General features: G+C 38.5%; 5 protein-coding genes, 3 long non-coding RNA genes and 1 pseudogene across 10 annotated transcripts in view; 6 read left to right on the top strand and 3 right to left on the bottom strand.

The window, feature by feature from the left end:
* LOC111325942 (plexin domain-containing protein 2) overlaps nucleotides 1-12408 on the top strand; it is a 16881-nt gene extending 4473 nt beyond the window's left edge. Inside the window, exons 4-14 of one of the 2 annotated variants that reach the window (XM_088740555.1) lie at nucleotides 39-161; nucleotides 900-969; nucleotides 1581-1703; nucleotides 2581-2634; nucleotides 3498-3562; nucleotides 5598-5787; nucleotides 5944-6031; nucleotides 6723-6795; nucleotides 7776-7859; nucleotides 10417-10614; nucleotides 11127-12408. In XM_088740555.1, coding sequence (XP_088596681.1) covers nucleotides 39-161; nucleotides 900-969; nucleotides 1581-1703; nucleotides 2581-2634; nucleotides 3498-3562; nucleotides 5598-5787; nucleotides 5944-6031; nucleotides 6723-6795; nucleotides 7776-7859; nucleotides 10417-10614; nucleotides 11127-11222 — 1164 coding nt within the window. In that variant the 3' untranslated portion in view covers nucleotides 11223-12408. The remainder of the gene's footprint in view (nucleotides 1-38; nucleotides 162-899; nucleotides 970-1580; nucleotides 1704-2580; nucleotides 2635-3497; nucleotides 3563-5597; nucleotides 5788-5943; nucleotides 6032-6722; nucleotides 6796-7775; nucleotides 7860-10416; nucleotides 10615-11126) is intronic. The other variant, XM_088740556.1, reaches the window with a different exon arrangement.
* Nucleotides 12409-15307: 2899 nt separating this feature from the next.
* On the top strand, nucleotides 15308-17451 carry LOC148718467 (adenosine receptor A3-like). The gene has a single exon (XM_088741597.1). It carries the CDS (start codon nucleotides 15837-15839, stop codon nucleotides 16716-16718), a length of 882 nt encoding a protein of 293 aa, XP_088597723.1. The 5' UTR covers nucleotides 15308-15836; the 3' UTR covers nucleotides 16719-17451.
* Nucleotides 17452-21273: 3822 nt separating this feature from the next.
* On the bottom strand, nucleotides 21274-26268 carry LOC111325932 (transmembrane protein 98). Its single transcript, XM_022929850.2, has 7 exons — nucleotides 26051-26268; nucleotides 25290-25377; nucleotides 24875-24915; nucleotides 24148-24297; nucleotides 23525-23584; nucleotides 22677-22716; nucleotides 21274-22017 (listed from the first exon to the last, which is right to left on the bottom strand). The coding sequence occupies exons 1-7, from the start codon at nucleotides 26179-26181 to the stop codon at nucleotides 21790-21792; spliced, it is 738 nt and encodes a 245-aa protein (XP_022785585.1). The 5' UTR covers nucleotides 26182-26268; the 3' UTR covers nucleotides 21274-21789.
* Nucleotides 26269-26646: 378 nt separating this feature from the next.
* On the top strand, nucleotides 26647-43332 carry LOC111325983 (ferric reductase SjCytb561). Of its 2 annotated transcripts, XM_088740312.1 has the most exons (5): nucleotides 26647-27020; nucleotides 32967-33169; nucleotides 34065-34222; nucleotides 42031-42220; nucleotides 42971-43332. In XM_088740312.1, the coding sequence occupies exons 1-4, from the start codon at nucleotides 26810-26812 to the stop codon at nucleotides 42182-42184; spliced, it is 726 nt and encodes a 241-aa protein (XP_088596438.1). In that variant the 5' UTR covers nucleotides 26647-26809; the 3' UTR covers nucleotides 42185-42220; nucleotides 42971-43332. The 2 variants fall into 2 exon arrangements, with proteins under 2 accessions (XP_088596438.1, XP_022785638.1); XM_022929903.2 differs by having other exon boundaries at nucleotides 42031-43332.
* Nucleotides 27618-29657, top strand: LOC148718466 (uncharacterized; annotated as a pseudogene).
* Nucleotides 35568-37091, bottom strand: LOC148718465 (uncharacterized). The gene is made up of 2 exons (XR_015993748.1): nucleotides 36750-37091; nucleotides 35568-36612 (listed from the first exon to the last, which is right to left on the bottom strand). It is a non-coding gene; the product is annotated as an uncharacterized LOC148718465 (long non-coding RNA).
* Nucleotides 42796-47748, bottom strand: LOC148718464 (uncharacterized). Its single transcript, XR_015993749.1, has 3 exons — nucleotides 47322-47748; nucleotides 46579-46655; nucleotides 42796-45203 (listed from the first exon to the last, which is right to left on the bottom strand). It is a non-coding gene; the product is annotated as an uncharacterized LOC148718464 (long non-coding RNA).
* Nucleotides 47749-47864: 116 nt separating this feature from the next.
* LOC111325980 (ferric reductase SjCytb561) lies at nucleotides 47865-63917 on the top strand. The gene is made up of 4 exons (XM_022929900.2): nucleotides 47865-48206; nucleotides 49913-50115; nucleotides 50583-50740; nucleotides 60830-63917. The coding sequence occupies exons 1-4, from the start codon at nucleotides 47987-47989 to the stop codon at nucleotides 60984-60986; spliced, it is 738 nt and encodes a 245-aa protein (XP_022785635.2). The 5' UTR covers nucleotides 47865-47986; the 3' UTR covers nucleotides 60987-63917.
* Nucleotides 63918-70509: 6592 nt separating this feature from the next.
* The window catches only part of LOC148718463 (uncharacterized), a 20758-nt gene continuing 20364 nt past the window's right edge, over nucleotides 70510-70903 (top strand). Inside the window, exon 1 of the long non-coding RNA XR_015993602.1 lies at nucleotides 70510-70599. This is a non-coding gene — a long non-coding RNA (uncharacterized LOC148718463). The remainder of the gene's footprint in view (nucleotides 70600-70903) is intronic.

The following is a 70903-nucleotide window of genomic DNA, read 5'->3' as shown; positions in this document are numbered from 1 at the left end:
AGAAAAGTATTAATTTTCTTTTTTTCTTCTTCTGTTAGGTGAACCATAGATACTATGTTTCACAAATTATTAGTGGTGGAAAAGAGTACTGGGTTGACGTTAGAGGTAATCCTCACCACAGCGATGAAAGTGACCTATCAAACAGCTATCTGTTAAGAAAGGTATTAAGTACTATCTTTACATATATGTACATTGAATTTTGTAACATGTACCAGTGGCATATCCAGACCTTGAGCTAAGGAGAGGGCCTTTTTATTTTTTTGTTTGATTTTTTTTTTTTGTGTGTGTGTGTGTGCGTGCACCTACTGGCTTTTCTTCCTTCTGCATTTACTTTTTTAACCCAAAATAATGGGGGGGGGGGGGATCTTGGTCCCCTAGAGCCCCTCCTCCAGATCTGCCACTGTGTATTACACCTGTTTACAGTAGATGACAATAATTAAATGACTGCTGTTGGGGTCAGTTGTAATTATAAGTCAAGTGGAGGCTCCTGCACATGTACAGCTGTGCATGTGGTAGGTTGTTGACCCTTTACACTCTAAAATCAGTTTGCATATTCCCCATACTGTTCTCTGCACATTTCCTAGGGTGCACGTAATTTCTCCTTATAATATTAGCCCTGAATCACACAGTGGGGTCACAAGAATAAAGGAAGTGTTTACCTATACATTGAGCTCATGATTGTTAAGCAAATTCTCCTTGTCGACACCCTAAGAAATGTATAGGGAACAGTAGGGAGAATAATTTATGCATACTGATGTTAGGCTGTAAACTGAAGGGTTATAGTTATCAGCTGGGCCAAACTGCACACTAATTACTACTCATACTATTTTAATTTACAATATTATTAATCAGTGCTTTAAATTTGTTTAAAAATGTGAAATATTTTTCATTTTTTGTAGCCTTACCCACTAAAATTCAAGTTCCCGTACTATGGTCACCTGCTAGACTCTGTGGTGCTAACAACTGGAGGTAACTTAAAGATAGTTTGTCAAATGAAATAATTTGTTCTAGCTATCAAAAGTATGAAACTTTGGTTTCCTTTCTTACTTCTACACCCCCTGTGTAGCTCTTAGACTAGCTCTTTCTAATCTTCGTTCTTTTCTAGTATTTTTACTTTGTTTTTTTGTTTGTTTGTTCATTTCTTGCTTTTTTATCAGTTTGTTTCTTAGTTTCTTTGTTTCTTTCTTCTTTTATCTCCCTGTTTTCTTTTTTTCCTTCTTTCTTCCTTTCTTTCTTCCTTTCTTTCTTCCTTTCTTTTTTCTTTCTTTCTTTCTTTCTTTCTCTCTCTCTTTCTACCCTCTTTTCTTTCTTTCTTTTTTCTTTCTGTTGTCTTTCTTTCTTTTTTTCCTTCCTTCTTCCTTTTTTTTCCACTGGTAGGTGTGCTTTTTGGTCTATCTTGATTTTTCTTTCATGCAATCTGTTTATTTTTTTACTTTCCTTTCTCCTTCCTCCTTCTGTCCTTTCACCTGAACCCTCCCTTTTATTCACTTCCTCCCTTTCCATCTTTAGTACATCACTGCTTACAATTGTTACTACACTGCATGATATTACATCAGATTGACAATTTTGTCATCTAACAGGATTCCTGTACATGGATGTCCATGACACAAAGCTAATGACTCAAGTACAGTACCTTGCTCCTCTGATGGCATACTTTAATCCTCATTTAAGCAAAGGATCAAAAGTCCTTACTTTACATGATGGCAAGTAAAAAAAAAATCATGTAGCTCTTGATTGTAGAAGCATTGAACTTTTCACTTTCAAGATCTCTGTTTAGCTATTGCTGGTTAAATTGGTATGAAGATATTATCCTTAAGTTAATAATTTAAATTACTTTTCCTTTCCCTCTCAATAAATGTCTGCTTGATGTAGCATGTAACTAATAGTATAGGTTAGATGCTGATTGCCCTGGAGAGAAGGAAAAATATTTCTCAAACCATTGCAACGCAGAGTAGAGCTACTGATTACAAATTTTATCATCTTGAGTTCTTGTGACCCATGTTTGATCAAGACAGAATTTCTCCTTACAATATCAATACAGTAGCAAAAAGACAAGCGATGAAAATAAAGAAACAAAAATAAAGGATATAAGGAGATTAATAGCTGATCTGATGCCAAATTCTCCAAACTGACATCATAAGAATTGTATTTCAGACATTAAGGAGAATTAGTCGGGAGTGAAAGAGTTAAGCTATGGATTCTCATTGTTTCCTTTGATTTATATTTTTAAGTGATTTGCACTCTCTCAAACTAGTAAAGTTTTTAAAAAGTATTTCCTTTGCATCCTTTTCAGCTGGTGCAAAATCTGCATCAATTTTAAAATAATTTACAGGTGCAGAATCACTGAAGGCCTATTGATCCAACATTTGAAGCCTAGTTTGAGTGGATAAATCAACCCCTATGTTGGGAAACTTTTCTCATCAGAAATTACCTTAAGATATAACATATCCAGTTTAGTGGACAGTGCTTATGTACCCTGATAATGACCTAGCATTTTTTTTTTTTTAAATACATCTTTACCTAGTAAATAGAATCATTTTCTAAATAACTTGACGTTTTTATTTCCTTTTTGTTGTTCAGAATCCAAACTGACAGTGGAGTGGTACCAAGTTTACTTACATAGCAACAAATCTGGTAGGTATATGGACATATGAAAGGAGTGACCAGCATGTAATCTCTCCTTACAATACCCCCCCTGAATCTCACATTAAGGTCATGAGAATAAAGGAAATGATCACCCACTAAACAGGCTCTGGATTCTTTCAACAAAGTGTCCTTGCATGGGCAGATCCAGGATTTTTTTGAGGAGGGGGTGCACCACTAATGAATGGCGTAACTGACTGGTGACTGGACATAAACAAATTGTAATAGCGGATACGAAGAAGGCTGTTGCCTAGGCAATAACATAATATGGACTGCTCAGAGGGGGTGTGCACCCCCTACAACCTCCCCCTAGATCCACCCCTGCCTTGCCAGCACCTTACAAAGCATATTGAGATCAATATGGAGAAAAAGCATATGGATGTTAGGGTGCAAAAGGTAAAGGTAATGATGTGTATCTCTTATTCCTTTAATCTACCCCTCTGGGTTTGTTTATTGTGTCATGTTGGATTTTCCCGGGAGACATGAAGGTGATAACCTTAAATTTTCATGAAATGTTTGCATGTTCTGATACACATTGTGAGGCCTACACATTTTGTCACCATCTTGTGCATGTACCGGTATGAATAAATTTGGAATGAGACTGATAAGAAAGGTTCTGATAAATGAAGTTAGAAAAGTTAAGAAATAAACAACAATAATTGGAAGGCCTGAAAAAACAAACAAACAAACAACAACTGCATTTGTTGCGGGTGGGTGCATTTTTTATATGGAAATTAAGATTGGTAAATAACTTTGTTAGTTTAGATTTTGTAAAGTTAACAAGCCCTTTATGATGTGCCATGCGGACATTTTTTATCACTGATGCACTTATACATCTTGTTATGTTTTTTCAGCTGGACCATTTACATTCCAGTGCACTCTGCACAAGAATGGCACAATCTGGTTTGCTTACCAAAAGGTACTTGCATTTCATCATACATGCTTCTGACATTTTGATGAAAATATTGAGATGTGTCAGAGTTCCCACTAGCTTTGATTGTTAAGGGTCCCTTTGACCCCCAGTTCCAAAAAGTTAGGGGTCCTTTTAGCTTTTTAGGGATCCCCTGCCTTTTTTCTAAAATATGATTAAATTTATAGTTTCTACTAGAGAGGCAAAAGCCAAGACCAGGTGTTATGCAAAAAAGCTACAGTTTTGGAGTAAAGTACAAGTGTGATCATGTTTCTTAATATGAACAGTTCTTGCATTAGTTTACTGGTGAGAGTCTCACCTTGTCTTATTTATTAATATATTAATAAATTATTTATTAATATATGTGGTAATATTTGACCAGAAATTATATAATTATGTGATGTACATATGAAGTCACAGTCAAGTGTCATTCTACAGTTTTACTTTCTTCTTTTCTTCATTTCATAGAATTTCTTTACTGCTCTATCACAAACATTTTCCTCATCTACATGGTTTTTGGATGTACATCTTACATTCAACTGCACTTGGGAACTTTTTATTTCCTAAAGCCCCATGAATTCGATTTTGTGCAGAAAACCCTCTTTTTCAAGGCACAGAAATGAGAGAAATTGTGTGAAAAACCTGTTCTAGGGTTACAAATGAAGGGACTATGTCTTCGTAAGCACCTGGCTTTGCAAGAATTTCATACAGTTCATGAAGAGGTTTGCCCTTGTTACTATTAAGAAAGTGCTTAAACTGGATCAATGAATTTCTTGCTTCATCAGCATCAATTAGACTTTCTTCTTCAGATACATCGGCATATCTCTCAATTTAAGTTTTTCTAGATTCTTGGTACCATGATTTCAAATTCCAGCAGCTGTGCTGGGTAATTTGGCAGGGTTTAGAATGGTATTGAAATCTTTAAGTACTTGCATATCTTTTTCAGGAAATCTCTCTTTTACCTGTGCTATGATGTTGTGAATGAAATTGTCCTTGATTCCATCGAAACGATTTCTTTGTAACAGATTAAAGTCTTCCACTTCCGTTCCTTTGTGTTCACAATCATTTGTTTCCATGTGGGAAAGTAGTTCTTCCAAATGCCCACCAGGATTTTCTTTCATGTCTTTGACCGTCGACACAGTTGCTTCTAGCATTGATTGCATTTGATCAATGTCAATCATGTCCTTCTGAAAGACTTTGCTACATTCACTGATAACACCAAGTACATCCCGAAGGAAGCAAGTAGTTGCAACAAAAACAAAATATTTCCTTTTTTTTGTTTAACCATACTGCTTGCTTTGGTTGCCCCATCATTGTTGCTAGATGCAGACCCAGTCTCCTAACAAGTTGGAACTTTTTTCCTGCGTCCCGAGGGCGTACATTGGCAAAAACTTTGCGTCTTTTTCATTTTTTGTGCATATAAGACCCACACATGTGCATTAACGGGAACTCTGCTGTGTCCCCCTTTGAAGGCACCCCACGGGAACTCTGCTGTGTCCCCCTTTGAAGGCACCCCACGGGAACTCTGCAGTGACCCCCTTTGAAGGCACCACACGGGAACTCTGCAGTGTCCCCCTTTGAAGGCACCCCTACGCCTTCCTCAATTCTTCCGCCCTTGCTCGGCTTTCACTCCATTATTTTCATCTCCGTCACAATTCTCTTCCGTTTAAAAGAAGCTTTCAGTATCCAGTTCCATTCACAACTGTTCAGAATGCCCCCTCCTGTCCAAGTATTAACGATTTTGCCTAGTTTGTTCCATTCCACCCCCGCCGCCCCTCTCATGGCTATTGTTATGAAGTCGTTACCTTCCTAATAGTCCTATTCTATTCTCTAATACCTCATTACTTATTCTACAGTATATACCACCACCTCACCTCTCTCCAATCTTCCACCTCGCCTCGCCACACTTCTCCTTCACTATGCTACTCTTGTAGGCGTACACTAAGTAGATGTACAAGAAAACTCTCCACCGGTTGGGAGTAAACGAGTTTTGATTTCAGGAGTGTCTAGAATTACAAACCTCTTGTGTCTCTCCACGTTATAGATCCCAGTTAATGTGGCAAATATTCCAGCTTTACCTTACCACCCTGTCAAAGTTGGCATCGCAGACGCATTTGTAATCGAAGTCAAGAGAAGGCAGGTTCGCTACCGATATTTCTACATCTACAGTACGATTAACATCACCATGGAGAGTGTGAAGGACAACGTGGCAGTCATCTTTAAACCCCAACTTAGTAAGTTCTAACTTCTGATGATACTTGGTTTGAGAAAGATTGAAAACGGTGGTACATGTAAATTTTCAGCACTGCTGTCGGGTAAAGGGTAGTTTTAACAGGTGATACAAAAAATATTTCACCGATTCATAATGTGAATAATATCTGTTGTTACAGATTGCGTGAGCGCCCAGTCATGTTCTCTCTGCATGAACCGGACTGAGCAATCTAACTTCACTTGTGAATGGTGTCCTGAATTGAACAGGTTGGTCACTTATCACTTCAAAATATAACATTGTAGATGATGTTTCATCTTAAGAGTAAGAGCTTATCCCAGTTTCGGTGATAAAACGACTTGCATTCCCAGTATGGCCTGCTAGACCATTAAAGGCTATTCCCATGCTATTCCTACCTGCCATCCCCCCCCTGCCATCGCCCTCTCCCTACCTCCTCACTCACTCCTCCCTCTTCCCATACCTCTTTTTCCATTACCCGTAACGTTCCCCCCTCCCACTCATCCATCCAACAAGCTTCACTGAAGTACGCTTGAATTTTTACTCGAGAACAAGTGGTATTCCCAAGACTAATAAGATTCGTTGAGGAGTATGACCAAATAAAAGTAAATTTGGAGTGTAGGTCCACAGTGCAAAACCTAGAATTTCGGACCGTAATATATGAAATCATTGTTACATCGATCGATTAATATAAGACTTAGAAGTCAGTAAGATTTCCTTATGAAAGTCTGGTGACGAGAGTTTTTAAAGCAAAAGAAAGCGTATTACTGAAATTGTCCGCGGCTGCCTAAAAAAAATGAGAAAACGTGTGAGTAAAGGGTCTGTTTAGGAGTTAATACGCTATTAAAATGAAAGCGATCGTAAATAGAGCTGTCGGAGCAGTGCGTTTATGTTACTGAGTTCTGTGGCAGAGAGGTGACCGCTTGTTCTTAATGATTGTAGATGCTCTGATGGAGTTGATCGTCATCGCGCAGATTGGGAAACTAGAAAATGCAAGCAAAATGCTATCAAAGAGGTAACTAGATACATGCATGAGTAGGTCATGTCACGGTTTGCCAAGGTGTGTTTCGTGACAGTAAGTTAAGTTAAACCATGCGGATTGTGTTACATCGTAAACTTTAGGGACTGAGGACAGGATTAAGGGCTTAGAATGATGATAGTCCACATTGAGTGAAAGAGAAAACGGTGAAGAGACCAAGAGAGGAAAGAGAGAGCTTTCATTGCATCCTGGCTTAAAGGTTGAAGGTGGCAAATGTAAGATGGTTCTGGACCCACCCTATAAATTTTGGGTAAAACATACAAGGATATAAACTGTGACACGTTTATCGCCATTAGACACCGACTTCATTATTTAGTTGGTGTTATTGGGTTCGTTTTTCAAGACATTGTGATTCATCAAACAACGGAATGCTAAAAGTAAGAAAATCGCTTTGAGTCCCCTTTAAATACCGATTTGGTCGTCTCGTGAATCGTAGAATTGTTTAGGCGAGAGTGTGCACTATACTCCATGTCAGACATTCACTTAAGTGCTCTTATAAGCTTCTCTGAAAGGCTCTCTTTTAAAACCCTTTAGTTCGTGACATTGACTAACATCCTATTTCTCCCTATATTTTCACTACTGAATCAAACACCAAGGTCACGAGAATAAAGAAAATGATCACGGACTAAAACGGCTCTTGACTGTCTTACAAATTCTCCTTGTCCGTACCCCTGGACGTGTGTAGAGAACAGTATGGAGAAGATGGAGATGTATACTGATGTTGAGGTGAAGAGGGTTAAGGGAGTGAGGCTAATCAGTTCACAACTGTGAAAATAGTTTCTCTGACTCTCTCGATACCGTTGAATAGTTCTCAATACGCATGTGCAGAGCTCAATACAGGTAGCGATCAAACAAGACGACACATGGTTTCTTTTATTCGGAGTTTCGTGCTTACGCACTCATCAGACAGATTTTACTGATGCTAAAACTTGTGGTATTCACTTCATGATCTGCAGCTGACCAAAGAATGTAAAGCCAGTACCATACGTCATGACGCAGATTTGAAAGCTAGCAAAAGCAAGCAAAATGGTACCAAAGAGGTAACTAAGATACATGCACGAATAGGTCATGTCACGGTGTGCTAAGGTGCGTTTCGTGACAGTAAGTCAAGTTATGCCATGTGGATTGTGTTACATCGTAAACTTAAGGGACTGAGAAGAAGACTAAGGGCTTAGATTGATGATAGTCTACACTGAGTGAAAGAGAAAACGGTGAAGAGACCAAGAGAGGAAAGAGAGAGCTTTCATTGCATCCTGGGTTAAAGGTTGAAGGTGGCAAATGTAAGGTGGTTCTGGACCCACCCCATAAATTTTGTGTAAAACATACAAGGATATAAACCGTGACACGTTTATCGCTGTCAAACTGGGTCACCGAATTCATTATTTAGCTTGGGTTATTGAGTTCGATTTTCAAGGCTGTTACAAAATTGTACACAGTGATTCATCAAACAACGGAATACTAAAAATAAGAAAATCGCTTTGAGAGCCCTTTACCAGTTTGGTCGTCTCGGGAATCGGAGCATTTTTTAGGCGAGAGCGTGCATTGTTCTGTGCACACGTCCAGGGGCATCGACAATGAGAATTTGCAAGGCAGTCAAGAGCCGTTTTATTTCGTGATCATTTTCTTTATTCTCGTGACTTTGGTGTTTAGATCCAGTAGTGAAATTGTAGGGAAAAATAGGATGTTAGTCAATGTCAGGAGCTAAAGGGTTTTAAAGGAGAGCTTGTCAGCGAAGCTTATAAGAGCACTTAGGTGAATGTCTGACATGCAGTGCAGTATGGAGAAGATAAAGATGTATACTGATGTTAAGGTGTAAAGAGTTAAGGGAGTGCCAGGTTAATCAGTTCACAACTGTGAAAATATTTTCTCTGACTTTCTCTCGTTCATTAATTTATAAATATACATATATATATACATGTATGTATATATATATATATATATATATGATGCTAGAACCGAGACGGTCACCCCAAACGACCCAACCTTTGTGGTATCGTCTAAGCCATGCCATGTTTTTATTATATATATATATATAAACACAGAAAGTCCATCGAACTCAGGAAGCACATCTGGACCCTCAAAGACAACAACATCGAACACTTTATTTCCTGGCGCATTCTCTCATCACACTCGCCGTACAACAGCTCAAGTAAAAGATGTAACCTCTGCTCTATATATAAATATCTATATATTTATATATAGATATATAAATATATATATATATATATATATATATATATATGGATATATATAATATATATATATAGATATAATATATATAATATATATTTAATATATATAATATATATAATATATATATAATATATATATGAGATATATATAGGGAGTCGTTATTAAAACTCTCAGGCCAACAAAGGTGCACCGCGCCAGGAGGATCAAGAAAGATTCGCAGTCCAAACCTCACAGCCAAGACGAACGTAGAAAGTTTAAAAAATTGCGAGGATGGACAACTTCTGACGTAAAAAATATAAAAAATTTTAATAAAAAATGTTTCGGTCAGAGACCTTCTTCAGTTATTTACAACTTTTGAAATAAAAAAGAGCATTAAATAGGATCGAAGTGCTATTGATTACGTAATTACAGATAACGACTAATGAACTGGTGCCACTAAACAAAAAACCTAATTACAAAGAAAGCAATGGACAAAATACAAGAAACAAACCTAAAAACTAAGATATAAGAATACTAAATATGTTAATATGAGTGGCGTAACCAATTGCAAAGAAGCAATGCGGCAAGCATTAAAAAAGGGAAGGCCCACTTTTTACTACAACTGTAAACCGTAACAAAATCCCAAAACAAGGCCTTTGGAGCACGAAAGGGCAAATTAGCAACAAAATCCCATGGGGTGCCAAAGAGAACACCCCATGTTCTCTTTGGCACCCCATGGTTTGAATAAAAGAAAGGAATTTCATTCGAAAAATAGAATTTGCTACGATTAATTTTCCATCTTATATTAGGCGCTACTAATTGATCGTTCAAAGGCCCTTTTCTTGGCTTTTGTCGGCCCTTTAGGTGTGGATTGGACTCAGAGGCCCTGTTAAGGGATCTTATTATGATTAGTATCATTTAAGGGCCCCTCCAGGGATTTTGTTGCTAATTTTGCCCTTTCGGGCTCCAAAGGCCTTGTTTTGGGATATTGTTACGGTTTACAGTTGTAGTAAAAAGTGGGCCTTCCCTTTTTTAATACTCGCCGCATTGCTTCTTTGTAATTGGTTACGCCACTCATATTAACATATTTAGTATTCTTATCTCTAAGTTTTTAGGGTTTGTTTTTTGTATTTTGTCCATTGCTTTCTTTGTAATTAGGTTTTTTGTTTATTAGCACCAGTTCATTAGTCGTTATCTGTAATTACGTAATCATTAGCACTTCGATCCTATTTAATGCTCTTTTTTTATTTCAAAAGTTGTAAATAACTGAAGAAGGTCTCTGACGGAAACGTTTTTTATTAAAATTTTTTATATTTTTTACGTCAGAAGCTGTCCATCCTCGCAATTTTTTAAACTTTCTATAATATATATATATATCTGTTTTACCGATGCTAAAACTTGTGGTATTCACTTCTTGGTCCGCAGTTGACCAAAGAATGTAAAGCCGGCACCATGGTAATGGGAAAGCGCGCCCCTAGGGGTCCAGAAATGGAAAAAGAAGGAATCGGTGCCGGAGCCGTCGTGGGCATTTGTTTCCTACTGGTGTTGATGATCGGTATCGCTGGTTGGTGTGTGTATGCTTACCGGTACCCTACTTCTAAGTCTGGGCTCTTCCTCATAGAGGTAAAGATCGTCTTTCGATCTTGTGTTTTTTTTTAACACCATTGGAAGTAAAATTTTCTGCAGGGAGATCACATGGTTTTTTAGGGGGAACGGGGATGATATCAGTAATAACCAACTGAGTATGAAGCAAGGGGAGGGCATAGAAAATTGACTACCAACTAACTTCTAATGAGAGGGGTGTGGGGATCGCAAGAATGTTACAGAGCCTTATGAAGAATCAGGAAAATTTAATCGTGGCACAACCAAAATCCTCCCCACCTCCCCCCCCGAAAAAAATGAATGGTCCCTTAGTGTAAGGTGAATGAAGAACTCGCAAGGTTCTGTATTCTCATCACTTTTCAAAGGGATGTTACATCACCACAGGAAGTTGTAGTGAACTTGGTTGCAGCCATTCCTTCATCCTGAGGGACCCCTTTTGCCCTGACTAGAAATCGACTGACGGTCCCCCGTGGGCCTCTGAGGATGCTATTGGTTGTAAGGTGTAACATCTCATTTCCCATGATTCTTTGTAGGCCACACGCCGTCCTCGGGAGCTATTCAAGAAAAGGTCTGATGAAGGAAACACGGGTCATGCAGCGCCTTCTGATGTAAAGCCCCAAGTGTTGTAGGATATTCGAGTATATTTCACCCGCTCAGATTACGGCAGGAGGAATAATATTTATTCCATCAATAATGAAAAAGCATAATTTTCCAAATGAGCGTGCGCACGTTTGTTGAGTATCTTTTATAATAATACTGCACATTTTTTAAAGAAATTTTGTAGACCTGGTTTTTTTTCGTGCAATGTTTTCCCTTACTTGCTGATTGGAAAAGAAATTCCAAAACTAGAAATTTGTTTTACATCAAGGGCCTGTTTACATGTAGGTAGGGCCCCCAGTTAGCCGATGTAACCCATCTGTCCGTAAAATCTCTTATTTTCCATGAACTGAACGTCTCAAGGCAGGGTAGCCCTCCCTAGCTGGGGTCGCGATCATGTCGCATTTGCAAGTACGCCAACAACCTCGGGAATTCTGACCCCGGGGTCCCCGGGGTTGTATGTAAACGCGGGCTCCTTTCCGACCACGACTAGACGGGTTGCCTCACCCACCAAAGATCCCCCACCGTCCTGTAAACAGTTGATTGAGATGACGTCGCGAGTCCTTAAAGCCAGTACATCGTCAGTTTAGTTTGGCACTCAGTTGTAAAGCTCTCTACTCTTTGCGCTTTGGTAATAACTGAACTTTTTTTCATTAATGCAATCGAAATGTTTCACTGCGATTGTTGATGTCGTTTGGAAATAATGTTACAATTTTTTTCTTCTTTTTTCCTTTCCTAAATACAAGCTAATTTTCACAGCTGGTAATATTCTAGTTATTGCTTAAATGTTTTAACCTTTTTCTCTTTTTACAGTCCTTAATTTTTCGTTTTGATAACGAAGACAACAAACTTTGCAAGAATTACTAAATGGAGGGAAAGCACATTGTGACGGACGTGGTCAAAGGAACTTTCAATGTGTCCTTGGCCAAAACAAAATTTTCGAAACGCTTATTTAAAGCTATCCTATTTTCTAATATTCCTACTTAGTTATATATACTGTCAAGTTGTATTTTTTTTTCTTATTTAAGAACCGATGTTGGGAAGATTTGTGTGAGTGGCATTTTGAATGCACAGTTACTAATCCATTAATTAAGGTTGTATTGTGCACTACAGGAAGTTTGATTCTGTCAATGATTTTGTGTTGTGTTAAGTTTTAGAGCTTTTCCTTCCTATCTTAAGATAGCCACTGCAAAATGGAATTAAAAATTTCGTATAACAGAGAGTCCTTCATTATCTCTGATGTCACACGTGGAACAACGATCCCCAATACATGTAAATCTCACTGGAATGCTGCTAAAATTAAGGGGGAGGGGAGGGTAGAACAAGCCAAGTAAGTGGCTTTGAGAGGGAAACGGCTCTTTTTTAGGTAAAATTTACCATACTCAATTCGTGGAAAATTTGCTCTTCTTAAAAATGTAAATGATAGAATCAAAATACTCAAGTTCAAGATATTTACGGATTTACCATATTATTGCCAAAAAAAATGTAATATGGGTCTCACCAATGCAATCAGTGTCGATATATTTTAGTGAATTAGAAACAAGAATTGATTATATTAAATAATCATCTCGTACACTTAATCATTTGGTATACAGCAAAGAGAGAACAAACAATTTTGAAATAGATTTATCGAACTAAGCAATGAATTTTGGTACCGTCTGTTTACAAGTACACGAAGAAAACATTGTTTCAATTTTACCGCTGACTGTGATGCTGTAGATGCGAGAGGCAACTGCCGATGCGTTGAGGTCGGTGATTGTCGGCGATGAGAAGACCCTACCACGGGTAAGAGGATATTTGTAAAAATCCATTGAAAACAGTGAAGATGGACAGTATCGACGATCTAGTCAAGTCGATGAGTTTACCCGGGGTACCTTAGTATATGTGAAGAGTTGGTGTTAGAAGACTATGGGGAGGATCCGTTGAGAGAGATATTCGACTAGGGTCCAGGTTGACCGCGCATTAACGGTCTCTCAGCTGCACAAGAAGTTCCTTCCACGCATAAGAAGAATTCCGAACGGCCGTTAATTTGAAATTCTCGCTGGATTGGTTGCTCGAGAAACCGACTTTTGTGGGATTTTTTTCGGTGAACTTAAAGAAAAACTATCTGGCTTTCGTGCTGCCGAGTTTTGATTCGAGGGAAAATATTTAAGAGTTGTTTTCGAGCGATTTTGGTGAGCATGTGTCAACAGAAGTTTCCTACCTTCCCGTATTTTATGCACGGTAATTTAGGGCCTCAAGCTAAAACACATCAAAACGGCCTCAAATCAGACTTTATTTCTTTGATCATTCACACAACTTTACATTTACGGAGCTCAAAAGCTAGTCCAACTAAACCACTATACAAACTCTTTAATTATTCACTGTGAAAGAGCCTGTGACAGAGCTTGAGCCACCTGTGGACCCTACGCGAGAACTTTAACCACAAAGCACACGGTAAGTTTGGTGAGAGGAGTTCACGTGGAAGCACGAAAGGATTATCGCATGTGAGAGAGGCTAATGAGTCCTGAACAATCGCAATTCAAATTGGACGCCATGTTTCGACTCGGTGTATAACAGAGCCTACCTCGGGACGGAAATATTCAGAATCAGATTTACATGGGGTAGGCGACTGAATTGATGTCATCAAGATTGGAGCTATGTTTCTGTTAGTCACTAGTCGGGAAAAAAATTCGGTTTAGCTCCATAACGGGTATTGTGTCGTAATCTTTATGCAAAGTTCGTTTTGGTCGATAGCAACCAGTCTCGAATTGTCCTTAACGTCAACATGTATTTCTGATTCCTCGCTACCTTATCCTGGTTTATTTGATTCAAGGTAGGAAATGTTTCACCGTCGATAGGTAAACGATAGCCTCCATTTGGCGCGAAAATATGTATGGATATTTGTCCGCGGACATTTGTTCCGAAAGGCGAACAGTTTTCTGAGAGCGAAGTTCGAAGAAAATGTGAGCTTGGAGGAAAAAAAAAAGGCCCTTCTACTGTAATAACCATAATATGCCCACTCACATAAAACTGAATCTTAAAGGAAGACTTATCGTAACCAGTGGAATTGAGGATTGAAAATTGAGGAACATCATACTGGGTATATCCATGGATATTCCCCTTTTTAGGTGGGGCGTTTTCAGTCAATGCGTTTGAACCAATCGCGCACGAGCAAAACTATTTGATGGATTTTGAGAGAAATTAAAATCGTGGTTGACGAGCCTAAACTAGTGTGCTTTAAACGCATAAATGATTTTCCTGTCAATGGAAAAGCCGCTATCAATTATATTAATGTTAAGCTCATGGCCCCAAAGCAAAATAGATCTCAAATAAATTAGTAGACAATTTCCTCCATCGATAAAGTTTGTTGATTAACGACAAATAATAAGCTTTATAACCACAAAATATTTATTTTCATGAAGTTACGTCACGATTTTTGAAGAGACGAGCGAACTATTAAAAGGTATAGCTACCACTAAAAATGTACGGAAACCATTTTGGACCTGCTGAAACACCTTTGGTGATGGTAAAAAATTGATTTCAGTCACTTTTGCGCCGAGCTTAAGGCAAATCCAGTTAATCAGGCGGCGAAATGAAAAGCGTTTTCATGGAAGCTTTTCTTTGATCGTGTAGTTATGAAAATTTGCACCATTAACTGCTTACTTTCCTCTACCTTTTCCTTCTGTTTTCGTGAAAGACTATTGTCGGAAACATTTGCTCGTTTCTTTTAGCGGTAAATCAGAGTCAAAATATCATGGAATTGAAATCAAGAAATCGAGAGTTAATCCCAAAGATATGTTTGACTTACATTTCTCTTCAAACTCGACACAATGAAATTCTCCTGGGCCGATTTTACAAAAGTTTAGAGACTCATGAACCTATTTCTAATGTTCATTTTATAGTTTTATGGGTATCCTTTCGTTTTCAAATATTGGTTTCGCTATAAATTTCATGATTAAAAGCAGTCAATTTGATTATGAGTTATTGAACATACAAAAAAAATGTGATATTGGAGGCGAGTACTTAAGCTATTATTAGTATTGACTCAATGACATAATGAAAATATTGTTGAAAGCATTTTCAAAAATGTCTAATTGCTTCTCGTTATGAATGAAATGCAATAACACGGCATCATCAGCATACGTCATTTAACTACTTTATTATTGTTTAATTGACATCATTTCAAATGAATTTCGAAATTTCGAACGAAATGAATAGAATATCATAAAATGTTTGCAAAGCCAGATGCGACTATAAACAATTTGAAATTAGCAGTCTTGAATTTAAAAATCGCTCGTGTGTTTAAACTATGGCAAAACTAAAAATTGTACGTTCACTCAAATAACTTGGTAAATGTTTAAACCACAAATAACAAACGACTGAGGCTACACATAGATGTGAAACTAGAAACTTCAAACCGAATTTCTTTAACAATTAGCTAAGGATTACACAATTATGAATGGAAATACGCGAGAAAATGTCTAGTGGAAACACATGTGTACTAAAGTGAAGCAAGTCAATCAAAGCCTCCGAAAAAAACAGTTTTAATCCAACACACCGATGCGAAAGGTGAGGTTGATCTTTATTAAACGTATATGTTCCAACCCAAATTATAAAACTCCTCCGGGCTTAATGTACAAACCATAAAAGCCTGCCCTACAACGATGTCCAGTAGAGAAGGCGACGCAGTAAATGTCCCACTGGAGGCTGGCTACATCGTCAGTATTGTCATTAACAGCATCGCCTGTCCCTTCACTGTTCTGCTCAACGTGCGGGTGATAATGGCCGTGAAAAGGAAACCCCAACTTCGAACCAAAAGCAACATTTTGCTGGCCTGTTTAGCTGTGACTGACGCATTCACCGGTCTTCTTGGCCAGCCATCGTTTATCATGTGGAGGGCATTCAAACTATTAGGCCTGAAGGGCAGTCAAATAATCGTGAGGTTCCATTTAGATACTCTGTCCGTTCTTTTAATGGCTTCATACCTTCATCTGATGCTGGTTACTTTGGAGAGGCTTCTAGCGATCAAATTTACGATGCTATACTCAAACATTGTGACAGATTACAACATAAAGAGAGCCTTGATAATGGTTTGGATCATTGCCTTCATGTGCGGGATTTTCAGCGTGTTAAAAATGTATCGTGTATTATTTCCTATGGGGGGCCTTATTACCATTTCATGTATCGTTTTTGTGGCATTTGCTTATGTGATTTTGTATCGTGAAACCCGTCGCCACCAGAGGAGGATAAAAGCACAGCTAATGTCTCAAGAAGAAGCGGAAATATTTACCAAAGAGAACAAGGCGCTTAAGACAACTCTGTTAGTAATTGTTGCTGTTCTTGTCTGCCTTCTTCCACTTTGTTTCTGTCAGATCTCGATGAGTACAGGCCTTTTTGATGGTTGCCCCATCAAAGTGGACGTGGTTCAAACATTTGTTATGGTTAACTCGCTTGTTAATCCGCTGATTTACTGCTGGAGACAAAAAGAAATGAGAAAGTACATATTTGGAAAAGGAGCTCAGGTTGTGCATCCAGTTATACATTGAAACTGCGAAACAAGGTGGAGAGATGGAAAAACTTGATAACTATTCAATCATGATGTACGCTTTGCTGACGCATTTCCATCCACTTGGTCAACGAAATTTCAGAGTAACTATGTTTTATGTAAAAGATACTTAAAGTCAATTAAGTTCAAGTCACTTTAATTTATACCAAAATATGATTCTTGAACTGAGTGGAAAATATCTTCGAAAAGAGTGCAATTTATTGAGCGTTCTTTTTTACACTTCTTGTTATGCTCTACATACCTGGAAATTTTTCTTTGATTTTATTTTTCCTTTTTAGTTCGTTTCAATCAGATCAAAGGAAATGTCTGACTCGATGGTTTTAAAAAATCAATCGTCTCTTTAATGGCAAAACTTTTTCATATCAAGTTAAGTACCTGTACTGCGGATGGTTATCCCCAAAGAATACAAGTAAACGACTGACATCTATTTGTGAAAGAGATAGATAACCGAAATCTGATGTCTCATTTCAAGTTTTATTCTCCTTTTTTTTTTTCTCATTTCCATTCTTGGTTTCGATGCATGGTAATTTTCGAAAAGACGGTCAATATTTCGAGTCAACGTAACGGAAAGACAAAGAAGTATAGTTTATTCGAAAGTTTTGCTTCAACTGAAATAAATCGTAAAATTTTGAACCTCAATGAAGAAAAGGCTGAAGTGATCCACATTTAAAAGTGTAAACTTAAATCTAAATAAATTTTATACTGATTAGGAATTACTCGAGAATTACGCGAGAAAATGTCAAGTGCTACACAAGCACACTAGAGTGGAGTGGGTCCGTTGATCAAGACGACCGAAAAACATCTAAGATCCAAAGTGATGCTCCAAAAGATTAAATCGCTCTTTGTTTCTCTCCGACTTAAATTTGCAAGCAAAGTCTGGTCAATGAGCAGCTTGAGTTTTAGGGTCGCCGGGGGCAAACGGGAAAAACTTGATCAGTGGTTCCCGTTTTGCGTCAGTGAGTTCGAAAGCATAGAATGAGTTCGAAGGTATAGAATGCAGAGCAGCAAAGCCATTTCACGATGGCACTTCAGCATGTTTGTTCAGTTGTCCCTTCAAGCTGGCCTCTGAGTTAGAACCTAGACGTCCCAGTATATATGAAAGTCCGGCTTACGCAGACATGCGAGAGGAATTTTAAGTTTTTCAGTCTTTATGTTACGTTCCCTTCCTTCACTGGATAGATACATTTATGACTTGGGCCGTTCTTATTCTAAAAATTAACTTCCCCTTTCCCTCTCGTCTCCAGCAGTAGATTAATTAGTGGATTAAGAAGCGAGTTTAACATGCCACAGGTTTGTTAGAATGCATCGCTGTCTTATCACAGGCATTTCCCTCGAGCTCCGCCAAAAATCAACTTTAAAGCAAAAGTGTTTGAAATCACCTGAGATCTTAAGTACATAGAGCGACGAAGCCGATTTTCAGCGGTTGTGTCAACTAGAAATAGTTTGCTCTCCTCTTTACATATCATATATTTAAAATTCTCTTTCACTTTCCAACGCAAGATAAATGTTTCGTGGTTGCGGAACGTATTTGTCGTTCGTCCACTAAGATTTGCATCTAAATGAAAAAGAAAATATCGAATTATCTGATATGTATTTTGCTGTAAGGCAATTGTTTTCGAAAACAGTTCATCAAAAGGGTTCTTTGGTTGAAATTTTGCAACTTTCGTCAGATTCTCGATATTTATGATCAGAGGCTACTATGTGGAATGTTTTGACAATTGATTTCTCGCCTCATTCACAAATTAAAGTATTCTTTCCGTACATATTATTTAAAAGAAATTACCCCATTTTCGGGCCTATTGAAGATATCCCTCTGTTTGATGGGTCTATCCGGACGCTTAAGCTATTTATTACAGGGCCGTCGATAACTTAAATTTAGCGAGTTGCATAAAACCAAAGCAACACACTATCGTTCATAGGGAATAAAACCGATCCAAACATTAACCAGAAAGGAGATAACTGAACTAGTTTTTAGTATTCTTGTAAAGTCAAGACATAGAAATATTCAGAAGTCGATACTTCACACGGGGGTTGGCGACTGAATTCATTTGATGCAATCAACTTTGAGACTCTGTTTCTTGTCATTACAGTACAATGTGCAATGTGTTATCAAGGGTAAAAAAAAAAAAAAAAAAAAGTTTAGTCTGGCTCCATAACGGGTAATATGTCGCAATCTTTATGCAAAATTTGTTTTGACCGATAGCGACTGGTCTCAAAAATTGCCCATAACTTTCTGATTAGCTGTGTGCAACATGTATTTTTAATTCCCTGCTCTCGTATACTTGTTTATTTGATCTGACTCAAGTTACAAAATGTTTCGTGGAATTAAGAAATAAGAGTTTTGCACACAACGCCACACAAAATTAATTATAAAATTATGGCACCAATTGATGAGTCAGGTGTAAAAAAAAGAATCGATATAGAAACAATAGCCTATTAGGGGGTGTTACGTAAACTAAGACCCTCGAAAACTAAGACCTAAGACTTAAGACCCGCCTTAGTTTTCGAGATTACGACTTTTCGTAATTCGACTTTGTAGAATATTTTACAGATTGGTTTGGTGGGGGTCTTAGTTTTGGCAATGACGAAAACTAGGAAGGGCCTTTGTTTTCCAAATTACGAAAACTAAGACCCCCAAATTTAGCGTTCAATTTGACCTAAAACTTGGTGGAAAGGATCGGATAGGAGATAATTTGACGGATTAGACCTGTTTTGGTTACAATTTGACTTTATATTTCGACGGATTCGATTTTAGGGGGTTCTTAGTTTTCGTAATCTCGAAAACTAAGACGGGTGTTAGGTCTTAGGTCTTAGTTGTTTTCGAGGGTCTTAGTTTTCATAACACCCACTATTTTGCGTGAGAAAATGCTCGAATATTTGTCCGCGGACATTATTTTTTCCGAGATGCGAACAGTTTTGCGAGAATGAAGTTTGGGGAAGACTGTGAGCTTCGGTGAACAGACGATGCGCAATTCTTCAAAAACCAACACTTCAACTGTCTCAAACCGTTGTGGCTGAAAGCGTGAAATGTAGACACCGCCGAAATATGTAACTACTCTCCTTCATGCTTCGTTCATATATTGTCGTTAGGAAAAATAGCGATCACTCCGTTGAGATTTTCACCCGTTTATCAGTTAGGACATTATTACTAACTGCATGTGTGCTTAGTTTAAGATCTAGAATCTGGTGTATTTTTGGAGAAATTATAAAAACGCTCACACCTGGTTTACACTAGAGCCAAAATGATCGAAATTGTACATAAATAAATCACGGATGTCTGTGTTAATTTGGACTTTCAGGGAAAATCGAGTGCACAAAGGTAAAGAAAATTAATGATGTCGTCAAGTATGCTAGAAGTAGGTATCTCTCACCCGTTCGCTTCGCTCACTCGCGAGAGATACTTTCAGCACTCGAAGATAAAATTCATATCCCCGCACAGCCATGCGATGATCTGTTTACTTTATAGATGCTGATGAAATTTCCACATAAAACACAGCTTTTTTGAAGAACAGGCCGCGCGCCTGAGTGACCAATCATGTTAGTAACCATGGCGACACCATTTTCCTCCCACGTGAAAGATAAATGCAGTATCTTCACTGCACGCGATGAAGATATGATATTTAAGTGAACGGAAAAATCCTGGTACTTCATCAGTATCTATATGATAAGATGGAATTTCTTCACATCTCTATCAGTGGTACTAATGATACGAAATAGTGTCCCTCAGAAGTTAAATAGATTTCAGAATTATGTTGTGTCGAACCATTGAATTACCTTTGACCAAGAAAAATTCTGTTCAATTATTTTCTCTTGACTTGTATTTCCGAATCAGTTTATTGAGTGAGGAATGAAAATTAAGTAATTCAATCATCTATTGAATCCGCGGAGTCAGAACATATATCGTTAGTTTCTTCATTTTTTTTTTCTTTTTTTTTGGTCACCAGCTGAGAAATGATGGGCTCTCCATAGTCAGTGCAGATGCAAAGGAAAAAGTTATTATAGTCATACGTAATAAAGTGCTGGAGCAGTAACAGGCACTTGCAACAATTGTACTTGGAGTTCACCTCAGTGTGAAATGCTGCAAGTTTTCAAGCCACAATGGTGCCCAATAAAAATAACTGTTAACAAATTTGCAGTTCGCATGATTTTTATGTAATAACTGACAAATCAATAGATTTAGCAGTTTAGAGAGCAAACCATTATAAGAGGCAAATGATGAAGCTCCCCCAATTGCAAGTGCATGTTTACCATTTTATTCCCCCAAATTTGTCAGTCCAATAACCAATAGGGAGTGTGAAATGTTGGAAGTTATCACCAGCCGTTTTAGTACAAGTCTTAACTTCTTCATGTGGAGGCCCAAAACAGTTTCATTTGTTTTTCCAGGTCATTGCTTGATTTTTTTCCTTCAAAAATGATTTTAGAAAATTTTTTTTTCCAGGTCACAATCAGCTTTACAAGATGAATTTTACAATTGATGTGTGAGTACTGCATGTAATGTTAATTAAATTAAATATAATGGAACAAAAAAAAAAAAAAAAAGAAAGACAAAAATTTATTCATTTTACTTTAAATTGAACTGTATCCCAATATCATTATATTTCTGTCATAATTATCATTATCAATATCATCAATTTTGATTACTATTTTTTTTGCAATTTGTTCGGAAAAACAAGTTGTCAGTGAAAAAAGCATGTTAAATCTCTGAGTCCCCATACCAAACAAGTCTTTCTTGAGATGCATTCCCTTCCGAAAATATACTCATTCTAACAAATATGGAAATTTTCTTTCACACACATCTACATGTATTAAACATTAGCACAATATATGACACAAAAAGTTGAAGAGGAAATGCGGCTGTGAAATGCAACAATATTACAAAACTCTAACATCATACTTACAGAGGTGTTACTGCTTAAAACCACTCATACAAAAAGTTTATTCTTAAGCGTAAATTTTTTAAACTACAAAATATTAACTGTCGCACTGCATGTAATAATTCTCAGTTCAGAATGCCATTGGCTTGCTGCTGGCATCAAACCCGGCTGGGTTAGTTAATACACTACTGTGTTCCGTGGGTAACAGTAGGCTTGGTTCGTGACCATCACTACTGACTGTTGGCAAAGACAAGACTCTGAGCTGGCTGTGCTCTGTATAGATGAGCAAGATGAACACACTGATTGACATTCCAACTGCATTGCTTTCATGTGCTTCTCTATGGCAACAATAATTTCACCAGCCCAGGCAAGTGTATCTGGTCTGTTGGACGCACTTCTCACAACCTGATAATGTTGAATGAGCAACATAACTGTCAAACTTAGAATTATATAAAAATGGAGACCTGTGGTGTTTCAGAAAACTTTTACATTTACATGTATGTGTTATGACCAGTCACATCAGAGAGAACAGGACTCACACGTAAGCCACAAAACCAAAAAGCTCAAAAGGTATGCAAAATAATTCCCACATGATATTTTTTATGGCATCAAATTTTCCTTGCATGTCGGAGAATCTTGCAGTCTACTTGCAGTCACATAGGGCCTTTTTCCAGACAACTCTGAATAGAATTTTAAAGGCTGATAGTTTCGAAAGAAACTGTTTGGGGCTGCGTCGGTGGGAGTAACGAAATAATTTGGATATATCAACAAAGTTGAAATGGTAAATTGGCCACCGTAATGATTACAAAAGCTGACGTTTCGAGCGTTAGCCCTTCGTCGGAGCGAAATGAAGGGCTAACGCTCGAAACGTCAGCTTTTGTAATCATTACGGTGGCCAATTTACCATTTCAACTTTGTTGATATATCAAAATTATATAGAATTTTAAAGATTGCTTCTTTGCACCAAAAGATAGTTCTCCTTAAGAACCACAACACATGTGTATTTGAATGACATGAACTTGGTATTTATAACTACAGTAACTTTAAATTCAAGTCTGTTTTACCTGAAGTAGCTGGCAAACAGATTTGTAGAGAGCTGTTGACCTTCATGTATAGACAAAAACACACTTAAAATTAAAACATTTACAACCTCAGTCAGTTTGACTTCTTTTCTTTTTGTCCTCAGTCTCCAGATCCGTGATACAAATCACGCTTTCTTGAAGCTATAAGTACTACATTTTCTTTCTCTTCAGTGTCAGGTTCTGAAGTCAAACTTAGTACCAATTACTTGGGAAACTGAAACTGGTCAACATGAACAATGTTCAGTTGAGATAACCAAGAGGGTGACACATAAAGTGAGGATAACAATTGTCAAAAAAAATCCGAACCAGCTAGTTCAAGCAAAGTTTTGGCTTGTGACAACATAATTTAAGTGCATGCTTTTTCAGTCCTTATTTCTTTATTCCATTGTTTAAAAGCCTTTTCAGGATAATTTTCTTTATTTTTTTAAGAGTATCCAATAATCAAAATTCATGCAAAAAGAAATATGTAGTATTGCTGAATTTTCTGGTAAAGCTTTCAGATCTAAAAACAGATTTTGAACTGACCCTGGCCGGTTATCTTAAACCACCTTCGAACAACATTTACCTGGCCCAGGTCTCTCAGAGAAGGTGTTGCACTGTGTATGAGCACATACACGAGTCTAGTCCCAATAGCTTTAATTTGTTATTAAAGCCCATTAAATGCCAGTTAAGTTACTGGTAGTATAAAAATATCCATATATTTTAACTAGAGATACTGCATCTCCCAAATGGGCTGTTGATAATGGCATTGATATCGTGACCTTGCTGCTAGCATGAGACTCACTCTTGTGGCACCAGCTTGCAGAACATGCATGTTGCCATTTACTTACCTCTCTTCAATTTGTTTGGAATCTGAAGGTGTATACATTGCTTTGACCAGCTCATCCACTCTGGAAGAATAAAGTTTTCAGATTGCAAAACTTGACATACTCAGCTTCTGTAAAATTTACCAGTTTTCTTTTAGACCGTCATCCATACATATACGTGAAAAAGACAACAATTCAGATACCGCTCTAAACCCTATTAGATAAGGGAAAACAAGCAAAGTCTTTTGTCTTGTTGGAAAGTACAATGTAGAGCAAAACTGGAATTGTACAGCAGGAGTCACCCAAAAATATTCCATACTGGGCAAATAAATGATTTGAAAACTATAACATGTTGCAGTACAGCTCAGAGATGAACAGCCAACGTACATATTGCAAGACTACTGCAGCATGTTTTGTTTGGCTCTTAAAATAATAGGCGCATTTGTATCTTGTGTGCATTTTTGCTAATTGTTTATATCAATCAGCTTGCTTTGTTCTGCATTGTTTCAGGTGACAAAAGTTTCCTGCATTAAAATGCAGCTATATTGATAGTCAATGCCAGTCTAGGGGCCTTAAGTCTATCAAGCATTATATTTTACAGGATGTAATGTACTGTACAGGGTGCTTTAAAGCAGAACACATTGTACCTTGGCCTTATATTCTTTGCTGCAGTCACAATTTTGTCCATTTCTGTTGGTGATTTGATTGTTCCACTGCTCTCCATTGTGTGGGCAACAAGCTGTTCTGTTAGTACATGACAGGATTTCAACAAGTCAATGCAGTGCAATATCAGGTTTCTGTGGCAATTATAAAGAGAAGAAAAAATTAATTGAAAATATGAGATCCTAATCCACATAAAGTAATAATATTTATAATACATAATACTGTAGTTATTATAATGATCTCATAATCGCATTCAACTGACAAGGACTATTCACTTGACTCGGATCTGTGTATGGCTTCTGCTCAGGTTGTCAAAACATCTGTCAACACTACCAACAACAGTCCTTCTCAGGACTTCACTGGCCTGGACGATTAGACTACACCATCACCTGTTACCCCACAGTTCAAACCATTTAACTGAATAATACAGTTTGTAACAACAAAATTCAAGTAAGAATAATGACAAAGAAAATCATAAATTTATAATAATGTTCAAATGACAAATAATGAAAATGACAAATAATGACAATAATGACAATAACACACGTGGCAACACAGGACTGTCACTGTAACCTGAAACTTATGCAGACAGCTAAACCAATCAGAGAATTGTTCCTTCACTTGCTTATTGTGAGATTTGGCTAAGCAACAGACTTTGACAAATAATTAAATTTTCACCCTCACACTTTCACAACACATGGTTAAACTTACTCTGCATCACCACTCCAATCAGGATCCAAAAACATTTCTGGCTGAAAATTGAAAAGTATAAATATCAGAAAAGCCAAAACATTATAAATTCAATATCATAGTAATTTGCTGGATGGAGTGTTAATTGTGACAATTTTAGTTTGTTTACTAGCCAAACTGGCCAATGGAAATCCAAAACCCCTGGCTAAAACTGAATTTATACTAGTCTGTAGCTAGTTGGCTACCATTAGTGTCAATTAAACTCTGCCTGAATCAGACAGCTAGGTTGTCACCAGAATAAAGGAGATGATCTTTAACTAAAGAAGCTGGTGATTGTTGGACAAATTCCTTGTCAACACGTCAGGGAATGTACAGAAAACAACATGGAGAATATACATCATGATGTCAAGATGAAAAAGGGTTAAATATCAATTACCAGGTCATCCTGTGGAGAAAAGCCATCCAAACCTGGTTCACTGCGAGATGTGTTCCATGCTGCTTCCACCAACTCTGCATCCTGCTTCCTAATAAAAGATGGAAAATAACATTTTATAATAAGACTTATTTTACTCAGAATGTCACAAAATAATTGAATTTAAGTTAATTATTACTTGATTCCTAAAGCATTTTTTGAATAATCGATAATTTCAACTTTAACTTTTTTTTAGAGTTCTGCTTAATCTTTTCACCCATCTGAGTCACTAGCAAGTTGTACAGTCCATTCCAGGGTCTGGCAACAAACTGAGCTGCTCGAGTCAATCTTTGATATCCTTAAAAGCATCATAGACCATTTTCGACCACCTCGTTACACTGTACATTGTAGTGGAGTAACAGTTTTCAATTGAGCACTGGAAGCGATATGAGATCACTTGGGTTCTACTTTACTTTGATTTATAGCCCGAGTGTCAGGCCTTCCTAAGGGGCTAGGGCTAGCTCTCTTACCCCTTTCGCCCAGAAACGCTCCCAGAAACGCCTGATACCCTGGCTATTTGATTTACAGTTGCCTGAGTTATACGTAAGTTTTGAGACAGATTCTGCATTCAACCGTGGGTCTGTTAAACATAGGCGTTTAACTATAAAAATTAGCAAATGAAAGTACAATTCATATCAGCAAAATCAGGTACATGTAGAAGACCGCATCGAACCTAATTCTTTTACAGAACTTCAAAACAACAGCTAGAACACTAAGAAACTCACTGATATTGCTGCTGTGAAAATTCAGCCTTCCTGCAACGCCGTTTGGTACATATAAGTAACAACAAGGCGAAAAGGGAGACTGTTAGAACTGTTCCTAGTATGCTAATCGGAATGATCAAGGCCGGAGTCATAATGGCCAAGAGAGCCCTGCAGTTCACACTTGACACATCGTGTTTTGATTCGGATCAGTTTGTAACAGGCGCGAGTGTCGGCGCGAGTTTAAGCTTCCGGGAAAACTCGAGTTATACCCGCCAAACTTCCGAAGATCGATTATTTATTTTTATTGGACGATCAGATTCGGTAACCTTTCGTGAACCTCCCAAAGGATTTTCCGCCGAATTGTCGGAAAAAAAACCACTAAGCCGGAGTAGGGTCAATTTTTTTTTTTCGATGCGATTTTAGACGTTTTGTTTTGAAAGATTTTTCCACTATATTTTAAAAATTTAATTGATTTTTGAGACATATTTAAATATTCCCTTTATCTGAAAGTAAAAACAAAAAGTGGATTGTTTAAACAAAGGGGAAAAGAATCTCTTATTGATCACGGAAGAAATAACTTCCCTCTACCCTCCGTACAGGAGGACATTTCGAACCTTGGTGTGACAATCGTTTCAATTGAGTGAGAAACCGGCGCCCGAGGCTGCGTTTTAATTAAGTAGTTAAAAATTGTGCGGAGAAACAGCTTTGATTGAGAGCGAAGCAAACTTACGTGCCTAAGCTTAAGCTTTACCCCAGTTGATTTTCAGAAAACGGTTTAACATGGCGCCTAGCGATCGTGAGTCAGTGGGTTCGCCACTTGTTTTTATCATCTCTGTGGGTGCGATTCAGATTTTGGGAATTTTGGCCATGGTGCTTACTGGCATATGGATGGGAAAATATCTTGGTGGATTTGCTTGGGATGGGTCAGCTCAAGAATTTAACTACCATCCTCTATGTATGATTATCAGTATGGTGTTTTTATACAGCGAAGGTAAGCTTAGAACGTTTACGCTTTCGAAGTCCCGCTGGCGCTCCGACGTCAGCCTTTAAAGGCCCGTAGAAAAGGATTGTGAATTCTGTAATATTTCTTTCTCAGAAATGCCGCTCGGAAGCTTACACTTGTTCTAGAATCTGCCGAAATAATACCAAATTCTTTTTTATTTCAGCTGTCATGCCTCTCTTAATTCGAACTTGTTTCTCTGAATATTTCACTCAAAGGGGCAGCACTAGAAATCTTTACGCCCCCAGTGATGCTGAGACAGTTCTGCTTAATTTTATTGTCATATCGTTGTAGGGAAGATATTGTCCCACAGAAAAAAATAAAGTAGAATAAAAGCAACTAATAAGCGTTAAAGTTATGAAATATTTGAATTTGAAAGTGCTCCGTTATGCAATGTACGTCCAATGTACATTGAACGTATTCTTTGTTTTCAACCACGTGACAAAAATTTGCTACGTTATGCGCGGCCGCCATGTTGGGGGGTAACTAAGCTTTCAAAATGGCTTCTTCCGAAGACGTGCCCGATGTGAACCTTCAGTATTCGGATTACTTTGCGGGTGTAGAGGGTCCTACGAAGTCAAGGTACCACGAAAAAATAACTGTTTAAGGCTTCGACCGATACGCGTTGAGTAAAAGTGATTTCTCCGAAAACATCGAGCTCCTTCTGAACGTTCAATATCCAGATGTTGTGAACTACTTACAAAAACCCAAATGAAGTTATCGTGTTCGCCAGAGTTAGTCACGGTAGTGTATTTTTTTCTGATGATCTCGGAGAGAAGCAAACAGAGCAAAATAAAGGACTCATTTTTGATCGACCTCGGCTAACAACTCTTGTTTTACTAGGTAATTTGGTTACTTCAACTAAGTTGAAATTGTAAATTGGCCACCGTTAAGTGTTAAAAAGCTGACGTTTCGAGCGTTAGCCCTTTGTCAGAGCGATCTAGTCGATCTTGACACGACAGCTGCAAGTTCAGAAGACATATCACTCGTAGTACTCACATTAGCTAGTGATGTGGCATATTTCAAGGATCTCAATTTTGGATTTAGAATTAAGACGTTATGTGTACTCTCACTTGATGAATCGCTCACAGAGAGCCTAGGACATCCACTTTGAACATGGTTTCTGGCAGAAAAATATGGAACTGTAATTGCTTCCCATTGCTATTGCATAGCAGGGTTATGTGAAGGGTGGTCTCATGTTGGGGCAGAGCTTTTTGCTGTGGAGGCTGGTGTTAGAATTAGAGATTCTACCACATGCACACAGGAAAAGAACAAATGGCTTCTCTCTAGTCATATGAAAGAAATCCCCATTACCTATAAGTGAGATGGATTTTACCTCTGCCTGAAGGAAGCATGAATTGATGGTGGAGAAACACTGGTTAGTCCTATGGCTACTAGATCTAACCCTGGGATCTGAACAACCAGGACACCTGCCCCAACCCCAGAAGAGCAGAAAACTACTTTTAGAAGTATTTCTGGCTATACAGTAAATCCAGCAGTCTTGCCCCTTGTCGCACCCTTAAATGAGCAGTATACTTGTAAAGAAATTGGTAATGTACCCAAGCCCTTGCCCAATAGCTTTTTTTTTTTAGAGAAGAGTGTTTGGAGTTAGATTACTGGTACATAGAGTTGCTGCAGCAGTGTCAACAAATATTGCTTGAGATTACACCTGATGAGTGTGGAGCAATCGAAGCTTCAACTAGAAAGCAGTCACAATATAAAGTTTGGTACCAAATGGCAGGCAGGCAGGCAGGTCGTATTGCTGCTTCCAATCTAAAAACTGCTTACAAAACAAATACAGCTAAGCCTGCTAAGAGTCTTGTTAAGTCCATAATATGCTACCCTGAAGCCCATAAGTTTTCAACTGCGGCCACAAGGTGGGGTTGTGAAAACAAGGGTAGGGCTCACAAAGCTTACCAGTCTGACAATTTCTGACCATGAGTCTTTGACAATTTCTGACAGTGGTCTCAATATTGATCTAAGGTGACCATACTTGGGAGCTTCTCCTGATGGGATTATTAACTGCAAATGCTGTGGGATGGGTGTGTGTGAATAAAATGTCCATATGCACACAAGGATTCCACAATCGCTGAGGCTGCTGGCCAAACCAACTTTTGTTTAAAGAAAGATGAGTTTGGTAAAGTTCATCTGTGAGGTTGAATATTGTGATTTTGTGGTGTGAACAACAATAGATCTCTTTGTGCAGAAATTCTTCCTGACCAACAGTTTTGGGAAAATGCACGCTCTGTTTCCTCTGATTTCTTAAGCAAGTGCATTTTGCCTGAAATTGTAGGGAAGTAATATACATGCCCAGGGTGTGAAACTCTAGCCATTCCATCTTCATCAACATCATCTGGTGATGAAGAAGAGGAAGGGCCGTGGTGCTATTGTCGACAAGATTTGAAGGGCAGCACATTAATTGGCTGTGACAATGATTTGTGCAAGATAAAATGGTATCATACGTCATGTTTGAAGTTGAAAGAAGAGCCTTTAAGAAACTAGATCTGTCCAACTTTTTATAGAAAAAATTAACTGAGCAATCATGATTGAAATGTCAAGGTTATTCAATTATACCACAACCACCAAAATATTACTTTGAGGGTGCTCCTTTCTTTGTCAAAATGCTAACTGAACTTTATGGTTGTTTGTCGTATAGGTATCTATTAACGACTAGCATCTGTGACACAAACTAAACACATATTGCTTGTCAATGGTGTACCTTAAAGCTGTGTTTTTGTCAACTTGAGAATTACTGAAGTTCTTTAATGACAGATTGTGGCTTGCCTTAACTGCAGCCTTTATATGAAAAATTGTACATGAAGTACCTGGAATCAAACTGGTTGTAAGTTCACCTCGATCAAATGGTACAATGCGTGGACTCTGATAAATTGGTGAGTGCATAGCACACTATGGTAGCTTTGTCAATAGGAGCCAGAGACTCGCCTGGTTTTGCCTTTACCAACGAAACAATACCAGTTTCCGCAAAGTATGTGCATGGTTATACCCCAGTTTGTGTTGTTATTATCACTATTTAGAAAACACAGAATCAATCCCACAAGTGTCAATAATTAGCTGAATCTCAAACTAAACTATATGCGTATGCGCCAAGTTTGGAAAATTTTTATTACAAAAGAAACATACAGCCTTGAAAGCTTAAACAATATTCACTTTTCAATTGCTTGCTTGTTCATACCTGTAACACAACCAAATTCAAAACAACCAAAGACAACACAGAGTTGTGGCAAACGATCATACCGGTTTCCGCAAAGCACGTGGGCGGTGTAGTATCCAACAAAAAAAATTTACCGTTCACACAAAATAAAGGTATTACAATCCAAACTACAGCACAAGTCTTAAAATAGTCTACATTGGCATACCTAATTACAAGTATTGACAGCTATTTAGAATGCATGACATTGACAAGTATATGCGTAACACCTTCAACTTACACTTCAGACAGCTATGTTACAGGGATTGTAACGCGTGGTTATCCCCCAACAAGGCTGACCCTGGTTTTTTAATTTATGCCGACGTCACGTGCAAACAAAGAATTTCATTCACTTTTATTGTGTGCTTGGTTGTCAAGCCTTTGAATGGGTGTGAGGCTAGGGTTGACCTTGTTATGATACAAACCTTGCTGCCTTTCAAATGTAAATCACTTTGTTATCATGCTAAGTAGGTACAGGTCTCTATCACAACAAGGTCACCTTCAGCCTCACTCTGAATCAAAGGCTTGGCAACTAAGTACACAACTGTAAAATGGCCTATTATGAGTTACAATTATTCACTATGCACCAGTATCCAACCAAAACTGACCTAATTAGGGATGTTATACACCTATTTTCATGAAGAGAAATTGAAACCTTCACTTTCTCTTTTATTGCAGCTAGGAAAACAAAAAGGGTCTGCTGTCATATCACTTCCCGCAAATGCAAACAAAGTTTATATACAGGGTTGTCAAAAAGATTTGAAGTAGAAGGAGAATGTAAGAAAGCAGGTGGCACTGGGGGTGGAAGGCCCCCATGCTAGGTGGGGGGCAGGGGGCTGCCAAGGCCCCCAGCGGGGTACTGAGTGGCAGTGCCCTGTTGGGGGTCCAGGGGATAAAGCCCCCTGAAGCAGAACAAATGTAGGGCTTTTCCACTAGCTGAAATTGCCTCTCCTTGAAGCAATTTTTGATATGTTTGCACTATTCTAACTTGCAACAGTTAATATTCCTTTTACCACTCAAAGAAAATTTAATCATTTTGGTGATCGAGTTCAATTTACTGAAAATGTCCCATTAACCAGACCACCAAAGATGTGTCACAATTGAGTTCGAGTTGTGAGAAAATAAATTACTTTAGAGCTTTCTCTATTATAAGCTCAGGCCAAGACTATCACGAGATTTTAGAGGCTGCGGGCATTCCACCGATCATGGCTTATATGGAAGACATTTGCCGCAATCTCTTTAGCAACATTATCGGAAAAGATAATCACGGGCTTCGTGAATTGTTGCCTTGTGCCAACCATCCAAAGCACAATTTAAGACGTAACAGGCATTTCGAAATCCCCCGGTGGAGGACAAACCGTTTTAAAAACACCTTCATGATGGCCTCCACCATTAAATATAACAACAACAGTTAATTTAACGACCGTTTCCTAGAAACCTATGTAGATAATGCAAATATAGCCTTTAAATATAGATAGGTTTTAGCTCATAGATTTTTTAATTGTTATAATTTTGAATATTCTTGTATACGTTATATAATATATTTATTTAATTACATTATTGTAATATACGCAATTCAGCCGCAAGGCTGCTAGGTATATTTGAATAAACTATCTATCTAAACTATCTATCTATCTATCTTTCATTTTTCACTCAAACACATACAGCACAAATTTTTTTGCGAAATGAAAGAATTTGGAGTACCAGTGCTCTCCCTCAATGGTGTACGGTAACTGTAAAATTGAAAGAGACCACTGGTTTCAAACAGGATTCTATCTTCTTTTGGTTTTACGTATAACTCAAAATTACCATTGCTATCCTGCCATCAGTACAACTTGAAATCTTTATCCTATTTTGACTGTGAGAAATTATTTGACATGATGTACAGTTGCTTATCAAAACAATGGTGAATTGTAGAATTGTATTAAAGTGCAAATGACTCGGAAAGTGCTAGTTGAAGGTTATTTCCCATTCAGTTTTTAAGTAAGATACCCAATTTGCATCAAACATCAGCAAATTCAAGAAATTCAGAAAACAGACTTATCCAATTAGCACACAGGAAACAACAGGCAATCATTTTGTGTCTAGCTGTGGGCATCCGATAACATCCAGTGAAAATCATTGAGAAGCATTCCGAATTACAAAACACTAAGTACTGTACTTCTGGATTTCTTGTTTTGTGGTATTTTCTTTTCGTTATCATTACTCCACAATATGAGGCACTTCATTCTTGGTTTTAGTAGATTTAAAACCTTCCTTTTTACCTTCAGTTTTCTTTTTCTTTTTCTTTTTCTTTTTTCTTTTTTCTTTTTTTACTGACGAACTGTAGCCAGTGCAACTGAAAAAGTAGCCGGCGATATCGCCAGGCACTGGCACTTTTTGACAACCCTGTTTATATATATATATATATTGTTTTGGCTTCATAGTTTGTTCCCACTCTACAGTAGAGGTTTTCACTGTGTTTCCTAGCTATAGTGCATGTTAACATAAAAGATTGAATGAAAACCACGATGAAGTTTTGGTCTTAAGGTCACAATTTTGTTTGTATGGTGTTTGGTTTACAACTGACGGCTTATAATTTCACCTTACATACCCTTATAATCACACATTGAGGTCAAGAGAATAAAGGAAATCATGTTCACCACTTAAAAAAGATATTAATTGTTAAACAATTTTCAGTTAAAATCCAAAGAGATTACATAATTATTTTATCACATTCTTTTTTGCAGCTATGATCGTGTACCGAGTGTTTCGCCATGAGAACAAACTCCTCATCAAGCTTGTTCACTTTGGTCTCCAGCTGGTAGCCTTTGTAATTGCTGTTTTGGGTCTAAAGGCTGTGTTTGACTTTCATAACCATAAAGGAATTCCTAATCTGTACAGCCTTCACAGCTGGTGTGGATTGTTAACCATAATTCTATTCTCCTGTCAGGTTAGTTAGGGATGTGCATGTCATGAAGTGTTTCTACACTCAAAATTTTATTATATTTTTAATTGTTTATCAAGCAAGTTGTTATTTTGCTACCACTAAAGTAGATGTAAAGCATGCAACAGAAAGTGCCGCAGCATAGAATAGTCAAATTAGCTCTGTTCTTAGTGATTCACTGTATTTAATCAGGTATTGCCAGGGTATTAAGCACCTTCGCTCTGACGAAGGGCTAACGCTCGAAACGTCAGCTTTTATAATCATAATGGTGGCCAATTTACCATTTCAACTTTGTTGATATATTCAAATTATTAAGCACCTAGGCCTGGGGGTATAGTAATCAGCATGATTGTCAAGTAAACTCACGTTTGATAGAAGATTGTTGCCCTTAAATTGTACACAGAATTTATGCAGGCCCAAAGTTGAAATTCACTAGTTGCAGAGATATATATTCCCTGCATTTTTGAGCGGAAACTGTGCTTCAATTGACAAAAAGCTATAATCTCTTCAGATAGATGGAACAACATTTGATGCATTAGCTATAGTCAAAAGATTAGTTTATTAAGCATGTACCACAGCACATGTTAATTTTTTTTGTATTAAATCTAATATGTATTTTGCTAGTGAAAATTAATGTTTTTTATGTTTATAAGATAAGTGGGGAAAATAAGGTTATTTTAAGCTTTTTACTGAGATTTTGAAAGCAGTTCCACAAAGTCATTTTTTTACAACTGGTCAATTTTTCTTGCACCCAGGTTATTTTAATGGCACCCCTGGACATAACAAATTAAACCTGGTAGACTGCTGAGCAGAATTATCAGTGACTGAGTAATTTTTTTTCTTCAGTCTTGATGTTGTTAGCTTGACTGAATTTTTCATACCTTCTTTGCTTTCTCCCCAGCTTCTCTTTGGATTTGTTAGCTTTCTTTTCCCCAAGCTCCCCGAGGGTCTTCGTGCCGTATATCTCAAAGTACATGTGTTCTTTGGTGTGTTTATTTTCATGATGGCCATTGGGACTGCACTCTTGGGAATCAATGAGAAGCTTTTTTTCACCAAAAAGTGAGTGAGTTGTGGACTGGTCATTCAACCTCTTTAACTATATACCAAGAGGGATCAACACAAAATTTCTCCTTACAATATCAATACAATATCAAACAGACAAGTGGCGACATAAAAGAAAAAATGTCAATGAAGGGGATTTTTAGTTGATCCAATAGCAAACATCAGAAGAATTGTATGGCAGACAATTCCTCGCAGACTTGGACATTTTACTTGTCTCACATTTTTTTTTTTGTTTTGCAAATCCTCTGACGTCATTCTGCGTTGAGAGTACAGAAAGACCAACCAGTAGTTTAAAGTCCTCACAATATTCTTAGTGGAACATGTGTAACATATATGCTGTAGAGCTTAATATATAGAGCTTACATGTAGTGCTATACATAAAGGTAGATCAGAGGGAAAGGTGTTTTCTCCAAGTATAGACAACGGCAGTACCGTGAAAATGATGTTCATGTGGGAACAGCTGTGACTAAGCTTTTAACTTGATCTTTACTTCCAACCAAAACAGAATTTCTCCTTACAATTTCAAAAAAACCTCAAGCTGACAAGTGATGAGAGGAGAGAAAAATATCAGTTCATGGATTATGTGTTGATCCAATACCAAATTCTCCAAATTAACATCATAAGAATTGCATAACTGACACTAAGGAGAATCGCATAGCTTAAGGAAAACATGCGCTCTTATTGGTCAATACGTCAACCGGAAGAGAGGGTATTTAGCGTGGAATCGCACTAATGCATAAAGTGATATCGATGATGCAAGTCGCGTGCAAAAATTATTGTTACGAACGTAAAAACGCAAATGCAACTAGTGCTACGAAAATATGAACAAATATGAACAAATTTATAGAAAACGAATGTCTTCCAAATTTTTAATTCAAATTCAAGTTTTTATAAAATTGGAGGAAACCACTCACACTCAAAAGTACGAGAAAACGCATAGAAAAAAAATCAAAATGCCAGAGACAAGGGAAGAAAGCCAAACAACAGTTCTTTCTGAGGAAAACCTGACAAGTGTTGCAAAAGAAAACCAAGCAGGTATCAATGCCGAAAAAGGTCAAGCATCTTTTCCGGAAATCCAAACCATTGTAGCCGATACACTCAGATGACGAACTAGCCTCTTTTAGAGACAACATGGTTTCAAAAAACACTAAAAGAAGTACAAGTACATCCATACGCCGTTTCTTGGTTCAAGGAAAAACATAGCAAACAAATTAATCTTGATGCTATTTCGAAGGAAGATGCACTGCAGCTCCTCATGCACTTTTTTCTAGAAATAAGGCAGACGACAAAAGAAAACAAAGGCAAAGAATATGAGCCAGGAACATTACAAACTTACCGCAATGGTTTACGAAGGTACTGTCTGGAGCGTCCATGTCCACCGGCAGTGGATAACTTCGACCTCTAAATATCTTCAGCCATTGAGTTCGAAGAAGTTTCAATGATGCTATCCATGAAGAAAAAAGATTTGAAGCAAAAGGGTCTTGGTAACAAACCAAATGCCGCTCAACCAGTTGAAACAGAAGATGTTGAAAAGTTGTGGTCGTCAGGTGCAATCAGCCTTTAAAATCCCCGCTCTCTTCTCCATCTGGTCTGGTGGAACAATATCACACACCTGGGAATGAGAGGATTTAAAGAACAACATGATTGTCAACTAAGTGATTTCACCGTGACAGAGCAGTACATCGAATACAAAGAGTAACAAACCAAGAACCACCAGGGAGACAAACCGACTGCGACAAAACGGGCGAGAAAGTAAAACAACAAGATTTGGAGGACGAATGGTGGAGAGCGAGATCTGCACAGAGCATTTATCAAGTACATTGGTCACTGTCCGAAGGGTGATAACGTTCCTGGAAATTTCTGAGTCCAATCGAGAGCCCAAAATCGAATGTCTGGTACAAGATGGTTCCAATTGGTAGAAATGCTCTGGCAAAACAAATGCCGAGTATTGCATCCATTGCCTCCCTCGACGGCAAATTCACAAATTCGAGTGGTCGCAAAACAGTCATCCAAGCGCTCCGAGATGAATTCGACCCACTGGAGATATCAGAGCTCACTCGCCATGCAAATCCGGAATCCATATCCAGTGCAACAGCCATAATCCTCTGGAAAAACAGCGGCGAATGTCGAATAAGTTGGCCGGTTTCAACCCAAGCACGACAACTATCAATGGCTATTCAAGTTATGCTTTACAGGAGATTGCTCTCAATAGCTCAGCCACGCTAAGCAACACAACAGCTACTTGTGACCTTGACAGCAATGCCAGTCGTTCTAGTCACCTGATGGCAGGAGCAGTTGGCGGGATGTTTACTGGAGTAACTTTTAATAATTCTCCAGTAAATACTTCCATAAACTTTCAGTCCAACATGACACCAACGAGCAACTCCCTGCAATGAAAGAAAAACAGTTAAAATTGTGACTTTTAACCTTTTTTGAACCGTTTTTCGTCAGAGTTTACCGAGAAATTCCAGTCTTAATCATTATATTTTGAATGCACTTTTTTTGACAACTGTAAAGCACTTACCTGTTTTTGTGGATCTTGCTTTGATACCGGATTGCTTGAAATTTCCATTTCGCTTGAGGGTTTGACCATTCAGTTGTTGATTGTTGGCACCACATTTTGCCAAGTTGAGTGGTAGCAGGCAAATCTCTGTCTTAATTAGTCGGAGATTATAATATTAGTCCTTCTTCATCAGTCTGTAATCGGGGCACATGGTTTGACCCGCATTTGGATATGGATGTACATATTACCAAAACATGCAGCAGTGCATTTTATTATCTTTATAATATCAGACATATTAGGAAGTACTTATCCAGAAGTAGCACCGAAACACTAGTTTATGCGTTTATAACAAGTAGACTTGATTATTGTAACAGCCTTCTGTATGGCCGGGTTACCGAAATATCAGTTGTCTAAACTGCAGCGTGTTATGAATGCTAGTGCTCGTTTGGTTTATTGTGCTCCGAAGTCGTGCCACATCACGCCTCTACTTCGCGAATTACATTGGCGGCCTGTTTGTTATCGTATTGAATATAAAATAACTCTTCTTACATTTAAGGTATTGCATGGTATGGCGCCCGATTACTTGCGCCATTTAATATCTGTCTTGCCGTCATCTAGGTACAATTTAAGGTGCAACAATGACTCCGCAGCTTTATTTACTTTCCCGAAAATAATATTCAAGAAGACCCTGGCAGATAGATCGTTTAGTTGTACCGCCCCAAGACTTTGAAATCTGCTTCCTACCACAATAAGATCTATTTCCAGTTTAGATATTTTTAAAATTAGACTTAAAACTTTTTTATTTAATAGGGCGTTTAATTGGTTACTATAGCTGTTATGATTAAATTGCATTAATAATGAATTATTTTATTTATCTATTTATTTATTTATTATGGAATTTTGGAATTGTAATTTTGAACTTCTATTTTATTTTTGATTTAATATTTATTGTAAGGTGCTGTTGAATATTTTTAAAGAAACTGCGTGGTATAAATTTAAAAATAATAATAATAAACTCCGGATTTTGTACTTTCAGTTTTTTTGCTGAGGATTGTAAAATGTGAGGCACTGCTCTCTCCACGAGTTTGAAATAAGAGTGGTTTTCATTCTGAAAATATCTTGTTCCCTCTATGCGCTAGATATTGACACCTGACTTTGAAAGGGTTTCCATTGTTTGCGCACTGGCGTGGTGCACAAAAATACAAAACATCTGGTTTCGCCCAGTGATTTGGTGGCTTTAGCTATGCGATTCAAGAAAAATTCACGAGGTACAATTAAATTTTCGATGGTTCAAACGTGAGCAACTTAACTTGCTTTCCATTCCCTTAATGATGACAGTTCTGATGGTTGACTTTTAAATGGCTTTCTTTAGGGCGTGCGTATGGGATAAAAACAAACAATGATATTGCCGTTTTAATTTCTTGTTTTCTTTTTTTTTATTCAGTTATGCAATTCAAGAAAAATTCACTGCCTGACGAGTGAATTCCACGTTAAATTTCACTTGAAAAACCAATATCGCACGATTTGCTTTGCGATTCGTGCGATATCAGTTTTTCAAGTGAAATTTAATGTGGAATTCACTTGTCAGGCAGTGAATTTTTCTATAGAATAGCCTACAGTGGAAGGAACCCCGATATAACGATATGCCAAAAGAAAAGTGGAATTAGATCGTTATATCGAGACAGGGTTCTGTCCCATACATTTTACTGTAACTTTTGCTGGGACATAGCATATTTATTGTGGTACCAGGAATGTCGTCATATCGAGGATCATTGTATCGGGGTTCCACTGTAATGTGAGATCTTAGAAGTGAAAAGGTTGACTCCTATGAGTGATCGACTGTGAAAAAGTTGTCAATCAAGGGATTATTAATTGATCAAATATCAAATTCTCTGCACTAACATCACGAGAATAATGTATGGCAGACAGTTAGGAAAATTATGAATGAGATCTCGGGAGTGAAAAGGTTATTTTTTATTATTAGTAATTGCAAGAGGTTCTATGGGTTGGTAATAAAATCAGTATTAATACTGGTCATGTAGGCCTACCATAGGACTGGTACTTTAACAGTAGCCATGCAATTAGCAAACTCTTGGGCTGCCCAACTTGAATAATAAATAGAATTGGTAGCAGGGTTTGAGCCAGGCTGCGCCATTACACCAATCCCGCACTGCAATTGAAATTGTACCTTAAAAAAATGGCCAAAGGGACAGTTTGTCCCCTTCAAAATTTAGGGGAAAAGGTCAAAAGGAAGCACACACGAAGAGACTTAGTTCATTACAGAAATTTAACCACATCTAAAACAGAACGTGGAAAGTATATTTTATCGCACGTTTTAAAAAGTTCATTCTAAAGTCACGTTTCAGTCTCACTCTACTGAACACGTGTGTCTCATGCTCAACCAAGTGTGGTGAAGTATTTACACTGATTTGGTGTGTAACATGTCACATCGAAAATGTGTTCGAACATTAGAAAGCTTTTTTGCTCCAAATCAAAGTCAGAGTGAATCTGCGAAAAATGGTACGGAAAAAGAACAGGAAGAAACAGATGAGGATTGAAGGAAACTGAAAAAATCACGAACTTTCCAGAAAACTTGGTTGCGAGATCACATGTACATGGTTGCGCTATGAAAAGGAGGCGATGTTCTGCTATTTTTGTCGGAAATCTAAGAAGACAAACCCCTTTGCATCAGCAGAAAGGTGTACAAATTTTAGAACCTCAACTCTGCAAAGACATAAAGACTGTAATGTCAGTAAAGTCTGTTTTTACAAGCCTAGTGGCCCATCAGGCCGGTGCTTAACTCTGGTTTCTGTAGCATCAAGCGACTCCATCGCAGGGTTACCCCCCAGCATTAAATTTGCCAGTACCCATTTAAGCACCTGGGTGACGAGAGGCACTGTGAGAGTAAAGTGTCTTGCCTAAGAACACAACACAATGTCCCCGGCCGGGGCTCGAACCCGGACCACTCGATCCGGAGTCAAGCACGCCAACCATGAGGCCACCCCGCCTCCACACAAAGACTGTAAAGGACATAAGGATAATGTTAGTGAAGAAGCTGTGAGGGATATGTTTAGCAACACACAGCGCCGTGCTTTTAGAGCAGAATCGCAAGCCATCCTAACAGCAATGAGAGCCGTCTACTGGCTGGCCAAGAAGGATATAGCAACAGTCAAGTACAACTCTGCTCAATTTTCTGGATGAAGTTGGCCTCGAAAGTGTTAAGAATCTTCGAGTAGGAGAAAATGCTACCTATCGATCTCATCAAAGTGCTTAAGGTATACAAGATGCTATTGCTACTCTTCTGAAGTCTAACATTGACAAACTAGTAGAAGCCAGCCCATTCTTTTCTCTGTTAATCGATGAATCAACAGACACTAGTAATCATGAAAATCTTGTTGTTTATGTTAAGTTATTGAATGAATTTAAACCAGAACTGCACTTTTTGGAAAACATCAATGTTCGGAATGGAAAGGCCGAAACTATTACCACGTATACTGCTGTTAATTATAACTTGGTGATGGAAAGGAGAAACTTGCACAAGGACAAAATTACAGGATTCGGCAGCGATGGAGCGAGTGTCATGACAGGAAAAGACAATGGAGTTTCAAAATGAATGAAGGACAATAGTCCATTTCTTGTGTCTATCCACTGCATGGCTCACAGGCTTGCACTTTGCCCAAGCCAAATGGCTAATGGTATTCCTTATTTGGCAAAATTCAAAGAGATCCTTACTGCTCTGTGCTGCTATTTTGACAAGTCTGCCCTCCGGTCACGGTCACTGGCAGAATTTCAGAAGATCTTTGAACATCCTGAGCTAAAAATCAAGGAAGTGTTTGATATCAGGTGGTTTTCATTCTACGGTGCTCTGGAGACAATGTACCGCACTTGGCCATCTCTTGTGGCCTACATGGAATCCCGACCCAACAGTGATGATGAAGCGCGTGGATTCACAAAAGGAGCCTGAAGGAGTTCAATTTCGTTGTCACCCTCTGCATGATGATGGATGTGATTCCTGTTCTCACATTCATGAGCCTTAATTGCTTTGCAAAAGGAACATGCAGAGCTTGCATCAGTTCAGGCACTGGTGAAATCAACTATAACTCAAATAACAGCTCTTTAAAGAGTAACAACGGCAAATTCTTGTCCGAGATTTTGCCATCACAAGATGATGTTTCAGAAGTTAAATGGAGAGAGAACACAATTAAAGTGACTGCCCATGAAGTTCAACAATTTGAATCAATGAAAATGAAATTCCTTGACAATGTCTTACTAAGTCTTGAAAAGAGATTCCCCATAGATTCCACAAATGTAGTTAATGCATTTGGGATTCTTAGTCTCCGCAATGTGCGTTTTCAAAATGAAAATCCGTCAACCTACAGAAAGGAAGAGCTGGAAACGTTGCTTTGGATCTGCAAAGAAAACCCAAGGTGGTAAAGATGTACCAGCACTTGTGGATGCCAAAAAATGCAGAATTGAATGGAACTTAAATGTTAAAGAGCTGGTTGTTAGAGAGCATTACCCCGTGGGCCACATTGCTGAACTGTGGAAAATGCTCGCTACCCATCATAGCAATGAAGTCCAAAATTTAATTTAGCTTTGTCAAGTTGCACTTGTATTGCCTACTAATACGGCTGGCTGTGAAAGAGGTTTTAGCGCACAGAGTCAAATTAAGAATGCTTTGAGAAACAGACTGAAAGCTGAGAGGCTGGATGTGCTTATGACCATTGACACTGAGGGGCCACCTTCCAAGGACTTTGACTTTTCTACAGCCCTTGATGTTTGGACTAGAACCAACAAAAGAATTAGTACATGTACGTCTACCAGTAAAGAAAGCGATTGAAGTTTACAAGGGGATGCCGGGATGAGATTCTGCTGTGAAATGTTTTGAAGTATAAAGCATAGTCATCAATCCTCTGTTTAAATATGCCAAAAAAAAGTCTTCACAGCTATAACTTAACTTTTCTAGTTTGTATCAAGGATCAGGTGAAAAAAAAAATGTTTTGTTGGCTTGCCTGTATGAATGTAAAAAAAGTGTTGAATAAAAATTAATTTGTCTGTCCCCCTAAAAATAAAAATGTCCCCCAAAATTTTAGCCAAGGGGACAAATTGTCCCCCAGTCATCAAATCCTAGCTCAAACCTGGCAGTAGTATTGGTTTGCTGGCAGAATTTATGCATTTTCCAGTAGAAGTCTACAATGTTCTTAGTTCTTCTACTGGTGACTTTTTTTCTGACATTTAACTGAACACTTCTCATCTTTCTTTCAATGTGGCATTGAGCTAACAGTAAGTTAATTTTTTGCAGATATCCCTCATTTCTTGCTGATGCACAACTAGGCAATGTGCTGGGTGTCACACTCATCGTTTTAGCCGGCATGGTCGTGTTCGTGGTGACAAACTCTGCATTCAAGAGGGTCAATGCTGGTGAAGAACATGTGTCCTTGATGAATGAGAAATAATTTAATTTAATTTTTATTTTAGAGTGGAGTCTTGCTCCACTCTATATTGAAAAAATAGCCAAGAAAATCGCATCGGGCATTGGAGCAATTAAACGTTGTAGGCCTTTTGTTAATCGAACCACGCTTGAGTCCGTTTTCAATGTCTTAGTTCAACCGTACTTTAATTACTGCAGCGAGGTCTGGGGGCATTGTAACAAGGGTCTTTCGAATAAGCTCCAAAAGTTGCAAAACCGGGCTGCCCGTATTCTGACCTTCTCCAGTTATGACACAAGCGCTGATCCTCTTTTTGTGCAACTTAACTGGAGACGGTTAGATACTCAGCGACAAATACAAGTGGCCACCATGGTCTATAAATCTATACATGGTCTTGCGCCCGACTATCTTGGTTCTCTTTTCACTAAATATGATCCTCCATATAATCTAAGGAACTCTGAAAACAAACTAGCTGTTCCATTGCCTCGCACCAATTTCCTGAAAAATAGCTTTAGCTATAACGGTGCGGTTATCTGGAATAGCTTGTCCCCTGAATTGCGGCAAGCAAAATCACTTCAATCCTTCCGAAATGGTTGTCGCAATTTCTTCCTCTGAATCGACAAAACACACACGGCATCTATGTAAAGCAGAATTTCTTTATTTTTTTCTATTTTACTTTTAAATTTTAGATCATGTTTATATAGATTAAAATAGATTGTAACTGTAATAATAGATTGTAATAATATTATTATTTTATCTGATAGATTTACCGTGTCTAAATAAAAATAAAGTTCAAGTTCAAGTTCAAGTTCTATCTTGAATCATCTGTATGATGCATGAGCCGAGTTAGGGATTAAAAAGTGATGAAAGCATAACTTCTTCTCACAATTTCAACACATTATCCAGGCAACTAAAAGCAATAAGAATAAATAAATAGATCAGCTTAAGGCTGTTCACTTGTTACATAACTAAAGTTTCTGACTTTGTTTAAAAAGAGATGCATGTATAGCAGTCAGAAGGGATAATTCATAATCATGATCAGATAATGGAAGACTTGAGTTCACACATGAAATGTGGCCTAGCTTCTGTGTGTAATGAGAAAAAGTTGTAGATACTGGTATTTAGGGCTTCAGATATTTAGACTCCACTGGTGTGAATTAAAATGTTTACTTGAAGGACTGTTTCAGAGTAGAAAGGAGACTGGAGAACATTTTCATTTTATTTCTGTGCTGAGTTTCAGATATAATCAGTAAACTACTCATAAAAGTAAAGTGCAAACAGAATATTCAGTGAGGTGGTAAATCTTGAGCTCAACAATGAGACAATGCATGCCGAAACATGTCTTTCAAAGTTGTATATTTCTTACAATATCTATCAGACTTGCTGTTATTGCGACCTAATGAGACATAAGCGCTTTTTTTTTTCGTCTTGTCACAAGCATGGGATAAGAGTCCCTTGAAGGGAACTTCACACCTTTAGGTTATATATCCTCAACCCAAATTACTTCAGACATTGTCAGTGATACCCTTATCAGTGGCAGATCCAGGGGGAGGGTCCTGGGGTCTGGACCCCTCCTATCAGACCTGACACTTACAACTTTGAGACTGAAATTCTTACATCCGCAGGATCATATATCACTTTTCAACTGGCTGATTTTTTAAATTAATGAATCCAAGTAAACGGTAAGCGGCCAAGGAATTATAATGTGCAACCGCGGGTGGTGGGAGGGGGTGTGGGGGAGAAGTAATTTGCCTCAAAAGAGTTCAACAGTCCTTTCTGAACCAAAGTTTGGACCCCCCCCCCCCCCCAATAAAAAATTCCTGGACCCACCCCAGCTTATAATTATAACTGCTTAATGGTGTCCCTTAGACACCCCAGCATGTTAGCATGAAACTAGCATTCCTCAAGAAGTCCAGCACACTGTTATGATGACCAGACTTCCTCTTACAACTTGAGTAACTGAGGTAGTACCCAGTTTCTCCCATATACCTGTGAATTGTTTCCAGTCTCCCACAGACTCCCAATGACTGGAAAACTACATTGTACTTTTCTGGTCCTTTGGGATAAAATTATGAGTGAATATAATAATTTTATTAATTTCAGCAGGGGATGTTAAAGAACCCACATCATGAGATTACTGTGATGTGGTCTGGCCTGTTTACTGGGAATGGGGGAAGGGGGCATCTGTAAAAAATTTCTTCTTTATTAATTGTAAACTGCTGCCAGCAGTCTGAAAAAGTCCCCTGCACAGTGTTGTAAAGGGCATTGAACATTCCTTGGAAATGCACTATAGAAATTGACATCATTACCATTATCAGTTTTATTGCAGTTTATATACAGAGTAGCTATACATCTGCAGTTCTTACACACCCACCCATCCCATCCCAGGGGGAGGACATCCACCACACAGTAATCTCGTGTGTGGGAAATTAATGTCTCCTACCCCTGCAGGAGATGAGTTGTATTGAGTAGGAGTAGATCATTATCCAGATAAATATATTGTTAGTTTGGTTGTATCTATTTGCCATTTGGTAAAGTTTTACCCAATGACAATGACAATAACTTTATTTATACTTGAATTTGAGATAGCAAATACATGCTAATATCTCCAAGATAATAATATAATATAATAGTAATAATAGTATACATTGCTAGACACTAACGGTAGCCAACTAGCCAGAGGCTAGTAGAAATTCAGTTTTGGCTAGTGGTTTTCGATTTCCATTAGCCATTTTAGCAAGTAAACAAACTGAAATTGTTGTAACATCTAAGTTGTCACTAGCCACTTGTCTATAAGTTGAAAATTTAGTGTCGAGCGTGGAGAATGTTGAGTGGTTTTTGGAAATGGTTTTTACAGTTTGAGGTTTGACAAGGCTAAAATTATGTCAGGAACTTGTAATAATTTTTGCAATTGTCAGTTCAAGCAGCTCAACATCATTATCGTGCTCTGTCATGATAACAGTTATGTACCTAATGGCTAGCCTTATTCATTCTATTGTCTCTACCCTTTCACTTCCACCAGTTACCAAGACAGAATTTCTGCTCACTGTATCGAGACAATATCAAGAAAAAAGTGACAATAATAAGAAAAATATCAATGAGTGGCTCAAATACTAAATTCTCCAAACTAGCATCATATGAATTGTATTACAGAATGTAATACAATGTATTATGAATGAGATCTTGGGAGAGAAAGGGTTAATAGTTAGGGCTCAATTAAGGTAAATGAATTTTATTTATATACTTAAAAGAGAGGAATTATTTATTAGTTGCCCATAAATGACTAACCCGTAATGAAAAACCATCCCATTGAATTCAATATCATATTTTTGTATGTTGTAATGGTCTGAGCACAAATTATAGTACTTAAGAGCTGTAACTTAATAAGTTATGATTAGTTCAATAGTATTTTAAATCATAAATCATATTCACATCATCTGTTTACTGCAGTGATTTAATCAACTGCTCTGTTCTGAGCATTAGCCCCTCCTCCATGAGTCTTTGTGTAATGTCATTGGTTTTCTTTATTTATGCCCTTTATGCATAACATTTTCTTTAACAAGTAGTGTTGTAAATTATCTTTCAGTGATTTCAAGGCTCACAATTGAAAATTCAAATGTACTGTTTATAAATATTCATATTGCTAGCATATGGTTAAATTATAAAAAGTAAGTGTGCCTTTTGTATGGGCTCAAGAAGTCATTTCAGCTGGGAGGGTTCCATTAAAAAAAAGAATGGGGATGAAAGGTTACGACTGTTGTTGCATCAAAGTAAGCAATAACATGTTTCCAGGAGCTCCCTAAATGAATTAAATGTGAGCTTCTGGGCACTAAGATTGAATTATTATGCTAGTGTCAGCCTGTTTTAGGCATTTGAGAGGTTAATACTCGTAGGGTACTTTCATTGCACAAAGTGTAACTAAGCAGAACCCCAGGAACTCATCCTAAGCATGTGCATTTTTTGTTCCCTATTTTACTATGGTGATTATTGAACAGCTAGCTGTAACAAGCTGCAGTAGTCTGCATAAGTTAGACTCAAAGGCTCAGAGGTGCATAAAAACCAAGTTTCCTTGTTCACACTCTTTCGATTTCACCTACTGAAATTACCTAAATTGTCCTGAGTAGCAAGTGTACCTGCGAGCAATGGCAGTCAGAATCTTAAGAACAATGTTATTTTGTAGTGATATAAAAACGAGAATGGGGATAATTATAATTGTAATCATATTATTATTATTATTATTATTATTATTATTATTATTAGTTTTATTATTTTCATGTCATCTGGAAAGATCTGGTTCAGTACCATCTTAGAAATGAATGAAGATGACATTTGATGCCTGAAAAAGATTTGATGTTGAGTGTCCTGAATCAGTTTTCAAATCGGTTGTTACATAGAAATGTGCCCCCATTGTGACCATTTACCTCAGGTATTGTAAACTGCAGCTCAAATTCTAAGCCTCTTCACTTATAAGCTCCCCCTTCGCCCCCTGGTTACTGCCCTATTTGCCAATAAACAAAAAAATACATTTGACTATATGCCCCCCTGTTGGAAATTCCGTTTCGCTACGTTCCAGATTTGTTCGTGTAGCTTAACGGAATTTACTCTGTACCAAAATAATGTATTGAAGTGAATTATATTTATTGTGACGTTTTGAAGCTATATTCAGCCCTCTCGAATGTAAGCCCTTCCGTTTACAAGCTCCCTAAGCCCCCATTACGAAACTCAAGGCTCCAGCGGCAGCTTACGTTATCAGTAACTAGGCCAGAAACATCTGTCACTTTGTGAAATTTAATTAAGCGTTGCAAGTGTTACACTCCGTTACACACATGCGTCACAACGCTTCAGGTTTTAAAATCAAGAAAAGAGAAGCAAATTTTAGCACCCAAACCAATCCATTTTGTTTCTTTGGCTGGCAGATTTGTATAATTTTCAAAACTTTTAAAACCCCCATCTTGAATGAAATCAGAACAGCATTATAATTACGGGCCCTTAAGTTACCAGGGCCTCCAAAATCAAATGAAACAGTCTTAATAGAATTTTAATGTAAAAACCAGATTTACTATATATTAGGTGTCACAGATATTGCACGTTGAAAAACAAACCCGCTGCTATCACGCGTACAATGTATGCGATTGTTAACCCTCGATTGCAAACTTATCCATACCAAATTGGTTGTCATCTGGATGGGTTTTGCTGTTCGTTTCCGGCGAAGCTCTGCAGCCTTTTTCTCCTCCACTATTTGGCTACCCGTGGGCCAGGAAAAGTTGTGAAGAATTGAAATAGAAAAGTGTGATAACAGATTGTTGTTGTGGGCGTCGTTCGATCTTGTTTCACATTACACTTTCGACCCAAGAAGAGCAGAAAACACGTTGACAAGGCCTGACAACGGCCATTAGGCTGATTGCTGGGTCCAAATCAAAGACAATGGACAAACTGTACGTGAGTATCAGCGCGTCCTGTGGGGGCTGGGGGAGTGAAGGATGTTCCCCCCTCCTCACCCTTGTATGAAAAGCCTGATACTCAGGCTATTTACGGGAATTAATCAAGACAGCCACTATTTCTAAATCATAATGAACTAACTAATAAAGACTTCAAAACAATTATGGTGAATTCAAAACAGTTTTGAATGGAGAGGCATCATCTACCTTACCCCTCCCTATAGAGGGCTATTTGTTGTTTGTCACATGCTTACTTCCATTTCCGCTCATTGGAAACCTCCAAGGATCGACACTACTGAAGCACGGATAAAATTACTGCATTTTCGAAAGCGACTCTAACAAAAGTGCCTTGAAAATACAAAAGCTTTTGGTAGCTAAACAACATTTTATCATGGCTCCACGTCACCAAGATGGCACGACTTCAAAGAGTTCTGCATTTGTATTCTACTTATCGGTTGGTGCAGTTACAATTTTAGGGATGTTGGCGATAGCACTGACCGGTACATGGACAGTGAAATATCTCGGTGGATTCGCTTGGGATGGGACAGCTCACGAGTTTAACTACCATCCTCTTTGTATGGTCATTAGTTTGGTATTTCTTTATAGCGAGGGTTAGTTTCTTTGAAGCTTTACTAAAGTATTACTGTGCTCTGTTTCTTGTCAATTATGGACTACATAATTTAACTGCATGTATGCTGTTCTTGCAATTTACTTCAAAGTCTTGCTTTTTCTCCAATGTAGGATTCTTTTCCTCTGCAAACCATGAGCCATTTAAGCCTCTGGCTTTGGCTTTACTGTTGTGAACAGAACCACTAAATGATGGAGTAAAATATAGTCTTAAATTGTAAACCGGCGGTCCATTATAGCATATTTATATTCACTCTTAACTCCCGACGCAGAGGTTACCACGATGTAATTTATATAGTCGACGCGCGTTTTTAGACGATACAAAGAGCGATCGATAGATAGTCCTTATCTAAGGAGAAAGTCTTTGCCAATTTCAGTTCATGTGATTTATTCAAAAGAACTGTTTCTTTCAAATTTCTACCTATTTAGGTAAGCATAATTAATGACAAAAATATAGAGCTGGGAATTGCCTTGAGATCTGGAATGGGTGAACATAACATACAAGCTAAAGAGGTCTATTTATATCAGCGTATCTTTTAAGGTCGGCACACACGAGGGGACTAGTCCCTGCGACTAGTCCGTGCGACTAATCCCGGCGACAAGTCTTTGAAGGGTTTACACGAGGGGACCGGTAGCAGGGACTAGTCCCTTAAGGCATTCACACGAGGGCACTCAATTGCACAAGCACATAGGAAATTAAAAGGCGAAAGATGTTTCTTAGTTTGGGGCGTTACACGAAAACAAAATTGGACTATTAAACATCAACGCAAATGAACTACACTTATTCAGTCGGATGATTCATGCTTTTACGTGTTCCGTTTTTGTTTTGTTTTGTTTTGTTTTTTATTTTTAACAGACACAAAGTCAAATTGGGTAAAAATTCCATCAAAACGGCTCCAAGACATCTGTATATGTTTACAAAACTAGAAATAGTTTTTTATTCATCATCAGTTGTAGAAATCTAGAATTCAGGGAAAATTCATAGAAACTGCAGTGTTTACAAATACCGGAAGTCACGCATAATACTGACCCGTGATTGGCTTATTTACCGTTTAGTCGCAGGGACTGGTCGCACAAACAATTCACACGAAGGGGCAAACATTTGTTTCATGCGACAAGCCCCTGCGACTGGTCGCACGAATTCAAACCAGTTTGAATTCGTGCGACCAGTCGCAGGGACCAAAATTTGGTCCCTGCGACCACAGAAATGAGTAGTTCACACGAAGGGACTAGTCGCATGAAACTGGTCGCTGGGAATAGTCGCAGGGACTAGTCCCCTCGTGTGTGCCGACCTTTATGACATAGCGGCACAAATCGTCGAATTCCCATGCTTCTGGTTAATTATTAAGTGTTTTGAAGAGTCGTGCCCTGGGATGTCACGCAGCGCTGGGAGATCATTGCGTGACATCCAAAGGACGATTTTAAGGACTTCTAACGATACGACCTCTTTCAAACCGTCGATTAACGGTGGAAGACGCTCTTTAAACTTTAAAATGGGGGAGAGGGGGTGATAGAGGAAAGTCATCGAAGAAAGTTAAAATCAGTCGAGTGTTGGTTGAGACTTTTGCGTTTTATTGTAGGTTTAGCGAAAATTCCTAATGAAAAAAGCCCATTTGCCATTTACGAGAAGCACACACAGTTACCATGACAGCATAGGAGTTCATTAGTTTTTTTATCCTTTTTTTTCCAGCCATAATTATGTTCAGAGTCTTCCGTCATCAAAACAAGTTCTATGTTAAGCTGGTTCATTTCGGTCTTCAGTTGGTGGCTTTTGGAATCGCAGTCTGGGGTGTCAAGGCTGTGTTTGAATTCCACAACTTCAATGGATATGCCAATCTCTACAGCCTTCATAGCTGGTCTGGATTAGCTACCGTCATCCTCTTTGGTTGTCAGGTTAGTTATCTACTGCCATTTTTTTCTCTTCCTCGAGGGAAGACAGCAGCCCAACGTCTGAGCATGTGCAAACGTCGTAATGGCCACGCGTCTAAGGCAAAACAGCGGTTAAACGCCTGCGCATACGCAAACGTTGTAATGGCCAGGTATCTGGTCAGGTGGCATGCTTTCAGGCTGTCAGAGCCAAGTTTTCTCAGAAAAAAGAATTCGCTCTGGCGATTGGCTAACGTTCGAAACGTCAGTCTAGAAGCTCTTGGTTGATAAAAGAAAATTCTCTCGTTATACTCTCCCACTTACGCAGCGCCACAGTTTCCTTGGAAACTTGCCCCCTTGATTCTATACGAGTAGATGAGAGATAACGATTGACATGTTATTTTCTATTGGGACCAACCGTTTAGCCTGAAATTGTTAGATTCACAAAACGTACTATTTTATTTTCTTTACGGTAATAATCTTTTCCTCCCCAGCTTCTGGTTGGTTTTGTAAGCTTTCTGTTTCCTAAGCTGCCTGATGGTCCTCGTGCAGTGTACGTTAAAGTACATGTGTTCTTTGGCGTGTTTATCTTTATGATGGCCATCGGCACTTGCCTATTAGGAGTGATTGAAAAGCTTTCTTTCAACCAGAAGTAAGTACTTTTAAACTGATACTTTTAAGAATACAGGTAAATATCTTTTGTTGATCCCAAAGTGATGTAGTGCTCTGATGGTTAATTTTTTTTACCAAGCCTTCAATTTCTAAGTAATTGGGGTTTTATCAACTGAGTTGAAAAAGTAAATTGGCCATGGTAAAGTGTTTTAAAAGCTGACGTTTCGAGCATAACAAGTAACTATGTAAGTAAGCCACCTAGTTAATTGTTGTATTCATCTTCACATCCATCTCATGTCCAGAAATCCATTCCCTTTACTCAGTTCCTAAGACTTCCACAAGCTGCACAGCTTCAATACTTTTCGTGTCTAAATAGAGGTTTTACTTACTTACTTACTTACTTCGTTGTATATATAGTGATGACACTGATTTTTTTCCACATATCAGAGTCAATGTACCAGTTTTTCGAAAAACGTGGCTATCTTATTTCTGTCGTTCAAGCGGGTCACCACCGCGCCCAACTAATTTATGGACCACTCAGCTCTACAAACGGCACGTAAGGAAAATTCTCACCCCATTCCATTCACCCTAACATTCCACCCTCACAACCACGCAGTTAATTTTATCATTCTCAAAATCTTTAAATTACTTCAAAACGATTCAGAGACTGGCACTATCTTTTCGCTATCTCCACGTATTTCATTCAAACGAATCAAAAACATAGGCAACTTTTTGGTCAGAAGTTCACTACAAACTAATGAACAACCCGGAACTTTCAAATGCGCTCGCGCACGATGCAAAACTTGTCCTTTCATTTACAACTTTGAGCCGAATATTTATTTTATCAAAATAGGGACCAAAACACTTCTGACTGGCAGTCTAAGCAGCAGGGAAACTGAAAAGTGCCCCTGTCTCGTTAGGAAATGAACCCGTGATGGAGGCGTCAAATACTGTACAAAAACCTTTAATGAAACTTGTAGACCGAAATTTATCGGGAGGATCGTGCAATGCTGATAAACTTGCTTTCAGTAAAGCCAAGCCTGCCGATATTTCAGTAGATGAGAGACTTGATTTAGCGCAACATATTATTGTCGAAGATAATTGTCAAACCTCACCAAAACATTCATCTAGTCACCCTCCGCAGAGTGGTAGACAAAAACAAGGCGCTTGTTTGGAGAGTAGTATTGTCATTATTTTGTCCATTATTTTGGCTATCGTTATTAAGGTACTTGAATTGTTTGAAGTAGTCATATCAAGTACTGTGGAAGTACTTAAACAACCTCCGGTGTCTAGCAAAGGACACACGACTTTATTTTCAGGCGCCAGTACGCCGAATCTTTCTGCTTTGTCTGTTCAGGATAAAACTCCTGAGTGTTTATGTAAGGTCTCAAAAGAAGAGCCTCCAAGTTTTGAAAGTGCTGTTGTCGAAGAAAACAGCCTAGTTTTTGAACAAGCAGATATTTTTAATGATGATGTGTTAAGTAGTGACGATATTGTTATTTCGGAGGTCATTTCGAACAAAGCTAAGCAAAATGAGGTAGCCGATAGCGACAAAACTTTATGTAGTGACTACTCGCCTTTGGCTAGCAGCGATTTAGAGAATAGTGAACAGGGGTCAACAAGTTTATCCGTCTCGAGGACTTTAAATAACTTTAGCAGCAGAGCTGAAGCAAATTCTTTTGTACAGCCCGTTAGTAATTATGTAGAGGACAAAGTTGATGACATTTCTATTTCTTTTGCATCTGGAAGTGCTCTTCTACCTGTTAGCATAAAGGGTCATAATTTTCAATGTCTAATAGATTCCGGAGCTGCTGTCACAGCAGTAAGCGCTAATGTGTGGCGAAAACACTTATGTCACGCTTACCCAGAACTTGGTGTGCCTGATTCAGAAAGTGTGACTACAGTAAATGGTTCTCCTTTGACTACTGTAGGAAAGACTTTGATGAAATTTGTCATTGATTCTCGTATGTTTGCTTTCGAAGTATTTGTGATAGAGGACCTGTCTTTTGATGTTATATTGGGTAGAGATTTTCTTAAACAATTTTGTTTCAAAGTTGATTTTAAGGATGGATTAGTTAGTTTTCCCTCAGAGCCCAGTCCTTTTCCTTTTGAGGGTGTGCGCGTAGATGACGACGATGATCTAATTGATGAAGCCTTCATTTCTTCTGTCCATGCCTATCATAGCTTTGTGATTCCACCTCAGTCAGAAATTTTGATTTCTGGGGAACTTGAAGACTCGTCAAATAAGTATGGTATCGATGGCATGATTGTCCCAAAGCCTGATTTATCTCACCGTTATTCGATTTTTGGAGCGTCCGAGCTTGTTAGTGTTGCAGAGGATGGTACAATCCCTATTAGGTTGGTTAATCCTTCTTTTAAACCAGTGAAAATTTACCGAAGGACTCGTCTAGCTAATTTTGAGGAGATAGATCGCAACATAGCTACTTTCGAGTTGAACGCAAAAGAAAAGCTACGCGAAAGTCATTGTTCTCTTAGTAGTGACAACGAACCAGAAGAAGGTGATTATTCTCAGTTGCCTGACTTGTCTGATAGTATACTGTCAGCTGATGAAAAAATTAAATTTCGTGATTTGTTTAGTAAATACCGTGATGTGTTCGCTTTTTCTGATGCCGAATTAGGTAGAACGTCGTTAGTACAGCACGTGATCGATACGGGTGACGCTACACCAGTTAAACAAATGCCATATCGCTCTTCGCCTGAAGGTAAAAAAGAGATCGATAGACAAGTGAAGGGTATGCTAGAACGTGGAATTGTTCAAGAGTCAGTTAGTGCTTGGTCTTCACCTGTTGTTCTAGTCAAGAAAAAAGATGGTTCTATGAGATTTTGCGTTGACTATCGTAAATTGAACAAAGTTACCAAAAAAGATAGCTTTCCTTTACCTCTGATTTCCGATACCTTAGATTCTTTGAGTGGAACAAATGTTTTTAGCACAATTGACACGAAATCAGGTTATTGGCAAATAGAACTTCATCCTTCTGCCAGAGAAAAGACTGCTTTTGCTACGCACAATGGCTTGTATGAATTCTTGGTAATGCCTTTCGGTCTTACAAATTCTGGACAGAGTTTCCAGAGACTTATGGGCCATATTTTGAGAGGATTGGAATATCGATTTGCACTTATATATATCGATGATATCATTATATTTTCAAAGTCGGTCGACGAACATTTGGTCCATTTAGAAGAGATTTTTAAAAGACTTCGTAAAGCTAATATCAAACTAAATCCAAAGAAATGTGATTTCGTTAAACAAAGGGTAGAATATCTTGGTCATATCGTAACTCCCGAAGGTATTAGTCCAAACCCAGAAAAGATTCGTGTTGTGCAGGAATTCCCTACTCCAACTAATCTCAAAGAACTCAGGAATTTCTTAGGTCTCGCTAATTATTACAGACGTTTTGTCAACGGTTTTTCTCATGTAGCCAATCCTCTGAATGCATTGACTAAAAAGGGTGTTTCTTTCAATTCGACAGAAGAGTGTGCCGTCGCTTTCGACAAGTTGAAACGTGCTTTAGTGTCCGCTCCTATTTTAGCTTATCCTAACTTTAAAGAACCTTTTCTACTGTTTGTTGATGCTAGTTCTACAGGAATAGGATTTACCGTAGCTCAAGTCCAGGATGGTAAAGAAGTAGCGATTGCTTTTAACGGTCGCGGTTTGAGTAGTGCAGAGCGCAACTATAGCACAACTGAGAGGGAAGCACTCGCGTTAATAGAAGGTATTAAGAAATTTCAGCCCTATCTTCAGAGTCGCCAATTTACAGTTGTTACTGATCACAGTTCGTTACGTTGGTTAATGAATGTTAAGGGTGCTTCTGGTCGTCTTGCAAGATGGGCTTTACTTTTGCAACAGTACGATTTTGAAATTGTTCATCGCCCTGGTAAGATGCATGGCAATGCGGATAGTTTGTCTAGACGTCCTTATGACACAAGGGAATGTAATTCAATCCAAAAAGACGAGCCACCAATAGCGAAAGTACGAGAATTGCAAAGGCGTGATTTCGACCTTAGTGAGATAATCGATTACCTAGAAAATGATATTTTACCGTTAGACGATACTGCGGCGCGCAAGCTTTTACTTGTGACTGATAGTTATTACATCGGACATGATGGTTTACTTTACCATTTAGGCAACAATAGAAAGCGCAATTCTTGGGATTCATTTTCTCAGCTCGTTGTACCTCCAGCATTGAGATTTGAAATTTTGTCGAACATGCATGACCACGTTTCCGGTGCGCATTTTGGAGTCCATAAGACTTTCAATAAGGTTAAGCAACGATATTGGTGGAAAGGAATGTACAAAGATGTTGAACATTGGTGTAAGTCTTGCACTGAGTGTTCCATGAGAAAATCCCCTAGGAATACCAAAAAGGCACCCTTACTTCCAATTCCAGTGGAGAATGCTTTTGATAGAGTAGCTGTTGATGTGTTAGGGCCTTTTCCACCTTCTAATAAGGGTAATAGGTACGTCGTCGTTTTCAGTGATTATCTTACTCGATGGTGTGAAGCATTTCCTGTTCCGAGCGTTGAAGCAACTGTAATTTCTCGTCTATTAGTGAATGAGATCATTGCCAGACATGGCGCACCTAGAGTTCTGTTGTCTGATAGAGGAAAAAATTTCTTATCTAAAGTGGTAGCAGATGTTTGTAAGGTCTTCCGTATCCACAAAGTGAACACTTCCAGTTATCACCCGCAAACTGATGGCTTAGTTGAAAGATTTAACTCTACTTTATGTCAGTCACTTTCAATGTATGTCGCAAAGAATAAAAAAGATTGGGATTATTTTATACTGCTAGTTTTGTTTGCCCATAGAACGTCAATTTTAGAAGCCATTGGCGATTCTCCTTTTTACGTACTGTATGGCCGTGAGCCCCGTTTGCCTGTGGATGTCAAGTATTTACCGCCAGTCGATGACGACGTTACTGCTTCAGTGTTTGAACACCGCAAACGAATTGTTGAAAACATTGAATTAGCACAAAATTTAGCTAGAGAAAATTTGCAGCGTGCTCAGCAGAAAATGAAGGATTATTATGATCAGAATACGAAAGAACCAGTGTTCGAACTTGGTCAACGTGTTTGGGTTTATACACCTCGAACTAAAAAGGGTTTATCTAGGAAACTTTTGCACAATTGGTTAGGACCATACAGAATAGTAGAGCAATCATCTCCCGTTCATTTTCGTTTGCGCACTGATACTAATAAGAAACTTACCTTTGCCGTGCATGCGAATCGAATGAAGCCATTTATCGATCCATCTTTACGACCAATTGAACCTCCACTAGTGGACGATCCTGATGAGCCTTACCTGGATGAGTCTGATATTCCAGATGACTGTTTTGAGTCGGAGGTTCCTCTCGATAAGAATGTTAGTCATAAACCAGTTTCAGATACTACTAATTCAAGTTCACATTCAGACAATCAGATCCAGCCTTGTTCGGATTCATCAGAGAAAGACGACGATAGAATTTTCCCAGCTGAGCGAATTCTTAAATCTCGTAAAAAGAAAGGCAAAATGGAATACCTAGTTAAGTGGCATAACTTTCCCAAAAATCAGTCAACTTGGGAACCAGAGCAAAACATTTTGGATAGACGACTTGTTGATAATTTTAACAATTCGAGGAAGTGACTAGCTCCCACGTAATCAATTTATTTCTGTTTTGTTCTTCTCGAGAATTTCAGGATTTTAGGCAAATGTTTTTGTTTTCAAATGCAATTGGAGAGCTTTGTCGTTGATAAGGATGCTGCTGTCTGTAATATTGTTGATAGTAGCCACCTTGTTGTTGAAAAGGAGGTTGTTGCTGCTACTGCTGCAACACGAATGAATTCTCTTGTAGTCGACTCATTCCTGTTTTTTATCCCCCCGGATCTTCAAGACTGTATGCAAAGATTTTCGTTTTTATATCGAATTAAAGGATTTTGGGTAAATGGATTCCAGGCTTGCATCCCGACCATTGCTTTATCTCACATTTGCCTTTGTTATTGTTCAATTTTGTGTGACGCATGCTCAAAATTTTGACTCCCTCGTGCAGAAAGTAGAATTTTACCCCGCCCCGTTAATGATTGCTCATTCCCCTAAACCGCTTACCTTTTATACCGAGACAAAGCTTTTGAATATTCACACAGTCTTTAATTTTACGGAAATGGAGAGTACTTTTTCTATGAGTAATACATCCTGTTCCGCGCCTATGGGAAAGTTTTTCGATCAATTATTGCTGACAGTTCGAGGCTTCCAAAAGGTCGTTCGGCGACTTCTTTCTTTGCCAGGCTTTTCAACCCTAGTGGAGTGCGACACATATTGCCAAGGTATTACCAGTTTATGGTAGGAAAAGTCTCCAGAATGTTGTGCCCAAGAGTCTATAAGAGCTCCGTTTCTGAATGCAAAACTTGGGCGTTAGAATTCTGTCGCGGTCAGTCAGTTGACGAAAGACAGTGGTTACGAGGACAGAGTCGCACGCGACGTTCGAATTGGATGTGTCACGCAGGTGTTCAAGGTATTTTTCGTGCAATTTGGACCGGGACAGGACACAAATGTGAAAATAACCACATTAAGAACCTTAAGACCACTCTGAGATCTCTAACGTACGCTATGTCTATTTCACAAAGTATGATGCGAGTTCTCGACGGAAAAATTGTGCATTTATTCAAAATTACTGATCAGATGAACAGCAAACTGAACTTTTTGTCTCAGGATTTAAAAATGGTTCAAAGTACCTTTAATGACTGGCAGAAACAGCTAGAAAAATCTTCCAATTCAGCCAAATGCCGCGAAGGAATGACAATGGAATTTCCTTCTAAGTATACCGCTGAAATTAATCGTGCTTTTGCCGCATTTCTGAGACTATTTGAAATCCAAGATACTTTGAGTCAGATATCCCATCTACATGAAAAATCATTAGTGGGCTATTCCGATTTACCTAAGTTTATGTCTTCCCACTTGTCTGCCAAACTTTCTTCTGATCATTCATTGAGGTTGACTATAACAGCATTAGAACAAGGTTTGTCTGTTCTGGCTAGCCCAATGGTCGATGTCGAACACAGCGGTCAGGATTTGACTGTAGATATCTTACTGTTAGCACCAGAGATTACAGATAAAAATAGCTTCTGCGTCGTACAACATTTGACTCCACTCAAATTTAATATTTCGGGAAAATGTTTTTCAAGGCCTGTCGAACGCACAAACCTTGCTTTAATTAATTGTCCAAATTCAAGGCAGGTAGTCTCTTTAGACGGATTAGATAGGTGTTTTAGAAGTGAAGTAGGTTTCTTATGCCCTAAGAATGTATTAAAGACAGTTTATAGCTTGCAATGGTTAGGTTTTGCTTGGAATCCAGACCTGAAACTTTCTTTCCCGCGAAACCATCAACCAACTTCGAAGTGCGACCATATCCACCCATTGGCTCATCTTGGAGGCAGATATTTTCTCTCCACCACTTCTGGAACTTTAGCTTTGAGCAATGGCGAGCAACTTAACATTTCTCCGTTGGCCATCTATAATTTCCCTTGCAACGTTAGCTTCATTGGAATGGAGACTAGTTTGGGCACTTGTCCCCAAAGACTAATGGTGTCATTGCCTTTATTTTCAACGGACACACTTTCTTATGTTCAGTGGGATCCCAACTCAGATGATTTTCCTACATTGAAGTTACATCATAAGTCATTGACCATCCCACCACCTATCAAGATTAATCATACAGTGATCGACAACTTCGATGAGTTGTTCCAACTTTATGATAGGCAGCTCAGTGGCACTTTGCAGAAGGCAGACAGTTTGATTGATCAGATAGAGGTAACTACTCAGTTCACTTACATCGAGTATATTACGTTCATTGCACTTGGTCTATCAGTGGTGAATTTCACTGTATTCTGTATTCTTTGCCGGTGCATCTCCAGAATATCTGTGCGACACTCCACACCTGCCAGCCCACCTACCTTGCCAACAGCAGTTGCAGAGAGTCACCAACATAAAACCTGCACACATTGTTCAAAGCACAGAAGGATCAACCGTCTGAAAACAACATCCGTAGAAGAAAGTCGTACAACACACAAACCCGGAGAGAAAAGAAGTAAAGACTATCCAAGACAAGTCATTCAAGGAACTGAACTGAACTAAACTATTTCTATTTCGATAATGAATTATATAATAACTTTAACTTTAGTTCATTTTTCCCGAGTATTAGATGAATTAACTGCCATCCAGCTAGCGTCGGTTAGCGGGTTGTTCGCAACCTTCAAACATCGATGTGAGAGTCAGCCCCTGGAACAGGTCACTCCCGTATTCCATGTAGACCAATATTTTCCATGGCAAACATTTGATTTATTCTTAAGTTTCTTTTCTGGCAGCGGACGTGACATTGATTGGGACACTGGTGACCTAGTTGCATTTGTCAATATTAGTCATTACTTCATGGTTCATGAACAGTTCTTAACTCGTGTCTTTCGGGCCCCCCTTTCTGATAATTTTTACCCCTTGTACGAAGAAAATCAGCTTTGTGCGGTAATGTTCACTTTGAAAATGAGGAATTACCTTTCAGTAGCCCGTAGCCTTTTAGTTCACGCGTCGCGCGAGTACGATGGGATTTTCGTTTTTGGCGATCTCTTGTTAGCAGATAGCATAGACCACTTTAGGCAGTTAGTTAACAACCGTTCGACTGGGTTGTGACCGAACTGATAGGTATCAATTGAATTAATTAAAAAAAAACAAAACAAAACAAAACAAAACAAACAGCAAAAAAAAATTTAATTATTTTGTATTAGATAAGTTAACTTTTCCATGTAATATTTCCCTACCGTCCGCATCGAGGACGATGCTTAATTTAGGCGGGGAGGAATGTTGTAGAGCGTTTTCAAGGCTCGATATTTCAAGCATTTTTAGGTTTACCTTTTGTTTTATTAAGTCTCGCCTTTTCGCCCCTACGTGCTATTTTTATGAATCTATAGTTTTGATCATTTATTTTTAGTGTGTGCTTGAAATTGGCTCAGCAGTTACCGTGCTAGACATTTTAATCCCTTGTTATGGTTGAAAATAACTAGTTTGCTAGGTGGTCATGTTTGAGTTGGTAAAACTGACCTTGAGTTTTACCCACACTGAACATCCTGTTTTGGAAGTTCCCACGGTTAGCTAACCCAAACATGTCTGTGATTTTTGTATTTAATACTGGAGCACTCCTTGCTGAAAGTAGTAGAAATAAGCAGTGGAACAAGAGAGAGAATAAAGAAGAAAATTACAGAGTCTCAGTACCTCCTGTTAATTTGCCAAGCGAGTGGTAAAACCCCTCAACACTAATGAACAACCCGGAACTTTCAAATGCGCTCGCGCACGATGCAAAACTTGTCCTTTCATTTACAACTTTGAGCCGAAAATATCCGGACCAAAACGGACAAGTAAGGTTACTAATCACTCCACGTGCACCTCTTTCAATGTTTTCTGTTGCATAACTTGCACTTACTGCAAAAAGATGTACATTGGTGAAACAGGAAAACGGCTAGGTAACCGATTCCGAGAACACCTTCGCGACGTAGAAAGGAACGACAAGGACGCATCCAAACCAGTCTAGACACTTTAATCTGCCTAACCATTCCAAGCATCATAAGGCGGCTTGCGGCCTTTCCCTACATTTAGGTAGTTCGGAAAGCTGCAAAACTCTTGAAAGAAAGTTTATCTTTCAAATCGGCACTCTTGATCCTAATGGTATAGTAAACGAACGCTTTTCATTCCATATATTTATTCCTGTTTTTCTCGTCACCATGTTCCCACCAATAGCGTAGCTCCACTTTCTGCATATAAGCAAGCACACAACCCACAATACCTCCATTCGCTCTGACGAAGGGCTAACGCTCGAAACGTCAGCTTTTAAAACTCTTTACGGTGGCCAATTTACATTATAAACTCCAGTTGATAGAAACCCAATTACCCTGTCACTCCCACCGATGTAACACCAAAGTTACTTTAGAAACCTACCCCCTTCCTTCAATTTATAACCATGGTAAAAACGCACGAATCTTTTCAAAAGCGTCCTTTTTGTTAGTGGCAGAGTAAAAATCATGACATAACACGTAGCACCCAGGGCATTGTGATACATTTAAGTGATGATAATTAAACTCTTACCTTTTGCAGCTACTCAAAACTACCTTCTGTTGGAAAGTTGGGTAATTCTTTGGGTATCACACTGATCCTCCTAGCTGGCACAGTAATGTTTGTGGTGACAAACTCAGCATTCAAGGTGGTAAATACAGATGAAGAGCGAGAGTCCTTGATAAGTGAGCGCATCTAGAAGGTGCCCGATGTCTTTAGGTGCCCAATTTCTGCAACATACCAGCAAGCTGGCATCTAGCCTCACACAGACATCACAGCGCACTTAGATGGTGCCAAATGTCTGCAACATACCAACAAGCTGTCATCCTGTCTCCAACAGATATCAAAGCGCACTCAGATGGTGCCCAATGTCTGCAGTAAACAAACAAGGTGGTATTCAGTCTGACACAGACATTATAGCGCACTTAGAAGGTGCCCAATGTCTGCAAAATAGCAACATGCTGGTAAACAGTCTCTACAGACATCAAAGCGCACTGAAAAGGTGCCCAATGTCTGCAACATACCAACAACTTGGCGTCCAGTCTGATGCAGACATCATAGCGCATTAAGAAGGTGCCCAATGTCTGCAATGTACCAACAAACTGGCATTTAGTCTCACATAGACATCATGGCGCAATTGGATTGTGCCCTATTTCTCCAACGTACCAAAAATATGATATTTAGTATCACACAGACATCATAGTGCACTTGGATGGTGCCCACTGTCTGCAATGTACCAACAAGCTGGCATTTAGTATCACACAGACATCATAGCGCATTTAGAAGGTGCCCAATGTCTGCAACGCATCAATAAGCTGACATTTTGTCATACACAGAAATCATTGCGCAATTAGATGATGTCCAATCATGGGGTAGAATGGGTGGACATCATGAATTATTCATAACCAAATTTGAAGGCGACCTTGCTTTGAAGAGCCCTTAATTAGAGGCGAATGGGCCAAAACTGGCCAACAAGGCTTCGTAAAACTCACCTTTCTGAGATTTGGAAGTTTTTGCTTCTAAATCAACGCACGGCGTTTAGAAGATTAAAGGTGTATCTACAATTTGCACCCAAAATAAACGATAATTACGAAGTAGAAGTATTATTCTTTTGAACTTGAAAATACACCAAATTCGGGTATTTTTAGTATGGAAGTCATTTTCCAGAGCGAGTTTCTGAAAAGCCTTACTACCCATGAACAGTCAACGCGCGGCAAATAAAAAATTGATCTTTACTCTCACAGAATCCGTTTTAAGTTTGAAAATTGACCGATGGGAACCTTTATCCATTTCAGTTTGAAAAGGTTTAGTCGAAATTGCGTTAAAAAATGGCGCTTTTTGAGCGAGCGAGCGAGCCATTGTCTTTAGCTTAGCCATGAATAACAATCAATTGTCATACTAAACAATGCCCATTATTGAAACTCATTCGCTTGTAAAATTATTCACAGCTCACTTACATGGTGCACAATGTCTGGAACTTACAAACAAGCTGACATCAAGTCTCACACAGACATAGCGCACTAAGAAGGTGCCAGTGTCTGCAGTACATATATCTTATTAACCAAGCGCGAGGGCCGTACTGGGAGAATATCGGCCCGAGGTCTTGACAGTACGGACCGAGCGCAGCGAGGTCCGTACAAAAAAGACCGAGGGCCGATACTCTTCCAGTACGGTCCCGAGCAAGCTTGGTTAATAAGAGATTTCTTATACGACTGAAGTTCAAAGGGACACAAGTGCGGTATCATTCGGGACCATTTGGGACAGTGCCCGGTCCAATACTGAGAGAATAACGACCGGCAATAGAGCATTTTGATTGGTTGATTTTAGTTATTGGCCCTCTGACTGCCCGAGTCGTGTAATAAACCAATATATTGTCATCCAGTCTCACACAGACAATATGGGGGATTTAGAAGGTGCCCAGTGTCTGCAGCCAAGCAACATGCTGGCGTCCAGTGTCATACAGACATCACAGCGCACTTAGAAGGTACTCGATGTCTGCAACATACCAGCTAGCTGGCACACAGTCTCACACAAACATCATAACGCACTTGAATGGTGCCCAATATCTACAACATACCAACAAGCTCGCATCCAGTCTCGCACTGACATCAGAGCGCACTCAAATGGTCCCTGATGTCTGTTACATACCAAAGAGAAGGCATCCAGAGTCACAAAGGCATTAAAGTGCACTTAGAAGGTGCCCAATATCTGCAATGTACTAACAAGCTGGTATCCAGTCTCATACAGGTATCGTAACAGGCTCAGATAGTGCTCGATGTCTGCAAAATACCAACAGGTCTTCATCCAGTCTCACACAGACATTTATAGCGCACTCAGAAGGTGCCCAATGTCTGCAATAAAGTAGCCAACTGGCCTTCAGTTTTAAACAGACATGACAGCGCACTCAGAAGGTGCCCAATGTCTGCAATAAAGTAGCCAACTGGCCTTCAGTTTTAAACAGACATGACAGCGCACTCAGAAGGTGCCCAATGTCTGCAATAAAGTAGCCAACTGGCCTTCAGTTTTAAACAGACATGACAGCGCACTCAGAAGGTGCCCAATGTCTGCAATAAAGTAGCCAACTGGCCTTCAGTTTTAAACAGACATGACAGCGCACTCAGATAGTGCCCAAAGTCCGCAACAAGCCAACACTTTTTTTTTTGTACTCCTAACGTTTTGCTAACATTCTAAATTGTTCCATCGGGTTTAAGTAGTTACGAGTATAACTTTATAAATCCGTTGTAACCGTTTTACTTATGACACTTTAAGTAAAGTAGCACCATCACAATTATCTAGAGGAGCTCTGTTTAATGACTCAATTAGTGCCCTCCTTCTAAAAGGCCCTTTATACCGTGTTTTGATTGTATGATGATTCCTTAGTATTGCACTGCGCATCCGGTATTGCACTGCGCATCCGGTATTGCACATGCAAGTCACTCAATCAGTGTGCGCGCATTCCGAAAACATGGTATTATTTTTCAATCGAGGTACAGTAAACGGGTACGATGGTCTTTTGCTCTCGAACGAGCACGGAGAGCTGTATTCTCTATTGCATAATCTTGTTGTACAAATTATCTCCCTTAAATTGGAGAAATTTTAAAAAGGTTAAAAGAGCGGGAAATCCTATATAGAGAACAGTATGGAGAATATGCATACTGTTGCTAGAGTGCAAAGGGTTAAGAGCAATGACTGGAGGAACACTTGGGTCGATATTTTTTTTTATAACATAGCTTGTAAATTCGTGCAATCAAATTCAATAGCTCGAGCGTGCTTCAATTTCCAATTGTGCACGCTGGTGACGTCAGCAAACAAATGCCTTGCGAAAAAATATTTTTCTCGCGAGTGACTTCAGCATTTTTCATTAAAAAACGGGAAAAACTTCTGCAAAAAAGTTAAACTAGCCATGGCAACAAGCGAACAAGCCGATGAAGATCTGCCTACTTTTTCTTTGGAAATGGATTTTTTAACTCTCGTGAAAGAACCCAGAGGAAGGGAAAACAAAACAATGAACGGCTTCATCTCGTTTCGGAACTATAACTTCATTTCCACGCATGAATTCACCTGTCAGTTTTTGACCAATCTGAGACAAGATCTTTGAAGTATGGCGAAATACTTTTCCGCAACAAAATAAACAATGCATTGAAGCGTAGGAGATCCGGAATTTCAGCTCTTTATACATAAACTACAGCGTTGAAAATGTTATAAAACAATTGGTTCATACGTCAGCTGTTCGTTCATCGAGATATGAAGCACTTGGGAAGTTTAGGGAGCACTCAAGAAGCTAGAGTTGCTCTCGGCCACGCCTTGAGCAACTCTTACGCATCTTTCGTGCTCTCCAAACTTCCCGCGTGCTTCATAACTCGATGAACGCACGCTGACGTATGAACCAATTGTTAATTGTAAGTGATTTTTTCGAAAATGTTATATTGCATTGTCCCATGCGCTCGAGACTTTCTACCCATTAAGTTCTTTTTCAAAGTTATCTTTCATACCTTGTTTCCAGCTACCGCAATATGTAGCGCGAACCGATGAAATGGCACGCATGTTAATTACCAGTACAGCAGGGTGACGAGACTAAAAACGGCTGCGAGGGAGACTAGGCTCGACACTAACTTCTTAACTTACTAGCCAAGTGGCTGGTGACACCTTAGCCAAACTGGCTAGCGGAAACCGAAAACCACTGGCCAGAACTGAATTTCTGCAAGTCCGTGGCTAGTGGGCTACCGTTAGTGTCGAGCCCTGGTACGGGCATAAAAGGACGGGGGCGGGTAAGACTGGCCCATCATAAATCTCAAGCAAGCACGGTGACATATCATGTTTACTGTAGCTTTCGAGACAGACAACTTTCCTTTTGCATAGCTTTGGAGATTTTTAATAATTAAGAAAGGCCTACATGAAGCAATTAAGATTATTCTTCTCTTATTTATTGACTTTTGGTGTCTGGAACAAACTTCCAGAATGAGTTTACACGTATAACAAACTGTTTTGTCTCGAATAGTACTCTTCTCGAAACAGAATAATCCGGTCTTATTTGGTCTTTGAACAGATCGACAATTTTCAGAGCAAGACATGGTTCAGAGTTAATTGCTGTGAAACTTGGAATCAGTTTCAAAGAAAAAGTATACCTCAGAAACTTCTATCATTGTTTTCTTATTTTCGCTGTTGAAGAGTGCCCAGCAAATTAAGACACTTCTCGCCTTTTGAGATTCCGAAGAGTTACCTAAATATACGAAAAATTGTTTTCCAATAGATTTAAAGATGCTATTATTTTGGATGTTGCTTAGCAACCAGGCTAAACTTACTTAGAACGCACCAATGACAGACTCGTCCCAGAGAGGAGTATGACCAAAGCAGCAACTCCTTATGACCGAGCATTGTGGGTCACCTGTGTTGGTTGAATTCTAGGAAGTCAGACGTGTTTAGCCAGGGTACTGATAAGTTTTTCAAGATGATGGCGTTTGTAATTGAACTTAAGCACATTTGAGGACAATTTTTAAAAGGTTAGGTCACTCTTTGGAATCGTAATCAGCTGTAAGAAGTAGACTTGTGCAGTTTTTTTTTTTTTTTTTACTTTTGTTTTTAAAAACCAAATCCGAACTGTGTAAATCGTTTTTATCATCAGCTGACTTTGTTCTTTGTTGGTTCATTAGAATCCCTTTTCTGTCTTATTAAAGTAACATTTTGCAGTCATTAACAATCCGTTTCAAGGGTCAAGTATCATATAGAGAAGAAAAACTGTAGGTCCTGTCTCCTGCATCTTCTCTGGACTGTTTAGTAGGGGACGTTTAAGAGCCCCTGCACTTCTAGCAAAGAGTCGCTCCTGGTGTTGTCTGGACTTGCAAGATTGTATATACAGGCCCCAATTTATACCAGCTTTAAAAGCTGAAGCGGGCCAACGTTAACCTGTTTAAATTAAAATCGGAAGTAAATAACTGTTTATTGCCTTTTTTGTCTTACCGAGCTAAACTTTTGTTGTTATTCATAACTCATGTCAACCTTCTACATTCTGAGCCTTTCTATCTCCTTCTTAGTTTATCTTTGCCTCTTTCGTGTTTTTTTTTTTAAACCGAACTAATATCGTGTTGTCTCACCTTGAGGTTGAAGGTCGCTTTGCAAGTCACCGAAAATTTCTGATGTGCCAGGAATTTGGTGATTAATATATAGAGAATGATTTAGGACAAATGACCAGATGATTTTTGTAACTTTCCGAAATTGATAAACTGCTATTATCACACGTCTTTTCCGTGCCTTATTTATTTTCACCATCAACAGCAAAAGAATCGATACAAAAGAAAGTGCAAAACGGCAGAGGAGGACGGGATTATGATTGAAACACGTTGCTGCTGCATTAGATTTCAGTAAACGCAGAATATAACCAGAATATAACCAGACAAACAAAATGCAAAATGAGACCTAACATACCAAACGAAAGAAGCTCAGAATATAGGACCAATCAACAAACGCCACAAAAACTCGAAAACTAAACTAAGCAAAAAGCGGCACTTGAAGAACAACGACAACTACGGAAACCTGGCGACTACAACTGTAATTGGTGTTTTTAGTCCGCCCTTGTGTCAGATTCACGGCAGATTAACTAAATGATAATTTGACACAGAAGTCAATATTTCAAAGTGAAAAAGATTGACTTGCAGAAGATCTGAGGGCGCACTCAAGATATTTCTCACCAACAGCTCCTCCTGAGACTGATTGAAAAGGATAACTGAATTTAAATTATGCGACAGCAAAGTTAAACCTACATTGTGAAATTTGACACAACCTCTTACGCTTGTGCTTCAGCGGAAGAAACTATTGAGACGGAGCGTTGTTCGCTATATCTATAGATGGCGGCGTCAAGCATGACTTTTGAGCACAAAACAAATTGGTAATTTTTTTTCTCTCGAAGTGATGTCTTCTCTCAAAGACGACTTCCACAAAAGGTGAAATAGCAAGAAATTGCACTGAAAGTCAATTACATATAATTACAATTATATATAATATTTAATATATAGTTGCAAGAATCGGCTGCCTATTCACAACGCAGGTTAACGAACTGACTAACAATAAATGTGATTGATGCGAGGGGATGTTCAAGTGGTTCAAGTTGTTTGTCCATTGAACTTGTTAGTGAAATCACATATTCAAGAACTAGAAGAGCGAGTAATAGGCCATTTTACAGTTGTGTACTTAGTTGCCAAGCCTTTGATTCAGAGTGAGGCTAAAGATGACCTTGTTGTGATAGAGACCTGTATCTAGTTAGCATGATAACAAAGTGATTTACATTCGAAAGGCAGCAAGGTTTGTATCATAACAAGGTCATCTCAAGCCTCACTCCCGTTCAAAGGCTTGGCAACCAAGCACACAACTGTAAAATGGACTATTACTCGCTCTTCTAGTTCTTGAATATGTGATTTCACTAACAAGTTCAATGGACAAACAACTAAGACTATTGCCTTTCTTGGGAACTTTTTTCCTCTCAAAGATAACTCTTCACAGAGATCTGGCAGGCACTGAAAGATCAATGACTTCCCATGACCCGTCGGCAAGATGGCGAATACGTCCTGTCGATTCACAAGGGCAAACAAAGCTTTGCTCTGTTTATCAGATAGTTTAGAAATATCGGGAAAACGTTTCTCCAAACAACCAGAGATTACACTTTCAAATAGTACGGTTGAAATAGACTCCATAAATATAACCAACAGTAAACGGTGATATCAACAAGACTCACGAAGTTATACGGCCACGAAACATAATATATTCCCACCCCCACTCCAGATACAAGTAAAAACACTACACCTACCCCCAGAGGTATTTTTTACTTTACTCTGATTGGTTGTCGGAAAGGGGCGTGATTGATAGCTGTCACCCGAAGCTTGGTTGCATGAAAGTGACATTCTCAACAGTCCTGATTGGAGGTTCTCTCTTTCCGCTCACTGCTTTGCAGCTCGTTGGTTGGCGCTTCGCGCCGAATAATAGTACTCCGGGAGAGAGATCGAAGAGAACCTCTGGGACCAGGGTACTGAGTTGATCATTACAACACATAAAAGTTAAAAAGGAAAACCAATTGTTCCAATCATAGCTATATCTTATGGTTTTGGTTGTAATCATGTGAAAAGCCATTTCTTCTATTTGAGTACTTTAAAATGGCGTTTTTATTTATTTATTTATTTTTTTTTATTTCTCCTGTTCTGTGGAATCTGTCTTAACCGGCCAACCCGTATTAAGTGGTCACCTGACCACTTAATACAGGTTTGCAAGAACTGACCCAAAAACAAAAACCAAAAACAAAACTGAACAAAAAAAAAAAAACAGACAAAACAACAATTTGAAGTTTGAATTTCTGGTCCATTACTTCCTTAGATTTATAAGTTTAAAGTCCTTGTCCATATGAGAAAATTTAAAGAAAAGGATGAAGTCGCTCTTTAATCATTAGATGGCGAAGCCATAAAAATTGTAAACGTCTTTCACGTATAAAGGCAATACACGAGAGCAATTACTGTTAGATCATGGCATTTAAAGGCTAGTCACCCTAAAATTATATATAAGCTCTCATGAAAGTGTTAAACACCTGGCATGGAAGAGTCAGTCAAATATATTGTTTTTGAACTGACACGGTTTGCTACTTCACAACTAGTCATCTTCTTAAAATACGTTCAATTTTGAGTGCTTCTTTTAACTGCTTTACTTGGACAACAAGTGACAGCTTTTAATACCATTAACATTTAGGCGAGATGGGGCAAGCTTAAGTTTAAACCGTTTTTGTCTCAGGAAAGTTGACATTTATTGTTGTTTTAAATTTGGTCTCTTTGTCTTTGAAGTCTTTGTAATTAAAACTACAAAAAATATGCTATAAGATACATTTAGATCTGAAATTGGATATCTCGCTATTGAAAAGGTTCATGACTGGTCATCAAGTTGACTATCAAAATCTTATCCGGATTTGTTTTCTTACGCTGCGGGAAACAACTTTGAAACAAATCCCATACACGTGACGTTGCATTAAACATGCTGATCTGTTTTCACAATAATAATACGCTATATTATTCAGACACGAGGTTCACCTGGCGTCCTGTTGCCGCCACGCTGAAGAGGGTGGTAAAGGGGGAATCACGATCACGTTTCACGGAAAATAAATTGGTCCTTTCACAATTCACGGTCATTGTTAATTACTGTCGAAACTACACCCAAAATTGCGGTTCACAACGAATCAAATACTTCTTTCTCATTTCATGGAGAATTATTTTGGAAAATTACGGTTCATGGTTACTAATGAAATCACGATTCACGAGAAAAACGCAAGCCATTTCACGCTTCACGAGAAAAAAATAGGCTATTCACGAATCACGAAAATACCCTTTACCATCAGTAAAGTGTAAAGTGATACATATGAAATTTCGTGCCTTTATCTTAGAATGGTAGTATATCTTTTAAATGAAAGCTGTGACCATTCCTTGAATTGTTTGCGGGCTGGTAAGGTTTGAACACAGCTGCCTCACTTAAGTCTGCACTCCAACTCTATGAAGTACTCAGAAATAATCACAATGTTTAGGTTTGACTCAACCGATTTGTTTGTTGCAGCAAAAAAGAAGTTGTCAAACAAACGACTAGTTATTTAAATCATAACAATTGCGCAAATCAAGAAATACGTATGACACAAAATGAATTTTGGTTAAACAATATTTTTTTTAAAAAGAAAAAAAGCAAATTAAACGAAGAAGTCATTTTTATTGACAAAGATTTTGTAGTAAATAGACGGTTGAAAACGAGCGATATAATATCCCGACGTTTCGGCGACTTCATGACGCCATTATCAAGGATGATGAAAATAAAATTAACAAAAGCGAGTTCAAGAGTTACAACTAATTTGCATAGGGAAGGTAGCTACACAAATACTTTAGCACGGATAGAATCCGTTTGGACGTTCAAACTCGGTGTTAATTGTTTGATGTAAAGCATCTCGTTGACAAGACAATCGAATTTGTTCACTTTTAATTGTTAAGAGGACGCATTTGCTTGTAACCCAAGGATTCAGTTGCCTACTATTTTTCCATTTTTGAGTCTTTTCAATTCAACACTGCGAAAAGTCAATATGGCTTTTGATAATAATACGTTTTAACTTCTACTGATTAATAGTAGATGAATCGCACCGATAACTAATAATTCTGCTGCACTTTGGCTGTAATCAGAAGATTCAATAAACAATTAACACGCACAAAACTGGCTGTCTCGAACTTTTAGATTGTAGGAAATCATATTTTTACAAGTTGTCATATTCTATTCGCTCAAAAACGAAAAGAAGACGAAAAGCACATAAGGTAAGAACTTTAAATTAATTTCGTTGGGAATGCAGCATTTTAAGATCATTATTCTGTCTTTCGTGATATTTATGTCATGGAATTCTTAACGAACACTGTTGAAACAAAAAAGAAACATCCAGAGCAAAGTTAGAGAACTCTACAGTCACTTTAGCTAGAATCTCTTTTGGTTGCTTCCTCGTTTTACATCACTGTGGTTACAGAAAGATCCATTCATATCTGATCTCAGCCTCCCAAATGCTGGTTGCAATCTAACCATTTAGTGTGAAAGTTTGTTTCCAAAAAGACAGTATTTCGCAGAAAA

Source organism: Stylophora pistillata, chromosome 12 (genome assembly GCF_964205215.1).
Source record: "Stylophora pistillata chromosome 12, jaStyPist1.2, whole genome shotgun sequence".
Lineage (NCBI taxonomy): Eukaryota > Metazoa > Cnidaria > Anthozoa > Scleractinia > Pocilloporidae > Stylophora > Stylophora pistillata.
The sequence above is the reverse complement of the archived record's forward strand: the minus strand, read 5'-3'. Positions and strand labels throughout refer to the sequence as shown.

Bases quoted from the DNA above. Each gene is read 5' to 3' on its own strand.
- LOC148718467 (XM_088741597.1), top strand. From the start codon at position 15,837: ATGTCCAGTAGAGAAGGCGACGCAGTAAATGTCCCACTGGAGGCTGGC.
- LOC111325932 (XM_022929850.2), bottom strand. From the start codon at position 26,181: ATGACTCCGGCCTTGATCATTCCGATTAGCATACTAGGAACAGTTCTA. The intron at 24,916-25,289 runs GTAATTGATATT...TTCAATTTTCAG, and splicing joins TTTCTCCACAGGATGACCTG to CCAGAAATGTTTTTGGATCC. The intron at 22,018-22,676 runs GTAAAACAGACT...CAACATTATCAG, and splicing joins CTGTTTGCCAGCTACTTCAG to GTTGTGAGAAGTGCGTCCAA.
- LOC111325983 (XM_088740312.1), top strand. From the start codon at position 26,810: ATGGCGCCTAGCGATCGTGAGTCAGTGGGTTCGCCACTTGTTTTTATC. The intron at 27,021-32,966 runs GTAAGCTTAGAA...TCTTTTTTGCAG, and splicing joins GGTGTTTTTATACAGCGAAG to CTATGATCGTGTACCGAGTG. The intron at 33,170-34,064 runs GTTAGTTAGGGA...CTTTCTCCCCAG, and splicing joins TAATTCTATTCTCCTGTCAG to CTTCTCTTTGGATTTGTTAG.
- LOC111325980 (XM_022929900.2), top strand. From the start codon at position 47,987: ATGGCTCCACGTCACCAAGATGGCACGACTTCAAAGAGTTCTGCATTT. The intron at 48,207-49,912 runs GTTAGTTTCTTT...TTTTTTTTCCAG, and splicing joins GGTATTTCTTTATAGCGAGG to CCATAATTATGTTCAGAGTC. The intron at 50,116-50,582 runs GTTAGTTATCTA...TTTCCTCCCCAG, and splicing joins TCATCCTCTTTGGTTGTCAG to CTTCTGGTTGGTTTTGTAAG.